At 35.8% G+C, this 72089-nt stretch overlaps 1 long non-coding RNA gene across 3 annotated transcripts; it reads right to left on the reverse strand.

Moving 5' to 3' along the window:
* Positions 1–2418: 2418 nt before the first annotated feature.
* LOC131512710 (uncharacterized) lies at positions 2419–50951 on the reverse strand. 3 transcript variants are annotated; one of them, XR_009262260.1, is made up of 7 exons: positions 50728–50951; positions 22248–22313; positions 21549–21728; positions 19594–19686; positions 18671–18731; positions 5451–5545; positions 2419–2625 (listed from the first exon to the last, which is right to left on the reverse strand). It is a non-coding gene; the product is annotated as an uncharacterized LOC131512710 (long non-coding RNA). The 3 variants fall into 3 exon arrangements; XR_009262258.1 differs by lacking the exon at positions 2419–2625 and adding an exon at positions 3013–3667; XR_009262259.1 differs by lacking the exons at positions 2419–2625; positions 22248–22313 and adding an exon at positions 3013–3667.
* Positions 50952–72089: the final 21138 nt, after the last annotated feature.

Consider the following 72089-nt stretch of genomic DNA (forward strand, 5'->3'; position numbering starts at 1 on the left):
GCACTTAGGTAAATCTCTGTGCCAGGAAGGTGAGCTCTATTTTTACTCCAACTTGGTAAATTCCCAAACACATCACTACATACCTCTTAGAGTATGTGTATGCATTACCCCCTGCTACCTTAACTCTCCTGTGTTAAGACAAAGAAAAAGGAAATGGGTCATTTCACTTCATTGCAAAATGGTACTTACTGGGTTGTTTTACTTAAAATAGAACCTATAGTTTAATGAGTCTCTAATCCTGATAACCTTGTATGCTTTTTAAGTTTGCTCAGGCTTATGTTACACCAATTACATTTAAACTGCTACATACACTTTTAAAAGTATATTTGGTTCGTATATCATCTACTGCCTATTTTTAGTTGTGTGTTCTCACTCTGTCTTGATTTCAGAGAACTCTGATATATTTGTATGATTTACCAAATCTCCAATAATCTGCACTTTGAGTGAAGCCATCCATCACAGCAGATGTCCTTTCAAAATTGTATTGACTTGCAACTATCCGTACCCAGCTTTGTTTGTAAATCATCACTAACATTTTTAATAAGTTTTAATTTTTCATGAACTGTTTTTAGTGGCCATCTAGGATTTCAAATAATGTAGAGGGAACAAACGAGTTATGACGTGATTCTCAGGGCTAAGAAAGAAAACAGATGCTTTTCAAGTTTCTATCTATGGTGTGATCTCAAGCCCAGTCATAAGAGCCTGAATCTTTACAAAATGTTTCTAAAATTAAGTACTCACATAATGTACTGTACTTTTTGTATTGTGGCTCTCATCACGCTTTACTCTACTGGCTTGGTAACTGTTGGTCTGTGTAGGAGACTACAATCTGTGACTTCAGACAGGTCCACCTTTTTACTGGTCTGTCATTTGTATCTCTGTCGAACACCTTGCAGGTACAAAACAAATTTTGTTGAATTAGTGAGGATTACTTTGACTAGTAGGAGTATTTCACCTGTTTCCTTTGCATGTTGGCTGCGACATAATGTTATTTAAGTGGTAACTTATTTAGTAATTGAAAATAGTACTTTGTGTGCATTCATTCAGACTTATTTCTTGAATTATCTAAAAAGGGTCTGAAAATATCTAGAGTGTCCAAAGGACAGAGCTAGCTCTACTGTCAGGTGGATTGCTCCATGGAAAGCCTGCATAAATAAGTTTCTAAGACCCTTTATGACACCTGGTGGTACATGCAATTCAGATTATATGTAAAATCTATTCTATATATTATATTTAAATTTATTTGTCTAAAAATGATACTATTTAATATTAAGATTAATAGTACATGCATGTAACTCACAAAAAATATGATAATTGAGGGAACATTCCATTTTTTGAGACAAATACAAGTATGTGATTTTTCAAAAATTTAAATATTATTATACAAGACCACCATCATTACGTATATAGAACACCAAGGTAATGTAAAATACAAAATGGTGATGCATGAACATGTTTCTCTTCATTGACATAAATGCAGATGGTGTAAACCATGCCCTTTAACTCTGCACATGTTTTAAGCTAACTTTTAAAGATCACATTTGTAGGAAAATTCTAGAAACCATAATAAATGACAGATTCAGACAGGAACAGAACAGAGGAACCCACAGTACAGGTGGTGTGGAGAACCAATGAAAAAGTGAGATTTCCCAACAAAACTCTGGAAAATTCCCTTTAGCTGGCAGTGACAAGAGCTTAGATATTGCTAAATGGAGCCAGAGAGGCCAGCTGGAGTTTGGAGGTGAGTGGTTTCAACAGCAACAAAGGGAGCTAGAAGACTGGAGAACATTATCTTCAAGTAGTCAGGGAAAATCATTGTTTACCTGGAATTGTATACTTCTGAACCTTTAAAGAAGAAGAACAAACCAGAGATTTCTGCAAATAAAAATGGAGAGCCTTTCACATTAGCAGATCTGCATTAAATACGAAGTGATTTCGAAGGAAGGTCTAACATGCAAGGAGGAATCGCGATTAAATAAAATAGAAAATACCTGTGTGATGATAAGCAAACATTTACCATACTGAAATAATTACATTTTATAATTGATGGGGTTAAAGTAAGAGAAATTCGTGTGGAATAACAAGAGACTCCAAGTTGAGAAATGACTAAATAGCATTAAAGCATTCTGAGTTCCTTTTCTGAGGAGCAGTATGAAAAGATTAATTAGCTTTAGTGTTTAAGTGAACATACATGTTAAATTGTATAAGGAAAGAGCTAATAGAATAGAAACAATGTTTAAACACCACAGTGTGGAGGGATTTTAAATACAGTGATTTAGCTATTTAGTTAAACATGCAAAATTTTAATACTGACAGTAGAGGGCAGGGTATCCTTGATACTGTGTTGATAGTTTCTTGATATTGCAAAGCATATCTAATGTTATCCCTGAAATTGTATGTTTCTTGTGTTGAGCCAGATATTAGAGATATTATGTTTAAACATGATTAACTTTTTATTAAAAACAGAAATCTTGACAGGACTTGTGTCATATTAGGACATAGCTTTTAGGCAAGGAAATGTTGTATATATTATTAGTCTTTGGATTTAGGAAATCTATGGAGTTTTGCTAATGCATTTTGAAAGTCACTTCTTTTTTCCTTGAAAATAATTTTGAAGTTTCTTGGCTAAAAAAGAGAAAAAGAAAAAAGGATGGTGAGTGCCCCATTTTCCCAGGTTAAAGATAATCCCTAAATAATGGCCAACATTATTTCTGGATGTGATCCTCTGGTTACATGCTTTTGTATCCTCTAAATAACTCAAAAATTCTTTAGGATTCTGAATCCCTTGCAACACTTTTGTTGTTCAGTGCAGACAAAATTTAGTCTTATATCCTGTCTTAATTGTATTAACCTATAGGAAACATTGAAATGCTTCTTTCTGAATAAATGCGGTATTTTTTGCTACCGCCATCTTTGTATCATTATAATTAAAAGGTCCAGGCACAGAATATAACAGGATTTTTACATCCTCTAATTAGTCATTTAGGACAATAGCCTAGGTTATCCTGTGGTAACAGGTGACCCAAAACATCAGTGACTAACATGAACAAAAGTTTACTTCTCACTTATTCTACATAGTCTCCTGGGTTGGTCCCAGTGCTGCTCCATGTTGTATTCACTCTGGACCCCTGGTTGATGGAGCCCTTATCTGGAATATTCTGGTCTAGCACAGAAGTAAAAAGAAACTGGCAAACTGCAGTGGCCCTTAAATTTCTGCTTGCAAGTGGCACATGCCACTTCTGCTCACTCTTCACAAGTCATATGACCAAGATTGACATCAGTGAAGTGGGGGAGTATGATCTTCCCCAAGAGATGGGCTGCAAATATTTACAGAAAATAACACAATCTGCTACAGTGTCTTTACGATATTTCTTAGAAATCTAGCTAAAATTTTAGTCAATTGGTTTGTGAAAACTACTTAAGTGACTTCTGTTCTATAAATGTTACTGTTATTTACTCTCTAGTCTTAGAAAAAGTTTAGGAATCTAGTAAATGGAGCATTGAGAAATGTTGGTGATTATTGATAGCAAGGAAAAATTTTATAGGTCTCGAAAAATGAAATGGTAATAGGATTATGGGTTGACTTTGCTTTTTCACAGTGATGGGCTGGCAAAGATCTGGAACTCTGGGTGTCCTCTTTTCTACGTTTCTGGTGAAAATTATAGGTCTGTGAAAGATACAGGGAAAAAAAAGATATTTTTCTTTGTAAAAATAAATTGTAAGTCTTAGAAGCCTACCTTAATGAATATAGTGTTTTAAATCTACAAGGTAACTTCATGAATTTTTTCATATAAGTTTCACAATAGCCCTGGTACATTAGCAGGTGATATTAATGCCATTTTCCTGTGGAAGCTTCAGATTTAGAGAGAATTGGCTCAAGGTCATTTGACTGGGCCACAATAACATTAAGACTGAGTTTAAATTTCTGAGTCTTCTTTTTCCTGCCCATAGATCATGTAACTTCTCAATTATTTTAGCAGTCTTATGTAACCTTGGTTCATTCTGTATTCATGGATGCGGCTGTCAAATAAATTCTGCTAAAGACCTACTATTAAAAAATCAAAAAGCTGGCACAACTTGTTGATTATTTTTCAATGCTACTTCATGAACTCAAGGAAAACTAAATATTGTTGAAATATTTTTTTTCTCACAACTTTGAATTTTAGGCAATTTAAAATGAGTACAGCCATATTGCCCAATGTTTTTATACTTATGAGGCAAATTCACCAAGTGACAATAATTTGGAAATTAAGGAAAAATATTGAGATCATAGGACTTGTTAAACTAAATATTTCTAAATTAAAAATGGGCCCAATGTCATCTCCTTTCTCTCTCCATTTTGGAAGGCTGAGTATTGCCTTCTAAATTTCAGGTCTGCACATCTATCCTGACAAGAAGGGGCTAAATCCCATTCTGTTAGAAAAGTTACCTACCTTATTTATGCCCCCTAGGAATCCATAACTGTTTGCCCAGCAAATCACTGTAAGTGACAATTCACATTAACTGGTAAGTTTCTTTAGAACTAGACTGTATAGAGACCCAAAAGAATATTTGAGAATGAGTGAGCCCAGACTATGGAAGGAGAACCACAATTATTGTATTTCCCCTATTGTATGACAGTTTAATTATTAAAGGCGTAGACTTAAGTTTGAATCTTGCTTTACTACTTTGTAGGTAGGTCAAGGGTTGGCAAACCATGGCCAGTGAACCTGCCACCTGTTTGGGTAACACTGCCACGTTCACTGGTTTGAGTATTGTCTCTGCATGCTTTTGCACTATGCAGCACAGTGGAATGGTTGTGACCGAGACCTTATGGCAGCACATCTGATATTTACTCGCTAGCCCTTTAAGAAGTGTGTCGACCTCTGTTCTAGATGCATGATCTTGGCTAAGCTACCTAAATTTCTGTGCCTCCCTTTTCTAATTATAAAATGTGAATAATAGTCTTTACCAAGTTGGGTTTATATGAGGATTCAATGAGTCACTCTGTATAAAAACTTAGCATAGTGTTAGGATGGAGAAGAAGAGCATCATAAAGACTGATAAAGCCATAATCATATCCAGAAAATATAAAATAACATACATTTCCTGTTCACTCAGGAAAAAATTGGTAGAAAAAAAAATCATGTAAGAGAATAAATCTCTGGTTGTTTAGTGAAGGATCTGGATCCTTTTTGTGTTGTTTCATTTCTGGTCAGTCTCTTTTCTGTGTCCCATGTAATTCTAGTCTCCTGCAGATCTGTTCCGGACTGTCACTTCTTGTAGCCAGCCCTTCTTTATTATTTGTGGAAAAATCTGCATGTCTACATCTGGAATTGCTCAAAGGTCACTGTAAGTATTGAGTCTTTATTAATGATTTGTTCCCTTCCAAAAAGCTTTCCAAAATGCCTGCAGCCAGGGTAAGAGCTAGCTCTTAGGAGCTAGTTTCTTCTCTGTTTTCAGGGGCTCACCGTTTTGCTCTTAACTTGTCTTCTCAGCAGAGGAGAGCAAGGTTTTCTTCTGCTTGCTATTAGGCATGAAGACATTTCACGAATTAAAACAAGTCCTTTGTTGAGAAAAAGCAATTTAGTTTAGCACGTTTAAATATTCCTGATTGTGGCACATTAGGGGTGTTTTGTTTTATAATTGTATGTCTAATAGCAGGTAAACTACAAAATATGTGAAAACACATTTCTTCAGCTTTGTGATTTCCAGTATTTCTTTAACATACTGGTTTTCAGATTACAACTAAAATATGCACAAATTCTAGGAAATTTAACAAATGTAGAAGAACATAAGATATCAGTTAAAAATTTGCTCCAGTCCTTTCCCTATGTTGTGACTCTCCTTGGAGCGCGCGCGCGCGCACACGCACACACACACACACACACACACACACACACACACACACTATATATAATATGTATATTCCTCTCCATATATATATATATATATATATATATATATATAGCAATTTATATAGTGATATATCAATGGTGTACTTTATTATATCTTGTATCTTGTTTTACCTGATATAATCCTATGTATGGCTTGCCATGTCATTAATTTTTGAAACATAGTATTTTAGTCTGTGAAAATACCATAATTTATTTAAACACACTCATATTGGAAACTTAGGGAGAGAGAAATTGTTACAACTCTTCTAGAAGGTAATTTATTAATATAATGCAAAACATTAAATTTAGATACTCTTCAACATAGAAAATTGCATTTCTATGAATTTACCCTAAGGGATATAATAGGGTAAGCTCACTCAAATAAGTGTACTGAAATGTTCATGTTACAGTGTAAAATAGGGAAAATAATTTTGCAGCCAAGATGTCCATCAGTAGAAGATGACATAAATAATTTATGGTGCATACTTCCAGTGCAATGCAATGTGGTTAAAAGAGAAGGAACCCATTTTTCCTTGTGTACATTAAAATTGTTCATATTTTTAAACGAAACAGAGAAAATCAAAGAATAGTTTGTTTAGCAGATCTTAGGTTGGTAAATACACACATATGTATGAATATAAAAATGTGGGAGAACATACTTCACACTACCGACAGTGGTTGTCTCCAAGTACTGGCATCACGGGTAACTGTTTCTTTTAAATTCTTTCTTTGTGACATTTGATAGTGATGCATGGTTACTTTTGTGATCAGGGAACAAAGAAAGATAATTTCAAAAGGAAAAAAGATTTATTTGCTATGATACTCTTTACAAACCTTTATCAGTTTTTTGTAATAGTTGAGAATGTATCAGAAATGAATTTTACTCCTTAATGAAATATTCATTTTTTTTTTTTAGTACCCACAGAACTTTCTAATTACTCTGCTTACAGTTCACAGGTACTAGGGAAATATTTTTATACAAGAATTGTTGGACTCAGGATAGTTGAGGATAGTAGGACTCCTAATATGGGATGGACATTCCTAAGGCTAAAAGTACATGCTTTTTGCTATTGCTTAATTTGATTCCTCTAGAAACTTCTCAGTCCATGGGATGAAGGAAGGCAATAAAGAGGAGACTGAGTAGGAGACCTCATGTTCCCAGTGTTAAGAACTCCTAGTACCTACAGAGAGATTGCATGACTTTTCCCACTTCTTCCCTATTTTTGTTCTCCAAAAATAATGGGGTAGGGAAGTATATATATATATATATATATATATATATATATATATATATAACCAAATAAATCATTACTATGACCACCAAGAAGTATTGTCTCCTTCCTGATTCATCTCTGAATAGCTTTTGTACTAATTAAAATTCTAAAATTCAAACTAAATACTATGCACCCTTAGCAAGATTTCCAAATTCTAATTCTACGTTTTTGTATACGTGTGTCTATATATGTGTGTGTGTGTGTGTGTGTGTGTGTGTGTGTGTGTGTGTGTGTGTAAGATATATGTGTGTGTCTATACGTATACACATATATATGCATTTGATCTTTAGAAATTTTGCAAACCTTATGTCAATATGCTCTACCCCCCTTTAGTCATGTATCATGGTATTTCGTAATGCTTTAGGGGAGAGGAGAATTTCATTGTTTTCTTTTGCATGTCTTGAGCTGTCAGTATGGTTGATCATTGTTTTGTTCTCACCAGTTTACTTTAAAATTTTGTTAGAATTATTTGCCATTTTCTCTCTGAGAGCAAGAGTTGGCAAACTATGGGCTGTAGGCTGATTGAGATAGGTTGCTATCTATTTTTGCAAATAAAGTTTCATAGAGACATAACCAGGGCCATCATTTATGTATCCTATCATTTGTGTTTTTTTCTTGCTCTAACAGCAGGGGTGAGTAGCTATGACAGAGATTGTATGGACATCAAAGCCTAGAATATTTACTCTCTGATTTTCTGCAGAAAATTTTTCTCTTCTCAGATTTTAGCAGTCCAGTTTTTAAGAAATGCCTTTATCAATTTTAACGAGCTATTTCTTTGGCAAAGATTTTAACTCTTGTTTGAAATAATTCTTGGAAATATTTTATTTCAAGTGGTTTTCTTGCTGGATTTCCTCCTCTAAGGGATTCCTGTTCCCTTCTTCTCTCAAACCCCCTGAACCAGGTGTGCCAGAATGATACATAGGCTGTTCATTAACTTAGAAGGGCTGCTATCGCCCTTTTTACCATGATTATGGGTGGGCCAGTTTTTATCTGACTCGTCACTCTCTCACCAATATGTTCACAACCCTCATTCTTGACCTAGGTGTTAAGGAATATCCATTTCTGAGAATCATTTAGGAACCTTCTATTTGTACTGAACCTTGATATCCTAGCTATGATAAAATTTTGAAGCTGTAAAGCAATGTTTTATATAGACTCCTAACTTTATTCAAAATAATTCCTTATATCTGACAACATTTAAAATCTTTCCTGAACTTTTATGTGGCTTTATTCCTTCTTTTCTTCTTTTTATTCATTTATTTTTATCCATTTTTTTGCTGCTCCACTTCCTACTATTTCCTGCTAGTGACTGTTTTTGTTCAATCTGTTTTCCATGTCATATAACTAGTTCTGAGGGAGTTTTTTTTTTTTTTTTAATTTAAGGGCCAATTTGATTGCTATGTAGCTTTCTTTTATACCTATTAGTCACTAGGTATTTTTATATGTGAGGAAATGGATCAAACTTTTGCTTCCCAATTATACTTATGAAATGATCTAATATTTGTTTGACAAATGTTTCTCCATCACGGTGATCAAATAATTTTACTGTGGCTTACCTATGTTTCCATTTATCTGAACATTAAAAATACAAAGAGAAACAATTAGAGACCACAAAATTTAATTTTCCTCTTCTTCCGTTCCTTCTTCATGTAAAGATTTCTGTTTCCTTTGCCATTAGGGCAGGACAGGTGTTTGTGGACTATAGTTGTGAGAGGAAGTGACATGTGTCACTTCAAGTCTGAGGTATTTAAATGTGCTTATAAGTTCCTCTTGACCTGGCAACATTGGGAGCCAAAGGTTGAGATGGCAGAGCTAAAGACAGTGTGGCCTCCAATAGCCCGGGTCCCTGATTGACTTATGGAGGACAGTTTCCTCATAACTTGCACATTTATATGAACAAGAAATTGACCTGTGTTATGATAAGCCACTCAGGTTCTGTGGCTAATTTGTCATATCTCTGTAACCTCAACCATTCTCATGAATAGAAAAAGTCATATTAGAAATGGGGCTCTAGTATAACACAATACTTGATGTGTACTATATAGGCAATGACAGAAAGTGCGAAAAATGACCCAGGTGGAAACAGAAGAAAATGTGTGTCATATAGTGTTAAGACAGTTGCTGAAACTATTGTACATCAGAACTTGGAAAGCAGAGCATATGCTCAAGTAAAGTTAGCTCCTAGGTAAGAGGCGAAAAAAGAACTATAGCAATGTCTGCTAACTGCCATTGGCTGTGCTCGGCAAGGGACTACAAAAATAAAGATGAATCCAGGGAAGAATTGGCTGACTCACAAGCAGAAATTAGAACAAATACAGGGGATCTAGAAATATGGACACATACAGCACTGGAAAAGCCAACTGCTTCTGGACCCAAATGGAACACAAAGGAAGTTTCCATTCAACAAAATATTTCAGTTGAGTACTGTACTTAAGGCAGAGATTTTTGTTTTTAATTTTTAAGTTTATTTATTTATTTTTGAGAGAGAGACAAAAGAATGAGCCGGGGAGGGACAGAGAGAGGAAGAGAGAGAATCTCAAGCAGGTTCCGCATTGTCAGCATGGAGACCAGTGAGGGGGCTTGAACTCACAAACCGTGAGATCATGACCTGAGCCAAAACCAAGAGTCGGATGCTTAGCCAACTGAGCCACCCAGGTGACCCAAGGTAGAGAGTTTTAAAAGTGGGGTCTTTCCACCTGTTATTATAGATAAGCTTCAGGTAGCCACCAACTTGGTAGAAAAAAGACAGGGGTCGAGAAAACAAAGAGCTGCTAGAGATGTGAGAACTAGGTATTTTAAAGTGTGGGTGTGGTTACTGATACATGGAACTGACTAGAAACAAATAGAGAGGAAGCCTCTTAAGTATTTGAGAGAAATGTACTTCCAAAGAAACCACAAGCCTGGACTAACGATGCGTTTGTATGAAGCTGACAATGGCCTTTGGGGACACAACCTCATGTGAGCAAGGGGGCCAAGGAAGCTGTGCAGCCCTGAGGAGACCAATTTTCAAATACAGTCAAAGAAGGGAATGGAAATAAAAAAGAACTTGTCACAAGGAGACTAGAGTTACACACTGGTAGGGAGCCTTTACTGTGTCCTCAGCAGGACCTCGGGATTTATATGAACTGCTGATTATGTCCCATTTGTCTTCTTTCTAAAAGTGAGTGTATTATTGTAATTATCCTGACCCTGTCACACCTTTGTGGATTGAGTGTGTGTGTCTGTGTGTGTGTGTGTGTGTGTGTGTGTGTGTGTGTGTAGGAGTAGGTAATTTGGCTTTTAAATTCATTGGTCTCAAAACTCGGAGAAGTCACATAGGAGCTTGAACTTCATCTAGATGTGCTGGACTTTGAAATTCAGGCACTGACTGGATGGGCTTTAGGCCATTCCGTGTTGAGGTACTGAGTATGTGTTATGTGTGCGAAGAAGAGGGAACTGAATATTTAGCGCATAGAAGGTGATGATGATTACCAGTCTTTACCATAATTGATTATTTTCCCTTTGCTTGATAACATCCTAACATCCCTCGAAGTTAATGTCAATGAGCTATGCACAGAAATGAGGCGCTTCTCTTAAGAGTAGCTGAGTTCTCTAAGCTCTTTGTCCCCTTACGATGGCAAATGCTGAAGCGTGTGTAAGATGGCGGCATCACAAACTAACACGGTCTCCATCAGCCCATGTCCCTAAAACCCCACCCAGAGGAGAAACCTCCGTTAACCCATGTCAGACTTACATGTGTGCAAGAAGAGAAGTTTGGTTGCGCTAAGCCACTGAGATCTGGAGTTGATCTTTTTTTCTTTTTTTCCAATCAATTTTATAAGGGTTTTATAGTGGGAAAACTCACCTGGAGTTATTTTCAGTAAACATTAGTGTAGATCACTTAAAAAAGAAAGTAAATCTGCCCAATACAAAGACTATTTAATATAGGTTCAAGCTAGGAGAAAGCTAAAAGCTGCTGTTCAGCAAATTCTGATCCCCTAAACCTGTATTCCATGCCCCCGACAATTGTTCCTAAGTCATGGGAGGTAAGTTACCTGATTCTGAATACATTCCATTTTTTCACATTTTAGCCACCCTTAGAAGACTAATTAATACTGTATGTATTTTCTTTTTAGCACAAGGTGTTGGTTTTCATTTATAATTATGGACAGATAGAAAGTCACCTAGCACATGATTTAATTAGGCTGATAGCATTTTCTAAGTTAATTTATTTTTACCTAAAGACACCAGAGTAATTCGTCAAATAATTTATAAGAATCGGAATGAACAACAGTGTTTACGTTAGGGAGATAAAGCATTCACTTATTAAAAAAAGTTCAAAGGACATAAATCTGTGGTTAACACCAACATAAATTATATGCAGGTTTAATGTGCAATGAAGAGTGAAGAACCTCTAACCAGCATGTGACTCCACCAGAACATTATTTTTTTCTGCTTAGTTGTTGGTGTGAACTTTTAATAAAGAATGGAGCTCCAGACCAAAGGAAGTGAGAGGTTAAGAGTGGATGGTGTGCACTGAAGGAGAACTTAGGAAACTGAAGCAGTTTTACAAGAACAATGAGAAACAAATTCAACAGATAAAATAAACTTGAATGTGCTTCCTAGGAAATACACGACCTATCACTTTCATTTACATAAATCATCATTTCTCACTACAGTATATGGAACAATGTAGAGATTGTCAAAATTCCCTATTTGCAAGTTAAAAGTTGCACATAAAATTGCCTGAATAAGAATTTCCCCAAGGTTTCAAGTTTAATCCGCTATTGTTGAACCTTATTTTCTTGCTTAAACTCAGCTCTTGCTTTAAAGTCTATCTTTCATCTCTCTCTCCAGCAGACTCAGATCTATTCAACCTGCCCACAAATATAAGACAGATGGAAATAAATAACCCACTAGAAAATCCACTTGACGTAAGTACTGCAGTTTACGTCTTAGAGAACTGGAAATGGGTCTGACTTTGAAGTCAATGAAGGAATGTATGACACTTAGAGAAAATAAATCTTTTTCTCCCTATTGAGTCAGAGCTTGGTGGCCTTCAAGCTCCAAGTAATAGTGAATTCACTGATACTATATTTGCAAGGTTGATGTTTCTTTCTAAGAAAAGAATGTTTACTACAATTGGGTAATGTGGTTCTCTTCTGGTCAGAGAGGCTCTCTAAAGTGTACTTCACATGAGAAAAAGGAAAGGGAATATTATTCATTTAGGAGTAGGTTCGTATTGCTGTTTTGCGATCTGAATCTATAAAAGGTTTTAAAAACCCAATATTCATGCTAATAATGATTATGGTAACAGATCAAAAACATTATCTTTTATTCCATGAATTACATTAATTGCAAGTCATTTGTATCATATTTTCTAGTGAGGTAGGAAGGGATTCCACAAATTCCCAATGTAATAATATTACATTAAAGAGAATACTCTGTTGAGATGATTTAAATGTATGTCTTTGCTGTTGTGATAAATAAGGATAAGTGATCCACAGTCTTTAAATTATTGAAAACAAAAGCAAAATTATATTTACTCTGGGAAAAATATTCCACCAAAACTTTTTACCCCAAATCTTAAAATTAAATAATGTTTCAAAAATGATAAGGACAATTAAAGAGCCTACTAAAGAAACACCCCACTGAGTTAACTTTAGGTAAGTGACAAAGAGTTAAGGGTTAAAGTAGGCAGATGCCGAAAGTAGTAAATTTTCAAGATATTGGCATGAACCTTTCTTAGATTCATTGCTGCTGCTAAGTTGAGCATTTTTAGTCAGATTGCTTCCCTGTATTTGTACATATTTCATGAGGAACATCTCTATATTTTTAAAAAGCTCGAGGTAGTTTCACTTTGAGAGCTATTTTATCCATGCTCTAAAACAAAATAGAGCCTGTTAGCTGATAAATTTGAATATTATAGGCATTCATACAACTTAAAACTTCTCTCTCAACCAAATCTTTCTGTTTAACAAAAAAATAAGCAAAAGTAACGTGTTTATTTTTATTTAGAAACACTGTCAAAATTAAAACAAGAGAACCAAATGCCAGCAATGCCTTGCAGTGCAGGCAATTTCTAGAACAATTCATGAAAAAAAGGATCTGTTTTAATAGATTACTCGAGTGGTTCAGAATATGTCAGTTATGAATTTTTATGTACTTACATAAATGAGAAATGTTAAAATTGAAATAGCTAATAGATGTTTGGTTTTTTTTTTTTTTTACCTTAAAACTCTACATCTGTAACTTACTTAACTCTCCTGAAGTCTGTCCTTCTTGCCTTTGGATAATGACATGAGCTAATTGTCATACAATATTTTAAAATATATGTTTTAAATTGCTCTAGGAACTCGATTTATAGTAACTTCTTCAGATGCTCAAAACCAAGTGCAGGGCTGTGGTACATCTTTAAGACACAGTGGAATTTTCATAGAAATAACTTAAGAATCAGTAAATAATGAATGGGAAGAAAACAAATATTTCCATTATATAAGAAAGAGAAGTTCATATCACTGCATGTCACTGAAGGCCATTGGGAGTATTTAGGTTGAACATTGAAAAAATATTTCTGATTATGAAATAGATCATGAGCAGAGTAGTCTTTGTTCCCTGTTTGTGACAGGGATGTTAGTAAAGTCAGTGGAGGCGTTACGGAACTAGCATTTATTGAGTACTTACTGTATATTAAGCACTAAGCTAACTGCTTTGTAAGAATTCACATTTAATTCAGTCCTTGCTATAAATCTGGAAGTTTGTGTTATCCTCAAGTTACCCATGAAGGAACTGAGGTTTAGAGAAGTTAACTTGTCCAGGATCACAATGCTGGAGAGTTGCAGAACTGAGACTAGAGCAGCCACGCCAGTGAAAGTTATTTAAATTCTCTGGGTTTTAGATTTTTCCTATGTAGAATGAAGATAATAAAGGCCCATGTCTTATGATGTTTGTGGTAGAAAATGAGGTAACACATTTTAGAGCATGTTCAGTGAATGTTTAGGGAATATTCATCTTCCTCAATCAACTGTGTACACATTGCTAAAACTTTGTCATTTATAACACTGTATTGAAATTACGTGTGTATCCTATTACTAAACCATGAGCTCTGGGAGGAGTTGGCTGGAAACGTATTTAGTCCTTCCATGTCTCCTTATCTTGTACGGAGTACACACCCCAGGACATAGGAAGCATGCAATGAATGGCTTGTTTTCTCAATGAAAAATGAGTAGGAGACAGGACAAGCGGGCAAAACCATCTTTTGTTGGTTGGAAGACAGTTGGACAACATGGTTCAGATTTTTTAAATGTGCTTATTCTTTGACTCAGCAATTTCACTTCTAAAAATGTATGCTGGGGCGCCTGTGTGGCTCAGTTGGTTAAGCATCTATTGGTTTCGGCTCAAGTCATCATCTCCTGGTTTGTGAGTTTGAACCCCGCTTCGGGCTTCATGCTGACAGTGCAAAGACTGCTTGGGATTCTCTCTCTCTTTCTCTGTCTTCCCCTCCCCCACTCACTTGCTTTGTCTCTCTCTCTCTCTACAATAAATAAATAAACTTAAAAGTAAAAAAAGATTATTTTTTAAAATGTATGCTAAAGAAGTAATGAGATTTGTGTACCAAGCTGTATTTTTGACTACCATCAGCACAACTTCGTCTTCAACAGGGAAAAATTGAAACATCCTAATTGCCAATTTAAAAATTATACAATAGGTATATCATGGAATAGTGTGTAGTTTTTAAAAGTGATATATACAGGGGCGCCTGGGTGGCTCAGTCGGTTAAGCCTCCAACTTCAGCTCAGGTCATGATCTCATAGTTCGTGGGTTCGAGCCCCATGTCAGGCTCTGTGCTGACAGCTTGGAACATGCAGTCTGCTTCAGATTCTGTGTCTCCCTCTCTCTCTGCCCCTCCCCCACTCATACTCTGTTTCTCTCTGTTTCTCAGAAATAAACATTTTAAAAAATTAAAAAAATAATAAAAGTGACATACACATACATTTAGTAGAGGCAAGAGAGTCCCATAATACATTCGTTGGTGAGTACAAAATGCTGTTTATGCAACTGTATGATCCTGTTTTTGTAACACACACATGCACACACTCATGCACAAATACATATTATAAAACTGTATAAATGAAAACATTAACAATGGCTCTATCTGGGTAAAGGATCACAGGCTATCTTTCATTCATGCTTTATTCCTATGAATTACTCTGTAGAATGCATATTTTTTTATATTTGAGAAATAATAGGTTATTTTAAGAAATGAATGACATCATCAATACCTGGAGTTTTGACATAGGACCTCAACAGCAGACAGTGTTTCAGAGTTTTTAAATCTTGAGCAAACCACATCTTAAAAGAGTTGTTGGTATTATGAAATTATTACAAACAAATGCCTTTTAAGCTAGTGTCCTCTTTTTTTACTTTTGTAAATAACTAAACATGGGAGGCTTTCAGGAGTTTCTCAGCTTGCTTCTCTTCTACTCTTCATGCTTACGTGAGGTCAGAGATACAAACTTTGAATCACAGAGATAGGGGATTTATTTGGGTGGTTTAATAACCAGGAAAGCCACAGGATATGTTTGAAATTTTCTCTGTCAGATAAAATGATGGAACTCCAAGGTGCTACACTCTGATTTTTTATTTTTTTAGGATATGAGTACACATTAATATTAAGGGGACAAATTTATTTCTGACTATTTTGGAGAAATATCAACAATGGAACACTTGGTTCTAATCAGGTTGGCTGTCAGCCCACTGTAGGAGGAGTTGCTTTATAAAAAGTAACAAAACAAAACAAAACAAAACACACCACTTCCATGTACCATCTGTGGAGATAATGGAGCCTTGACAACTGTTGTTTGTCATAGTGGACAGAGTGAGATACAGAAATACCCAAGAAGAGAAGCAGTGGATATGGAAAAGAGTGCATATGATCTATATGAATAAATGTGATTCCAGAGATCAAAAATGAGATGAGAATATGGGATTTCAGGAAAACTAGCCTCTTGGGGTAGCAACATTAAAATTTTTAAACATTCTTTTTTTTTTTAATTTTTTTTTAATGTTTATTTATTTTTGGGACAGAGAGAGACAGAGCATGAATGGGGGAGGGGCAGAGAGAGAGGGAGACACAGAATCGGAAGCAGGCTCCAGGCTCTGAGCCATCAGCCAGAGCCTGACGCAGAGCTCGAACTCACGGACCGCGAGATCGTGACCTGAGCTGAAGTCGGACGCTTAACCGACTGAGCCACCCAGGCGCCCCTAAACATTCATTTTTAATTTGTAGAAGTTTTAAGTGATCACAAATGTGTCTCCAGTAGCCAAGATTTGGGTAACATTGAACACGATTACTCCGTCCCTTGTCCTTAAAGGGAATCTTTTTCCTGGCTTATTATTATTGCCCGTTATGATTTTTGCAGTTGAACATTCCAAAATGAAGTCGAGCAACTGGAACACAGAGTTACTGTGCCAATGGCCTGCAAGAATTTTGCAACAGTGGTGGTCATCGTCTGCATAATGCCACTTTTGTTGTCAATGGCTGCAATTGCAGTTTTTATAAAACTTATTTTTCTCATGGAGCAACTCTCTACGTGAAGAATAAAAACCTTAGTTTTGGTTATTAGACCCGTGGGCTTCAGTACTGAAGACCACCAGCTCTCTTTTAACATGTGAAATAAGTGGGATTTAGCCTACAGTAGGGTCTGTGATTATTCAGCTCCTCCAAAAGTAGCTCCTGACTTTGATTTTGCAAAACACATTAATATTAATTTTGTTTCTTGAACATTTGCTTTTCATATAACAGAATCCACATGCTTGGTTAAGGCCAACATATGCTGTTTATTATGCAGGTTTATCTGTTCCTGATGATATAGCACATAAATCAAATCTAAATTAAACCAACACCACTTCTCCCCTGTGCCATGATATTTGGGGATGAGATTGTTTGCTAAGGAATCATGTGGAAGAATAAAATACTTTTGCTTATTGAATGTGACACAATATATTTAGAATCCTTTGTGAGATATTCTGATTGCCCTCAATAGTAACCCTATTAGTGATCAGGAACTTTAAAGATTTCCATTCTAAGTCCTCTTGTTTACAGGGTTATTTTGCTTAGCTTTCGAAATCTTTTTAGTAATTGCATATAAGCTTACAAGCAACATGGAATTTAACAAACATTAGGTTGGCTTGGTGGGACTAAGGGTGTTTTTACTTGTTTGGTTTATTTTAAAATCTGAGGTGGAAGATACAACATTCATAAAATACATGTATAAAAAGGTTTGGGGACTTGGGGCTTCTGGGTGACTCGGTTTAAGCGTCTGATGCTTGATTTTGGCTCAGGTCATGATCTCATGGTTTATGAGATGGAGCCCCTTGTCAGGCTCTGCACTGACAGCGTGGAGCCTGCTTGGGACTCTTTCTCTCCCTCTCTCTCTGCCCCTCCCTGCTCTCTCTCTCTTTCTCTCTCTCAAAAAATAAATAAACATTTTTAAAAAAGGTTTGGGGACCATTTTTATTCTTTTTTGTCTTCAGTAGAATAAACTGTTGGTTACAACATTCAGATAGATATTGGGGCATTTCTCATGTGAAAATGGTCTATTAATTCCAGGACTGAAGGAATAGGGAGAGACATCTTTGTTCGTGGTTTCTCAAATTGTCTTTATAACCAAACCACCTATTTTTATATTTAGCTGTACTAAAGTGAACTTTTTTGTGACAATTTCTCATGTTTCCCTATTCTTTATGCAATGTGGAAATATTTATCGAGTTCATAAATGCAATATACTCTTCATTGGAGATCATGGGCCTGATCTCAAGACTCTCAAACTGTCCCATCTGAAAGACATACTGGAAAAGCAACTTGCCAGACAGACCAACATATTTAAGGCTTAGTTCAAATATTACCTTCTCCAAACAGCTTTGCTCTATTCTTTTTGTTCCTTTGTGCATTTATTTATCTTTCCAGAGCTGAAAATTCTCTTCCCTGCCTGTCAACTTTCATGATAGTTTTTGTCTATCTAGATTAGTTGCAGGGAAAAGATTCATTCAAGCTACCTAAAAGTACAAGGGAGATTCTTATGAGTCCTTACAGCCTGCAAATGGAATCTTCTCAGGAATGGAACAGGCATGCTGGCTCCTTCAGCCAGCCTGGGCTGTTAAATCTGGGCTCCGTGATTTATCTGCTTGGCATTTCTGTTCCTCTCTCCTTTGACTAGCATGGCCTTGGTGACCTTCTCTACATCCTCTTTTACTGCCCCCTACTGCTGGGTTTCTTGGTTCTAATTCCAAATATTAGACTGATCACTTTCGTTTCCTTCAAGAGCTATGTAGGCCCATGGAGTGTTTCACCATTGTTGTCCTCTAGCTTTCACTCATCACTGGCACTTGGGTCAGCATCTCTTATTAGGAAAACAAGACCATAATGCATATGTCTGTGAATATTAGTCTGTGAATACCTAGTGAGTGGAAGGTGGATATCTTGTTTATATACGAACAGATATATTTATTTGTATTTGTTTATATTTTGTGTATACATACTAAAAAGGATGTCCAGGATCTCTGTTTCTACTAAAGATTTTCAGAAAGCTGGAATACAGAGCTGGAACAAAGAGCATAATGGTTCATCAAAATTGACTTCACATTGGGCTAAAATGTTGTCTACTATTCTTTGAAACAGGAATAAAAATATTTGTGCCTGAAGAGTTGGCAAGATACTTAATATCTCAGAAGACTTCTTTAAAACACGAAGAATGAAATTAATGAATTCTGTTAAGTCCTTATCATATCTGACCTCTTTGTATTTGACAGAGTTGACCACTCTTCTTGATCATTCCTTCTTCCTTAGTGAACTATTTCTTCTTTGATTCCTCCATTGGATTCTCTTTTTGTGCCCACTCCTCAAGTATTTGTATCATCCAGGCTGTTGTTTCTGGACATGTTCTTAATTATACAAACATCCTAACCAACATCATTCTTTCTCATGGGATCAACAATCAGCTGTAATCATGAAATCTATGTTTTCATCCTCAACCTGTTTACTAAGTGCCAACTTATAGGATGTTTCCTGCTGGCTACTTACAGGCATATGCAATCTTGCCTTCCCAGATCAAACTCTTTGTCTCCACCCCTTGCCCCTGACACTACTTCTGACTTCTGATTTTAGTATTATGTCAGTGAGCATTTCCAACTAGCCACCCAAGGAGAAAGAGTGGGTAATTCTCTACTTCTCTGTTTTAGCTCCCGGCCTGAATCAGTAATCATTTGTCAAGTCTCTTTACTATTATCATAGTAGAGAACTTCCTCATATCTCGCATAACTCTTTTCCCTGATTTGAGGATCATTTTCTCTCTTCTATCATGTTATTGCTTCCAGAATGTGTTTACTAGAATATAAATATGTCATGATATACCTCTACTTAAAATCTTTCGGTGGCTTCACAATGCCTTCAGGATTAAACTCACATTCATTTTGTATGGCATCAAAGATTTTCAGTGGTCAGACCCCTCTTCTCACTTTTGTTCTTATCCTCCTTTTTCACATATTCTTTCCAGCATCTGTGCATGATATAAACACATAAAAGAAGATCTGGTTTGTGTAGAGGATTAAATGAGATACAACTTTTCACCATTCTAATGAAGACTGCCAATTAAAATTTCCACTTTAACAGTATTATATTAATTCCCTATGAACTATGTTCAACTGTTAAAACACATGGGAGTTTTTTAAATGAAAGATTGCCATCATATCTGGCTTACCAATAGACGGGGCAAAATATACTTTTCGTTTTGAATTGATTAAATGACAAAGAAAATTTACTTGTGCTGTGATCTATGAAATAGATAGGAAGTATAAACTGGGTAACTTGAATCATATGATATTTTGATAATTTACTGTGGTCATATTATCTAAGAATTGATATTTTTAAGGTTTTTTTTTATTAAAAGAAAGAAGGCACCGTATGTTTAAAAGACTAAATGTAATCTAGCATTTCAGTTTTGCCTCTACTGACTTCAGAGCCTATTTGAGAATCTAATTTACTGACTTAAGATATGGTCTGCAAGCAGAATCTAGAAAAAAATGTGTTGGATTAGAAAAATCGTTGCAGTCTTAAGTGTGTAGGGATTTGAATTATGTATTTTGTGGGAAAGGTCAGAAATAGAATTTAAACTATTTGCAAATGCCTTTGTTCTATTTCTTTTCTATCATCAAAATATGATTTTTCTTTTCTGTCACATAAGTCCTCTATAGCTAGCTGGATGAAGTGATTATGAAAAGTTATGAAATTAATTTTCAGATGCTTTTTCTCATTCCTTATCTTGTTCTTTACATAATTGATAAACTTGAGATGATTAGTGTTCTTCTAAAGTAAACATTTCATAGCAAACAAAAAAATTCCTCCTTGGAACATAAAACAATTGCTAAAATCACTACAGTGAGAAAAGGTCAATATTTCAATCTTGTTTATTTCAGCTGGCATAAAAATGAATTGGCCAGATTTTCATTTAGACATAGTATAATTTATCAATTTAACTATGTAAAAACCTTAAAAAAAAGTTCAACAGCTGAAGATGCTCCATATATCTCATAAAATATGTCTGTCTCTAAAGGTCTATCTGATAAAACATGAATCATTGTAAGACTGGATATAATCAGAACATCAAGTAGAAATGGAAACAGTGTTCTTTCTCTTGTTTGCTTGTTTTATTTTTTTCATTTTATATATCTCCTTTGTCCATCACAATGTATATTTTAAGTCTGGTTGCTCTTAGCTATTTTTATTTCCTCTGAAGATTTTTAGTTTGTTGTGTGTATCTCTGAATTCTAAAGACTTTTATTATTTTCCTGTCACTCCTCCTTAAGTGGTTTTTCCCATAAATAAAATACATTCAGGGCAATAAAATACAAACAACTTTTCTAATACAGTGCCACAGGGGAATCTATTACTCTATGCTATTTAAAAATTTGGTCAAGTCCATTTTAAAGAGAAAAGTGTAGGTAGAAATAGAGAACCACATTATGGTTTTGTATTATGTGTGTTAGTTTCTATCACTGTCATAACAAATTGCCACAAACATCAGTCTGATGCTAACGTTCTTGCGTTAAGTCACACTGTTGGACAGGCCATGGGTTAGCACAAATTAGTTTGTCACAACAACTATAGTTGTCTGGCATTGCAGGGCATCAAGATCAATGCTATGTATAAAAAATACATGTCCAGGTGAGAAATAGGAGCTGTTGGTTTCTGGACCAGGGACTAACGGGGAAACCAAGATGGAGGACTGGCCACAAAGATAACATGATTATTTCACCATAGTCTACAGCCTAATGTTTGTAGTCAACTGTTTCTAGAACAACCTAAAAGCACAAGACAACTCTCTTCAGAATGAGGCATAGTTCTGTAGGAACAGGTGCTTACCTTTCCATATCCTAAACTTAACTTAAACAAGTCAAGGAATGACTGAGCTGTCCCAATAGGACCCAGTGCTTAATAAACCAATATTCAACCCTCAGTCTTCAAATCATAGAAGTGTAACAGTAGAAGGGATCTCAGAAGATCATTTTCTCCATCATCCTAAACATGCTCAGAACGGGTAGACTAGGGAAGAAAAACAAAACAGTTGCTCAGGGTCCAACTATGCATTGTAATGGGCACAGAACAGCAAAGCTGCAACTCTACTATTCCCCACTTTTTACGTCTTCAAAAGTTCCTACTTTGTTGACTATGACTGTGATTATGGGCTCTATATGCTATTTATATATAATTGTATTTGAGAAGCTATTAAGCATATGTAATTTTTATATCACTCTCACTACATACCTTTATAACTCCTAACTGGAATAGCTAAAGCCTTACTTTTCTGTCCTTCTGATCTTTTCTCTACTACTGATTTGTGTAATTTGATCTGGGCTGAATAAGTGCTTTGGCTTCAAGACGCCCGTTACTGATGACAGAATTTTCGTAATCTTTGCTAACGTACTTCCTCGAAGTAGAGCTTGATGTAGCCAGTCTCGCCCAGCTAACATCTATGAGGTTTTGCTTGTGTGTGAAATGGAAATTGTGGACTTCTCTACTGAAGTACTCTGCCTTTCTCCCCATAGTGCACTATGTCTATACCTGTGTTCTCTCTGGTTGCTCTAGTATCATGATAGGTTTGGTGTTCCAGGTGGTCTTGGTCACTTCCTACTTGGAAAGAAAGAAAAGACATCTCTCCCGACTCTGAAGTGTGATGTTACCTTCCATGTATCATCTTTAAAATGTCTTCTAAGAGAATAAGATGAGGAGATTTTATCATTTAATCACTTTATGTCTGACATCCTGGAGGCTAAACATATTCACTAGAGAGAAATATAACTTCGGAAAATAAGCCAGTTGAAAAAACCCATAGTCTTCTTCCTCAAACACTTTCACTATGTACATTTTGATATATTTCCTTTCAAGGTGTTTGATTTAACTGTAATCTCATTACACTGATGCATTTCTATTTTGTTTTTCAACTATATAACACAAGTATTTCTTTTTCATATTTTTAACATTATCTGCAGGTAAACTTTTCATAACTTCTGTGATCATTTTTGCAAAATTGGAAATATCATTTCCCCCAGTTTTACTGTATAATTATCTTTGTGCATTGGGCACTGCCAGCCTTCATATTTAGGATAATTCCACAGAAAATATTGTCAAAATATAGATAGTAATTTGCAGAATTGGACATGGGTCTCCACACCTCGTGCACCCGTGCCCCTTTGTGATGTCATTTTTTCAGCTTCACTCATCAAGAGAGAACATCTGTTCCCCTACTTACTTGTTTCAGAACTCGTGGCTTGTTTTGACCAATAAAATATAGCAGAAGTGACAATCGTGCCACTTCCGAGCCTAAGCCTCCAGAAGCCTTATAGCTTCTGTTCATTCTTCGAATCCTAGATGCTATCACACCCGCTGCTGACCAGTGAGAGGCACAGAGCCCATTTACCCCCGTTGCTCCAACCGAATGTCAGTCAGCTGCCAAAGCAGGGCTCCCTCCCTGCATGGTAGCTGAAGCAGATGTATGAATGAGTCCAGAATGACCACCACTACCCAACGACAAGAATAATAAATGGCTGTCCCTTTACATAAGTAAATTTTGAGGTGCTATTTTACAGCAAAACTCACATCTACAATCTATTTGGCCAGGAAGAATGAACGTTTTTAAGCCTTGTGATTCACATTGATAAGTTGTTTTCCAAACCATTGTTAACAATTTGCTACCCTCTCCAGCTGAGGTTATCACTACTATAAATATTCTCTGACTTGATAAAAGATAACTGGTGTTTTGTTTTAATTTTTAGGTGCAGCATTTTAAAAGCTTTTCCCCCCTCACTCTGATGATATCATTACTTTTTTACATGTCATTTTATTGAAACAAATCATGTGTCAGAGTGAACTTTTTCTCAGATTCTTTTTCTAGAATTTAGATAATATTTGTCAGGTTTATTTGCTCTCAAAAGGTGTAAAGATGCAGCACAGATGTTGATTTCATTTGCCAGAAAATAGCTTTTGAAAGTCTTTTAAGGTATAATTGTCTCTTTCCAATATTTTTAGCTCTGTAATTATCAAATTTATGAAAGGTAAGTTGGTTGTATTGAAGTTTCTACTGGCCTCATATGACTTCATTGGATGTTGATCTCAGTGATTATGCGTGTTCTAGGTTGTTAGAAGTCATGCGATCATCTTGACTCACAATAGGAAGCAAGAAGGCAGGATACTGATATTCAAATTAGAAAATTTGCTTCCAGACCAAGTAGATGTGTGGAAAATGTAGGCAAAGTATTGGCCATTTTACTGGTGAGACTGAAGTGTTGCCATCACTCAATGCTTTCTCGTTGTTCCCATAATGAAAGCACAGATAGCATCACTCACGTTGTTTTTGGCTGTAGATTACAGAAAACCCATTCAAGCAGCACTACATTCTAAGACTCATTAGTTGGGCTGATGTTTAGCCAATTCATTCTAGAATAGCTATACTAGTTTTTTAAGACTCAAAATGCTTTCTCCGTGATTGCTAAAGACCATAATAGTAATGGCTATAAGTAGTAAAATTAATTAATAAAAAGAAATTTGTAGATAAAACTTATACCTGCTTTCTATGGCCATCTGCTATCTTAGTAGCATACAACAATAAAAAATTTTAACTTATGATTTTTGCAGGATTCAGATGATTTCATCTGAGCTCAGATGATCTCTGCTGGATTTGTTCAGATAGCTGCTGTCAGCTCCATGTCAGCTAGGAGTCTTTCTGATCTTGCCTGGCCTTCCTCCTATCTCTCATGATGGCCCTCGCCTGGATAGAGTGACTCAGCTCTGTTCCACACAGGTGTCATCTTCCAGAAGGTCAGCTCAGGTATGTTCTCTTGGTAAAGACAGAGGAGCAAGATAGCCACACACATGCTTTCAAGTCTCTATTTGCATCACACTTACTAATACCACATTGGCCCAAGCAAATCACTTGGAGCCCAGAGGCAGGGTAGGGTGGCATTACAAAGTTACGTGGAAAAAAATACACAGATACAGAAAGTGGTAAATTAGTGAGTCCATTGATAAAATCAAACTATAATAAATTCATTAACTTAGTTGCTATAGGATATGTCATAGTATCTATTGATGTCACAGTATCTATTGATAAACTAGTCCTCTCCAAAACATTTCCAGTTGTACCTACTGTGGGTATCTGTGTCATAGTATATGCATTATCTAAAACGTGTTCTGCATTTTAGAAGAATCAGCATTTTGTCATTGCTCTTTAATTAAGCATTATTGCAGTGAAATACATGTATCTCTTACTATAGGAATCTATTGGGATAGTGAGAGTTTGTATAGCAGCAGAGGCCTGTGTTACCAATATGAATCTTTAGAATCTGTGGGAGCACAAAGATTTTATGAAATAAAATAATAAACTGCTTCCTGGACTATCTTCTGATGCTGGACAAAAATTGGAAATGTCTGGAACGCATTTTGATAGCATGCAAGAATTAATACAAAATAAATCATTTGTATTTCTTGAATGAAAAACAACTTGATTATATTAACAAAATTTATAAGTAGCTTTTCATTGCTTTAGTATTGAAAAAATGCTAAATTTTCTGTCAATAAAGTTGAAAGGGCTACGCGCATGTATTTCATCAGAATGTTAATCACGTTCCATTAAAGCTCATGGTTCAAATAAAGAAAATTTGCAAGCATCATCGAGGGAAAATGATCAATCAGTCATCAGTACAGTTTACATAATATCACATCAATCACTATTATATAATAAGTGATTTGAACTAATATGAACTTCCAAAAATATTTTTTTTTTTAATTTTTTTTTTCAACTTTTTTTTTATTTTTATTTTTGGGACAGAGAGAGACAGACAGAGCATGAACGGGGGAGGGGCAGAGAGAGAGGGAGACACAGAATCGGAAACAGGCTCCAGGCTCCGAGCCATCAGCCCAGAGCCTGACGCGGGGCTCGAACTCACGGACCGCGAGATCGTGACCTGGCTGAAGTCGGACGCTTAACTGACTGCGCCACCCAGGCGCCCCCCAAAAATATTTTTTGAAAGAATATCAATGAAGCAAAAAAAATTTAGAAACAATCATCAGAACTTTAATTTATATTAGAAATATTCAAGCATTTCTAGATATAAAATACTAATTAGCATTATTTCATAAAATAATACTAATATATATAATATATATATACATATATATTATATATATTCTCATAACCTAGATTTATGGCTCTGCATTTAGGGAAAGATATAATCATTTCTAGAAACATTTTTGGAACTTTGTCACTTTTTTGGAAAAATCTACATAAGGTAGTAGAATTTTTATTTTCCTGGATAATTTTTCAATTGTTTTACAAAAAAAGGATTGATAATTAACTTAAACATAAAATTCAAGGCTGAGGACAATTTTATAATTTTCATTAATCATGAAACTAGAAGGAATATTCTCTAAAATAATCCATCAGCTTTTTTGTTGGTCATCAAAAAAATTAAATGAGGAATATCTTCATGAAAATCTTATGACACATTTTTCCGTAGTTGTATAATATAATACGAAAGAGAGAGTGTGGAATTTAAGACAGATTTTGATAAAAGTTTCTGGATGTTTCAACTTGGCACTACATTATCACATTTAATTATTTCTGGATAAGGCGCTAGAAGATGTAAATAACACAAATCATTAAGTTTCTTTCTTGCTGAGGTTTATACTTATCATATGTTAGATGAACATTAGAATTGAGTGACTTACTAGGAATTCACATAATGAAAATTGAAAGTATTTGCATTTCTATGGGCAGCTGGTATCACTAGAACAAATGTGGCTTGGAAAATTTAAGTGTTGTTTATTTACTACCAGAAAAACTTGAAATAGGAATAATTAAAAACTTGGAAAATGGACTTAATTTTTTAGAGATTCAGTTTTGAATTACAATAGTCTTATAGCTTTCACTATTTTGTTTAGCTTTATATTAAAATTTGGTTTATTAAAGCTGGCAGAGTAATTGAATGCATGATAAAAATGATTAAATCTATCAGGGCACCTGGGTGGCTCAGTCGGTTGAACCTCAAACTCTTGATTTCTGCCCAGGTCATAATCCCAAGGTGGTGGGATAGAGCCCCACATCGGGCTCTGCACTGAGATTCTTTCTCTCCCTCTTCCCCTCTCCCCACTTGTGCGTTCTATCTCTAAAATAATATTTAAAAATTATTAAATCTATAAAACTAAATAAAATTGGGAAAAAGAACAAGATATAGAGATAAAGGCACATATTATAGCATTTGAAGCAAAGTAATTCCAATGAAAAAGTTATTATATTCACTGATAAATCATATAAAATTGATATCACATGCAAAATATTAAATACACTTCTTGGGGCACTGTGTGGCTCAGTCAGTTGAGCGTCTGACTTTGGTTCAGGTCATGATCTCATGGTTCATGATTTTGGGCCCTGCATTGGGCTCTGTATTGACAGTTTGGAGCCTGGAGTCTGCTTCAGATTCTGTGTCTTCCTCTCTCTCTGCCCCTCCCCCACCACACTCTGTCTCTCTGTCTGTCTCTCTCTCAAAAATAAATAAACATTAAAAAAATTTAAAAAAAATATTACATACACTTCTGAGTACTTTCAATTTATTGAGTCTTAGCTCTTTTTCAAATAATACTAAGTTTGTTTATGGATTAATGATTAATAAACATCAGTAACATTAGATTCAGTAAATGTTATATTTAAATAATTTTCATGAATTAGTAATAGACAAAGTTAATATATAAAAATCACAAAGTATTATAAGCTAGAAATATTTTGCATATAACTTTTGTTAATTTAGCAGAGACAGAGAGGATTCAATATAATGAATAACATTTCTCTACTTGGACTATGTCACATAGTAATGAAAAATTTATGGGGAAGTCTGATAAAGTTTCTTAAGTCAAATTATGACTCAAATAGAGCCATCATTTAGCTAAAGGCAGCCATATTAGGGATCCAATTTCTAAAAATCAAGCAATTTGGAAGTTACTAGAACGATTTTATGAGTTATTAGAATGATATTGTGAGTTATATTTATAACATATTTCACTTAATCAGCAGCTTCAATATATATAAGTACATATATGTAAATAATTTATTTTATGTTGGCTTATATGTACATATATATCACAACACACAAGTTGTTTTGTATTTTAAGTACAACTGTGCTCATTGGCTCCTGTACATGGAAGCCCAGAAACAGGAAGAGATTTGGGGCAACTTTCAGCCAGTGTCTCCACCTATTTCTCTCTAACCCCTTTGGTTTTGCTCTTCTCTATATGGATTCTGTCCTTTGGCAATAGTGTTCCCAACTGGTGGCAAACTGGTTGAAGCGATCCTGTTTGGACATCCTCAGGACCTGACAGCAAAAGAGAGAGTATCTTCCAGTACTTTTCTTTTGAGAGTGAGAAAACTTCATTCCCTCTTTAGGAAACCCTCATAGCTGGCATCTTGATCCAGACTGAGTCATATGCATATTCTAAACCTGGTCTCTGTGGTTCAGGGAATGTCATATACTAACTGGCACAGGCTGACTTCCTGATCCGTTCTGGCTCAGTTGCTGGTATGCCTCCAGACCTACCAGGCCCGGCCCTGCACTCTGGGTGTACAAATGAAGAGGGAGTTGGGAGTGGCCACCTGTCACACAATGCAAGTGATGTAGGTTCCTATGTAGTGCCTTTACTTTTCTGTGGCCAGCTACCAACCTGACTCTCTGCTTTATTACTTCAGGCACATGAAACCCCAAATCACTCTAAACCAAGTATAGTTCCTTGAATCAACAAGACAGAATAAAGCCTCTAAGTCCTTTTCCTCCAGTCAACGCATTCTGGAGTCATGTTTTCTATTTCCAACCCATCAAAACCCAAATGCCATCCCTTGTCATGAAGTTGATTCTCTTTGTGTTCTAAGACTATGTGACTTAAAATGACAAAAAGATGGACTTTTAATTACACAAAGTTAAGTAATCTCTTACTCCTTGCCCTTAGAGAAATGGAAGATCATTTAAATCTGCAAGCAGGGTATGAAATGCTTGTTTAAGTAATGTAAATTGAGTTAAATTTTAATATCAGTCATTTCTTTGCGAAAGTAGAAAAAAATGGTTATCCTGAGAGAGAAATTGAGATTGTACTAAATATGCCTAATGCAGGTTACTAAAGGACAAACACCTAGGACTTTGTGAGTATACTATGAACTATTGAAGTGTCTTTGGGTTTCATTTGGCTGTGCTATGGAGGTGAGGGCTAGATGTCAAGAAAAAGGACTGTATCCACTCTTGGAATTAACTCGTCAGAAGGTTGGGAGACTGTTTCTGGGCGTAGGGCAGTCAATGCTATGGTTTGGTACTCAGGTTTTTCACAGTAAATTTTTGAAGGAACACATTGTAAATATATGTAGAATTTTTATGCTTTTCCTCCTGTATACACAACATTGAACATGGTTTTCCACTCCCTCTTTTTCCACACTGTTGGGCAAGACTATGTTGCCTTTGATTTTTTTAAATCTTGGATGAAGTTCAGCCTTCCAATCCAAGTCCAGTTTTGAAGGCATTGAGAGGCAAGTTTCAAGGGACTAAGTTGGAGGTGGAGGGGTCGGCCAAATCCTTGGAGGCTTCCCTTCTATTAACCATCTTCTCGGCCACCCAGTTCTCCAGCAGTTAACTGGGTAGCAAGTTAAGACATAATTTCCCCTGGGAATAGAAAAGTGGGACTCTGGGATCCTAAAATTTGTATTAACAAATTAATTCTTTAATTATTAAAGAATCCAACATATGAAATAGCTCTAGAGAATGTTTGTCCAGGGGAAGTGTATATTTTTGGCAAGCTAAAAAATGTTGAGTATAAATGAAAATCACTTCTTTTCTGAGCACATACGGTTCTACTATGTTATTTCCTTCTAGATTTTTCCCAAATTTACTCTTAAAATGTATTTAACAGAATACTAAAATTATGTATCTCAAGTATTCCCTACATAGGTCTTAAAATTTCCTCTTGGCTCCTGTAATCTTCATAATTATTATTAAATGTAACTAGTTTTCTAAGGAACCCTCTCTAGTTTCTTACCATCTAAATGACCTTGCAATAAAGATATTAATTTATTATGATTTTTCCTCCTTTTGAATGTATTTCCTTAGATACAATTTCCAGACACAGAATTACTAAATAAAAGGTTCTGTTTATGGTTCATTATATGAAATGCCAAACATTTTTCAAAAAAATGTTTTAAACAGTTCGTATCTCACAATACATTATATATTAGTATTGTTGTTCTCCAACAAAATGTATTACATTAAAGCTTATTTATTTCTTTTTTACTGTACCCCTTTCAGACTCAGCAGATCATAAGCTTCTGGAAAAAAATTGGGGCTGTGTATTTATTTCTCAACTTCTAATTTTCTAGAAAAATGCCTAACATGTACCAAATTAATGGTAAATATTTGCTGCATTGATCTGAATTAATGGAATTTTTTTCATAGTTACAGTAAATATCAAATTACTTTGTGTTTTGGTGAATTATTTCATTGTGATTTTAGCATTTTTTTGAATGAACTGAGACTTGTGTTCTCTATTCTTAGTGTCTATTTTAAAAATGAAATGCTTCGTGGATTTCTGTATTATCCTTGCAAGGGGACATGTTTACCTTTTCCAGGTTGGGCTAATTTTAAGATATTTTCTGTCAAAATATGCATCATTTAATTTAATTTTACTAATATAGTACACAATTATATCACTGAATCTACAGTTTGCATTTGAGATGCAATCAAAGTTAAACATTTTGATGCTTATTTACTAAAATTGTATTTATTTTGTAAATTGTTTGTTCATGACTTTGCCCTTTGCATGCTCAGTTTATATTTTATTTTTCATCTTTTTTTAAATGTCTATTTATATATATGAGAGAGAGGGAGGGAGTGCGTGAGCAGGCAAGGGGCAGAGAGAGACAGAGACAGAATCTGAAGCAGGCTCCAGGCTCTGAGCTGTCAGCCCAGAGCCCGATGTGGAGCTTGAACTCTTGGGCGAGCTGTGAGATCATGACTTGAGTGAAAGTCAGAAACTTAACCTACTGAGCCACTCAGGAGCCCCTTGCTCAGTTTAATTTTAAAACAATAATTATACCTAATTTTAATTTTTTCCTATTACATTTGCTCTAGACTTTCATTTTAGCCTTTCTGGATTTTTATTTAAGGGTTATAATTCAGAAATTTCAAATTTTTATTTAGTTTTATTTCTTTTGAGAAGAACTACCTTTTATCTTAAATAGTTCAAAAGTTATTGACCACCCTTCACATTGTTCCACCATAGGCTAAGTGGCCAGTTTTAGTCTATTTGGGGCATCCTGGATATTCTTAATGCTTTGTATAATGGTATATAGTGTTTTAGAGTGTATTTAGGGAAGGATTATTATTTTTTGTAATGGGTTATTATTTTTCTGAATAGAACTTTTTCTCAAACTTGCAAAATTATCTAAGCATATTTTAATTAAAAACAATTTCTTCTGTTTTGATATATGGATTAGTATTTAGTTTTCCCAACCTTTCTATATAAAGTGTTAATTTTTATACCAGACTACTTCAGTTATTGATTATTTAGCATATATTTTAATATTGTAAATCTAGTCTCCCATCATTTTTCTTTTGAGGCTATTCTGAAATATTCTTTACTAATTAATCTTCAAGGTAAAATTTGTCATTGGAATGCCATGTCCAAGAAGGAGTTTATGATTTTGATTAAGTTTTTATTAAACATTTATATTATTTTACTTATTGTTAAACATTTATGTTATTTTAGAAATGACTGATACTAAGGGCGCCTGGGTGGCTCAGTCAGTTAAGCGTCCGACTTTGCCTCAGGTCATGATCTTGCATTGATGGGTTCAAGCCCCACATCAGGCTCTGTGTGACAGCTCAGAGCCTGGAGTCTGGAGCCTGGAGCCCGCTTTGGATTCTGTGTCTCCCTTTCTCTTTTCTCCTCCCCTGCTCATGCTCTGTCTCTCAAAAATAAATAAACGGTACAAATTAAAACAATAAAAAAAGAAATGACCAATGTTATATATAACTGTCTCTTTCCATCCAGAAACATGTTATATCTTTACATTTAGTCAAGTATAATTTTGTTCCAATAGAAACTTTTTAGTGTTTGCAGTATGTCATGTGTATTTCTCCTTTAGAATTTTAAATTACGATTATAATTTTAGTTAATATTGTGATGAGATACATTTTTATTTTTTTTACTATCCTACTTGGTTATTTAGGAATGCTGTTGAGTACTATCCTGTCTCATTCTTATATTTGACTACATGTTATAGTTTAATTTCTTGATAATGATATGTCTCTTCCTTTCTCATAGGTATGTACATTTCCTTTCAGTCTATAGTGGTAGTTGCTTTAGTACAGACATTCTTTATCATGACAAGTAACCAGAATTTTATTTCCATTTTCACTGGTTTTTATTTGTAAATAAATGTTGAACTTGAGCAATGTATTCTTAAGGGCATTCATGGAAATTATTATATTTTTGCACATATTTATTAAATTGTGATTGTGATATCCTTCTACTGAAAAATTATGGACATTCTGAGCTAAATTTTGTAGAATTTGATAAATTATTCTACCATTCTACTAAATCCCATGCCGGTTTGTTTTTAAATCTGAAAAGAAGCTGAAGGAAAAATAGCTTCAATAATAGAGTCTTTACTCAAATATTTATGGCTTAGGCAATCTAGTTATATCTAAGAGTTTACCAAAATGCTTATGGGAACTTCAGTCTCCTCTGGCAAGGCTTACAGACCTCTTGTATCTACTGCAGGGTGATTAGAAAGGGATGCCCAACAGTCCCTATGGACTGGTCAGTTTTCCTAGCAGTCTTCTGTTTGAGGTAGTTGTCAGGGTATTGATAGGGTTTGGAGGGGTATTCTCGTAATTCAGGATGCAGACTTTCACTCATCCCACCTTTGACAGTATAACATCTTGTCCTTGTTATCAGCTGTTTCTTTTCTCTATGGGGCAGCTTCTCTAGAAATCAGCACATCAGTGATGGTGAGAGATCATGTCGTTGCCCAGACTCAAAAGGGGCATCTCTGGTTCTAATACTTTTGTTTCAGGCTCTCTACCTATCTTCCTGTTTTATGGGTTATCCCCACCTCCCTAGTCCCCTTTCTCTGGAGATAATGGGTGTCTTCATTCCTGAGACTTTCTAGAATTTTAGGATGTGATTTGGCTTATTTGTCCTGGCATCTCTCCAAGAAGTTACTTAGCTTTCTGTTACTATTACTCCATCCGTATGCCTCCCATTTTTTTATTGACTTCACTAGAGTGCTTTTATTTCCTTGACAATTTTCTTGGTCTTGTGTGTTAATGCCTTTATTTTTTTTTTAACTATGTAGGTTCCATTTTAGTTAGGTTTGGGGAGAGAACAGAGAGAAATGTGTCTGCCATGTTTTTCAGGAAGTCTCTGTCATGATACATGTATATACTGTCTGTAGTAGACAGAGCCAATTAACTCCCTGCCATCAGGGACTTTACCCATCGTTAACAAGACTTCAGATTTACCATCTGTGTGGTTTTGAAAGAGTAGATTCTTAATGACTCAAGCTACTCATCATCATTGATGGGGTGGGGGGTGAAGAATCTTCTGGTTTTTGGCTTCATTTTTCTATTTGGAGAGATTTCAGATGGACTAACACTCCGTATTCCTCACTCAACCTTCCTATGGACAAAGATTGATAGCTGATTATGGATAGAAGGAAGAAATCTCATGTTCTCAACTCAACTCTTTTCTCTCTTGTTAGATTTTCTCCCCCTCAGCAAGACAGCATGGATAAGCTTAGTAGTATAGGATTTGCCTGTATAAACATTGCCAGAGACCTATGAAATGTGAGCAAACCAATTGGGCCCTCATCTAAGCCATATTTTCTATTCAGTCTATAAGAAAAAGGGCTGACATGTTGGTCTCCATGTGTCTATCCTTATGGTTTATTTTCTGTTTCTGAACTTGAGAAGGAAAGAAAGAGCTGCTGTGTATTATATCTATTCTCCCCACCCTTGAGACAAACAAACAAATAAAACTAAACCCAACCAGTGTAACCTTATCTCCCATCCTGCATTGTTTGCTTTAGCAGTGAACATGGGGTGTGAACTTAAGCCATTAGTACACAGCACTCCTTTAACTATGGTGATGGTTAAGGGTGGGCAGCACATAAGCATCTATAGAATGAAGCTATGAATTTCACTTGATATTTTTAGTTGAGATGTTGACTCTTTCTGGTTGGTTTCATAAGAAGGTGCCATACTGTTACCATTACTCAAACTTGTCTGTGCACCTAATGCACAGTAAGCCAATGTCTGAGACACCAGTTTTGAAGCAAAGAAAGCTGCCTTATTAGAAGGGCAGCCCAACAAGAAGGTGGGGGATCATTCCCAAAGCTTCATTGGCTCTGTTGAGCCTAGGGTAAGCTTATATACGTGAGAAGAGGGTAAGAGGTTTCTTGAAATCTTTAAGGGTTGGGGGGTGCTTGAAAAATATGGAAGTAAACATTCTTCCAGACAATGAGGCACTATTTGGGACCTGGTACAATCAGATACATCAAGACAAATGTTCCTTTCCTGTCCTTATTAAGTTTCTACTGTCAGTGGGTAAACAGGGAGTAGGAGTAAAAAAACAAAGTTAATGATCGATTGTGCATGAGGTTAAAAGGTGCATGAAACATAAGTAAGTAGGGAACAAAGCAGCATGTGAAGCTGATTTAATAATGCAACTAATACAACTATAGTTCTGCTTATACTTTCAAAACAGGTCTAGGAACCAAGGGTCTCCCCTCAGCATTGGGAACAATGGCACCTATTTCATACCCATGACAAAGCCAGAAAGCACATGAAGAAGGAATTAAGATTAGAGAATGGAGAACCAGATGGAATTCCCAGATGGTTTTCCACCTGAAGTTTATAATACTTCCAGACTTTTGATTTATGTGGGCTAATAAATTTCTTTTCATGTTTAAGCCCCTTTATGATGGTTTCTCGTCATTAAAAGTATTATCACACAGTTGAATTTGCTTTTCTAGGATTTCTGTAAAATTTTCACATTTATGACAATGTGGGCTCTCCGTGATTCACAGAAAATTAATGTAATGTGCACTCCCCTTGAACAGAAGCTTTGCTCTCGAGTTCTGATTGATTCTCAAATTCACAAGTCAAAATATGTTTCAACCAGGGCTAAGTTTACTTAGCCTCAAGATGGGGTATGTCGCAGGTCCATGCTGCATGAATGCAACAACAAATCAGAGGTCTTGAATTTCCTAAGTATGTCTTCTGATATGCTTACTTTATTAATTAGATGAATGTGGTCCCAAGAAACAAGATAAGTCAAGTTTAAAACACTTCAATTCAGAGAAGCTGTAAACTCCGTGGATCCTTTCAGCTTTTATATCTTTTTTTTTTTTATTTTTTTTCAACGTTTTTTATTTATTTTTGGGACAGAGAGAGACAGAGCATGAACGGGGGAGGGGCAGAGAGAGAGGGAGACACAGAATCGGAAACAGGCTCCAGGCTCCGAGCCATCAGCCCAGAGCCTGACGCGGGGCTCAAACTCACGGACCGTGAGATCGTGACCTGGCTGAAGTCGGACGCTTAACCGACTGCACCACCCAGGCGCCCCTCAGCTTTTACATCTTGAAGAGGTATATGGTTGGCTCCCATTCTCCCAGTGTAGCAGAATCTCAATAATGTTAGTTGTTACTCAATAAACAAACTCAACAATGAAGTGCAAGTGTATGGTCTGGAAAATAGTAACCTTAGAGGTGTTCTGATTAATCTTGGGTCCAATATGCTCCTATGATTCCTTGAGTTAATGTGTAAGGAGAATTTTAAGAAAGGTTAAATCCTTAGCTGTGCCTGAGACTAGAAGATAAATCATAGACCTGTTCTCAACTCTGTCAAATTAGTATCTTACGAATGTTAACAACAATAACAAAAATAATTTTTGCTGGGTACCAAGTAAAGGGCTTTACACATCATGGTATAATAAAGAATTTGACTAGCTTTTGTCCTCAGTTCCTGAGAGGTAGCTTCTAAAGCCATGGAATTTCCTGAGTGACAGGAGTTTCTGTGTTATTCATGGTGGGTTCTAATAGTTTAGGCTAATGAGATGACTTGTGGAGAGCCCCTAGGTAGTTTGTGCTCAAAAAATGCCTCAAGACAGTGGTAGACACTCCAGAAAAAATGGACCATGTGATTAGAGTGTTGGGGCTTTGCCCACATCATACCAGCCTGACCTCCACGGAGGGTAGGGAGAGCTGGAGATTGAGTTTAATTACATAGCAAACTATCAATCATCATGCCTATATAATGTAACCCCAGTAAAAACTGGGCACTGAAGCTCATATGAGCATCTCCGGTTAATGATATTCTATGCATATTGTCACTCATCAATGTGTAGGGAGGGTGATGCATCCTGATTCCATGGGGAGAGATGCATCCTGATTCCATGGGGAAGAGAACTTCAGTTATTGTGTGTGCAGGTAGAATATTTCCAGGCTTCCCCTATGTGTCTCTTCTTTTTGCTGGTCCTTGTTTGGATGCCTTTTGCTATAGTAAAACTATAAAAATAAGCATAGTGCTATCCTAAAACCCTCAGTGTTTAGCCTGTTGGTCAGAAGTGCTAGTGGCCTGGGAACCCTCAAGCTTACACTTGGTGTATGAAGTGAGAGCGGTCATGTGGAAGATTGTGTCCTTGACTTGTAAAGTTGGCCTAACTCTAGGTAGTTATCATCAAGTCATTGTACATACATTTGTTCAATCTCTTTGTGTATGTATGTGTCATCATAATAAAATATATAATAAACTGAAAAAAACTTTATAACTTATAAACAGATAATAAGATAGACTACTCAACCAAAAACATTTGAACAGAAGATATATAAACATCAAGTAAGTACATAAAAATATGTTCCATATTGTTAATCATTATTGAATTGCAAATTAAAATCTCAATGACATAGCACTATACAACCATTAGAATAACTAATATTTAAAAAGTATTTATGTATGTTAGAGTTTATAAATTCCATTTGTAGATATTAAAGAGAAATAAAACATATGTCCAATAAAGACTTGTATGTTCTGTTAATAATAAATGTATTCATAGTAGCCCAAAACTTAACTCAAATAAACATTCATAGATGAATGGATAAACAAATGAGGTATATTCAATAGCTTTATGTTTGCACAGTGTAAAGATTTTATCATTCTCTTCTTACATAGGTTAATAAGGATTCTGGGGTAAATAACATGTTGATGGTTGTCAAATATCATATTCCATCTTTTCTCCTTTTCATAGTTTATGCAATGAATTCCTTTTCATAGTCTCTAAGGATGTTTGCAGCAAAATGCTTATCTGAATTTTTCTTCTTGTGTGTCTTTTAGAAATATAAGCTATATTGCATAATAAAATTTCACTTCCCTGTTAACTTGAAGTCTATTTCTTCTATGTCTAAAAGTGTTTGGAAGATTGCAAGGGAGTACAGTGGAATAAATTTAAAGGCTGTCAGACCTAACTCCAAAACCTAATGACTGTGCTAAGCCAATTTAAAAATCTTTGAAGTTCCAATTCCTCATTTCTGAAAATAGAGGTAATTATACATATATCAGAATAGTGTAATGAGGAGGTCTGAGATAACATATGTAATACATATAGAAAAAATATTAGGTTCCTTTTTCCCTTCAGATTTAAATAACTTTGGGGCAAGGTAAGCAATCTACCTATTTTTATTGGTATAATCCTTTTAGGGATGGTAAAGTTATAGAGAGAAATCCACCTTCTTTCAATTTGTCCTCAGGGGCTGGGCTAATTTTTCAGTGGTCAATAAAGTGTAAGAACGATATACATGAGTCAGTGTGAGTGTGAGTGTGTGTGTGTGTGTGTGTGTGTGTGAGAGAGAGAGAGAGAGAGAGAGAGAGAGAGACTTTTATTTTAAAATAGTTTCCTAATGGAAAAAGCTTTTGCAAATACCATCCTAAAGTTTTATTAATGCAACTTGTTTATTTTCAAAAGCCTTAAGTGCTTGGTATTCATGGATTCACAGGTTTTTAATGATGGGAAATGTAATTGACTAAGGGCCCTAGTCTTGCAAAATCCATTGTATGTTTGCTAGAGCTGCTCCCAACCAGTGACTGAGTAGAAGAACGGGAATACTGAGTCTACTTTCTGGGAGACAGGAGAATCCTCTAATGGTCATTTGACTCAAGAACTCCATTATTTTATTCTCCTGGTGGTTTGTTCTTTTTTAGCTTACTGTGAAAATTTCAAAAAAGAACATTTTTGAAAGTTGATGCGCACTTCAGCAGAGCTTAGGGAAAACTTTCTTTGAAATTAATTGGCCTGGACTTCAGTGTTTGTGTTTTCTAATATTTATTTATTTGGGGGAGAGTGCAAGGGGGGGGGAAGGGAATAGAGAGGGAGGCAGAGGATCCCAAGTGGGCTCCACTGACAGTCCGGCAGTAGTGATCCCGATGTGGGATTCGAACTCACAAACTGGGAGATCATGACCTGAGCCGAAGTCAGCCGCTTAACCGACTGAGGCACCCAGGTGCCCCTGGACTTCAGTGTTTTGTTGTTGTAATTTGTTGGTTTGTTTCTGCTTATAAGTTGTATATTTATGTTTTGGTGGGGGAAAGGAGACAGAAAATAGTTCCTGTCATTCCCTGACCTGGGTTGTTGACACAAGCAAGTATTTTCCATTCTGTTTATATAGATCTATTGACTTGTGAGCAATAATAGTTCTTACTTTGGTTAAAGTGACTCTATTTTCTCACCAACGATGTCAGATTCGTGAATATTTATGAGACTTCAATATTGCTCCCTCAGTGTCTTATAGGTGTTTCCCCACAAGATGGGATTGGGAAGATTGAAATAATCTGCTAGTCTTCTAGGTAGCCCAGCCACAACTGGAACACAAACTTTTGTGGCAGATCTGTGTTTATCCGTGTCATTTATTAATGGAAAGTACACAGCCTTTTGATTGCTGTTCTTCTCAGAACCAATAGTGTTAATTTCCTCTGTGGAACTTTAGATAGCTAACACACTTGCGTTTCCTCTTATCTGCTCCCCCTCCCCTCAACATCTCAAACTTTGATATGCTCTGAGATTTGGGCTCCCGTGTGTTTATTGTCATTTTCACATTTAATGTTATTGAACATTGAATGTTATAGTACATTGTATATCATCTTAATGTTGCCATTTACTGTATAACCAGCTTTACATGTTTATTACTTTAAAAATTAATTTAATGCTTGGTTGCCCCTATAAATATTTATTTTAAGCCTCATACAGTGAGGTAGAAGTAAGACATATGATAGAGGATATAAGCCATATCTTTTGTGAAGTATATTTCAAGAGTAGATGATAAAAGGAGTGAGGCTATGGGGCAGGCACGGGGCCACGGGGAAATGATCACTTCCACTCTCCTATAAATCATAGAGTTCTATGACCAGGTCATCTCAAAAATCCTCTGAGCCTGGAGAATCCATTAACAAGAGGTTATCCTCAAATCAAAATCCTATAGACATCCCAGGAAACTATATCTCCTGCTGCAAAGCATCTGTAGGACGACCATCAGTGTCTTTAGATTTTGAAGATCAAATTCCCTGGAATTGATCAACTGAAGCTGCACCCTGTAAATACAATTACAACAAACTTATGTTTTCTCTCACCGCCCCCCCCCCACCTGACCTTACCTCTACCATTTGATACTACTGAACTGTTAAGTTTTTCTCAAATTACATATCAGATAACATATAGAACTTCCTTGACTTACAATGGATGTATATCCCAATAAACCCATCATAAGTTGAAAATACTGTTAGGTCAAAAATGCATTTAATACACCTAACCTGCCAATCAATCATAGCTTAGCCTAGCCTACCTTAAACGTGTTCAGAACACTTACATTAGTCTATAGTTGGGTAAAATCTTCTAACACAAAGCTTATTTTATAACAAAATGTTGAATACCTCATGTGATTTGTTGAATACTGGACTGTAAGTGAAAAACAGAATGTTTGTATGAGTACAGAATGGTTGTAAGTGGATCGGTTGTTTACCCTTGTGATCACGCGGCTGCCTAGAAGCTGTGGCTCATTGCCATCACCCAGCATCATGCTAACATAACACATATTGCTAGCCCAGGAAAAGATCCAAAATCAAAATCTGAGGTCTGGTTTCTCCTGAATGTGTATAGCTTTCATACCATTGTAAAGTTGAGAAATCATAAGTCAAACTGTTCTAAGTTGGTGACCATGTACAATTTAAACTAAAGATCTGCTTTAATTCACCTAGACTCTGGTCTTAAAATTCAAAGTAACAATTCTATATAGCAAATTAGTATAGGTAGTTTTTCTGTCAACTTCTAAAATTGTTCTATATTGGGATTTATTTTTAGATTTCTTCAGCTAGTTGTTTTTTTCTCATGGAAAGGAAACGATGAAGATTGTTTCTAATATATAGTTTCTAATTTCCTGCACTTTCAATCTTTTTGTTGCTTTGCTAAACAAATGTCAACTGGAATGACAATAGAGTTCTCAAATCCACTTGCTCTGTCAATTATCTCCAGCCATTCTTCTGTCTTAGCTACATCTTAGCATCTAATAGTGTACATGAGGAAGTCTGGCACTTGTTTGACTTTTGTGCTCAGTGAGTGTCTTTTTTTTTTCTGCCAATTTTCCAGAAAAACATACGGGTGAAGGTAGACTTCTGATGAGTCATGCTAATGAACAGAAGTTTGAAGAATCTTTCACTTATCCTTGTAACTTAAGACTTTAAAGACTCTCTAGGCCCTTTGTATTTTGTCATTTTTGCCTATCATCCAGTGAATTCTCTTAATCTGAAGATTCACATTTTTACCTTAGTCAGGGTTTTATCTATTATGTATTTGACTATTTTTTCAGTTCCTTTGTTATTAAAAAATTAACAGTTGTAGATTACATCATGTTTATATGCCTTCCATATACTTATTTTCTCATAGACTGTATTTGTTTTTCTTCATTTTTGTTTCCACTTGTATTGCGGAGGGTTTGAGTCAATGGATTTGATTTTCTGTAATATTGATTCTGCACTTTTCTACTTCTATCGTCATTTTTAGTTCACATCCAGTGTTTTAATTCCTTAAATCATTTTCTTAATATTCTAATTTAGTATAATTATATTAGATTACACATGTTGTATGTAAGCTAGATGAATTTTTGTAAATATATAAAACTGTAGAACCACCACCCAATGACTCCCACTTAATCTCTATCACCATAGGTTAGTTTTGTCTGTTTTGAACTTCATGGAAAGGCATCACATAGTATGTCTTCTTCTGTGTCCAGCTACTTTTGCTTAATATTTTATTTGTGAGATTTTTGAATGCAGCAAGAGTGTGTTTATTTCCAATGATATCTAGTATTTTTGTATGAATTTATTTATCCATTCTGTTGTTGATGGACATTTGGGTTGTTTCAAGTTTGACACCAGTAAGAATAAAGCTATGCACACGTTTGAGATGTCTTGTTTCACATATGAGTACTTTTCTAGAGCTAAAATCACTGGGTCATGGTTGTATGAACATACAGCTTTGACAGGTAATGTCAAACAGCTTTCCAAAGTGTTTGTGCCACTTTATAACAGCATCAACAGTTAATAAGAGTTCCACTTGTCTACATTCTCACTAATGATCTCTTTCAAAACAGCCATTCTTTTGGTGTTTAGAATGGCTTGTTACAGTTTTATTTTTTCCCCAATGCATATTTCAATATAGGAAATATATTCAGTATATTCTTTTGTACAGTGCCCATTCAAGCCTTTTGCCCTCTTTTAATTGGGATGTTTTGTCTTTTTCTTATTGATTTGAATGGATTCTTTATCCATTAAATTCTTCTTCCTAGCTTTCCCTTTTTCTCAGATACTTTATGACCTTTTCCCCCACATCTTACGTATTTAGGACCCTTAAAATATTTAACTGTATTGAAATATCAAAGCACTATGTAAAATTTCCTTTCCATTTTGGGATACATCTCGCATGTAAGGTCTTCATCTTTATAGCTGTAAACAGTATGCCTCCCACTATAACCATGCTATGGACTGAATGTGTGTGTCCTCTCCATCATATCCATGTGTTGAACCTAAGACCCCAGTGTGATGGTGTTTAGAAGTGAAGTCTTTGGGGAGTGATTGGGTCACCAGGGCAGAACCATCATCAATGGGATTAGTGCCCTGCAAAAGAGGCCCAAGAGAGATCCTTTCTCCTTCTGCCATATGAAGTTACAGCTAGAAAGTGTCATCAATCAACTAGAAAGCAGGCCCTCCTCACCAGATGCTGAATCTACTGACACCTTGATCTTGGACTCCCCAGACTCCAGAACTGGGAGAAATAAATTTCTGTTGTTTATAAGCCACCTGGCTGTGTTATTCTGTTATAGCTGCTGACAAAGACTACAACCAGCCATGTAACCAAAAGTGTAGCTAATTTGTCTTAATTCTACCTCAGAGTTCAAAAACATGTGTACCACCCACCACTTCTGTTTCTCCTTTCCAGTTAATAGTAGCATGATCAGACTAACACCCTATCTGTTGTGTCCTTTGGAGTATAATTATCCAAGTTGTGCATATCTGATAAAAAGTCCCTTGAAGTTTGTGGCATGTGATTTTAATACTTCTGGAGAGATTTCTCTTTCTCCTCTAACTTCTGTTTGGTCTTTTCAGTTAATTTTTGGTATAGGGTTATCTGTAAGCCAATTCTTAAATTTCTATTTTTATCAGAATTCCCTTTCATGAGTGGCCTAGATAACTTTCTAAAACTCTGTAATTTGATACATCTAGATTATAGTTTATCTCTAATATTTCATTGGTGGTGGTGGTACTTGTGTGTATGTGTGTGTCCATTTTGACTTACTTTGTTTTGCTTTAATTCAGTCTCATACTCTATGGGCAAGATGGCATTTTGGGGTTATCTCTTCCCCATCACAAGATTTTTCCTAATACCTCCTCTGTTGATCTGACATTATTTCTTGCACACATAGCCCCTCTTATGGTCACATTATTGCCGCAAACTACTCAAGAATATATGTTTTGTATGCTGAAGTATTAAAGAAATGTTAACCAAACTGTCCCTGGCAAAGAAATTGAAGCACATTTGACTCTGAATAATTTTTAACTTTTTTATCCTTTCTTGCTTACAAAATCTATTTTGTTGAAATCTGTATATGGTATAAACATAACTAATGACTTTTTCTGTATTAAAAATATTGTCCTTTCTGAATACAATATCATATAATCTTTAGATTTAAGAAAGATGAAGTATAGCACCATGGCATTTGTATCTTTATATAATTATTTTCTAATCTTTATGAACCCTAAGGAATTGAGGTTGGGAAATTTCATTAAAATGAGTTAAACCTTACTCCTACCTTCATGCTGTTTTTCTTGTTACCTCTGTATTGTTTTGGTAATCTATCAAAAAGTATCAACAAATCTCCTTTTAACAAAATGAGAGACTTTCTGTCTTTCTTAAATTATGTTTTTTATCGTTTGATTTTTTGTTTTCAAAACACAAGCTTATGTTAACATAGTGTAGTATAATATTACCAGAGAGCTCGCTTTTTTAGCAGTTTCAGAGAGCTTTAAGTTAGGGTCGTATTAATTTCCATAACACACATATCGAGCAAGTAGTGGAAACAACCCTTCACCAGGAAGTAGTTACCAGTACAAGGCTCCTTTCTGAGAGACTACACCTGAGCCACAGTGTAAAAGGGCTTAGCTCCAATAGTCTCACCTCCTTGTTCCACAGCAGATTATTTGAAGGAGAGAACTTGATGCCAATATGACTCATGAAATTCCCTCTCCAGACATTTTGAAATGAGATCCTAGGGGCTAAGTCCATTAATTATAGGAAACTGGGCTGCAATTATGCAGGTTTCCTTTCACTTCGGGGTAGCCATGATATGGTTCATATGAAAGCATATGAGTGAGGAGAGAAGCTGGTTTGTAGAAAGAAATGGAAGTGAGTACAGAAAAGGTGTGGAGATGAGAAGTTATGTGGCCATAGCATTCCCGTCTGATAATTGTTTATTTTTCTATATTTTTCATATTTTCTGCAATTGGGTTCCTGAAGTTTCTGCAATTATTCCTGTTTTCTGCAGTTCTCTGTTAAAATACAGTGTTCTCTGTATCTTTATGGTGTATCTTTTTGAAAATCTAATTTGAATAGGATTTTTTTTCCCAAATCAATGGTTTCTGACACAGATAACTTTAGAAATAAGACATCATGTGTTCTATCAGCTCTTTCATAAATCTGCTACAGTCTTACCTATGAAGAATTAGGTTGTTCTCTCTCCTCCCGTAGTATTATTCATAATCCTGCTACACAAGTTACTATCTATATTGTCATCATTTATTTGAATATCTGTCTCTCTCATGAAAGGGCAAGCTTTTGTGCTTGGTATTCTCAGCACCTAGTATCGTGGTTGGCACATAATATGTACACAACAACTTTTTGTTAATCAACAAACTAACCACCAACCGTGTGGAGTTCCATTCTTAGTTGCAGTTTGCTCAGAAGGAACCAGAATGAGAATTCCTGAAGCTCTCACAACTTGTAAAGTTTCGCTGTTCATCTCTAGGTTCCTTTTGTTGACCCATACATCTGTTTAGTTTTCCTTTCCTGTCTTCAGTATTTTCTTGAGAAGTGCTTTCTCATTTATTGAGAAACAAAGTAATCTCAGCATTTTGAATATTCTTTTCTTTGTTTCTCTCTCAAACATATGTTTACATATGCTGTCACTACAGGTAGTTTAAATAAATGCTACAGAGGTCTTTCCTTAAAAGAACACCCATTTTGTGGATGGCAAATATGTAAGATTGAGGGATCTGAAAACCCTCATGTACTCATCCCCCAGCTTCCACAACTATCAACACATAGCTAGTTGGACCTTCTCTACTCAATCTTCTCTTTAGGAATATATCACATTGACGGGCTGTTCATCCCCTTCTCTGGGTACTATATTTCCCCATTCTTTATGGAAATTCTCATCGATTATTTAAAATAAGCAAATCCTAAGTAGCATGTCAATTTGTCTGTAAATACTTTACTATTATTTTCAGCAACTCTAAGATTTAAGAGTTCAGCATTTCCTCTTAAAGTCCAGTTGGCAACGCCTGGGTGGCTTAGACAGTTAAGTGTCCAACTCTTGATTTCAGCTCAGGTCATGCTCTCACAGTCATGAGATGGAGCCCCACATCGGGCTCCACACTGAATGTGGAGCCTGCTGGGGATTCTCTCTCTCCCTCTCTCTCTGCCCCTCATAGGTTTGCGTGTGCTCTCTCTCTCTCTGTCTCTCTCTCTCTCTCTCTCTCTCTGTCTCTCTCTCTCTCTCAAAACAAATAAACATTAAAAAGAATAAAAAGTCCAGTTGGTTGGTAATAATATATATTAGGAAATGAATTTCTAATAAATCTTTAACTTAACGTAGTGTGCTTTTAGTGATTTCTAAACATAAAAATTAAAATCTGATTGATTTTAGATAAATGGCAACGATTTGTAGCAAAAAGCAATTATACTAAAAGTGTATCAAATATTTCTTTATTATCCTTTTAGTCACTTCTCCTAAGTTTCTAGTCTCTCTCTCTTTTTTTTTATTTTGCAGTTGACTAAGATCAGTGGAGACCTGCAACTGCTTTCCATTGTTGTACATTCCATTCTAGTGATATGTGACAATTCTCTAAAAGTTATGTCGAACGTCATACTGTATAGAAAACCTTATCCCAACATAATGATATGGATTCATGTTTCACTTGGCATAGTCCTTATGCATTATCCTGGAAAGTCTTGCTCCAGCTGTTTCAAATTATTTTCATTTTATATGTCATGTTTAATAGCAGGGAGGAGACTATTGCTAATGGTTTTTTCTTAGAAATTAATCTGTCAACCTGGTGAAAATATGAAGTTAAAGCAGATGAACAGGGATTCCCCAATTTAACATCCTAAGCATATTAATTTACTTACCAAAAGCGTAACAAGATTAAGTTAATCAATGAGAATTTCCATTAAGAATGGGGAAATGTCACACACAGAGAAGGGAATGAACAGGCCGTCAATGTGATATATTCATATAATTTTTTTTTTAATGTAGTGATGGTTGAGTTCTAATCATGTGTCTTGGGGCTGGATATAGACATAAGCAGGCCTTAATGTAACATTTCATGATGCATTATTCTATACTGAGCTTGCATTTGTGACACTGAATGGGAGACCTTTTCCTTTGAGCCAGATATAAAATATGCTTTCCATTTCTCTGATGGTTGTCACTGAAAGGATTTTCAAAAGTTGCTTTAGAACCTCAGAATTAGATCAATGTGTTTAGGAACCAGAATGCTTTTTATTAATAAGAGTTTGAAGAAACTCCTGTGAAAACAATAGGATTTTTAATCACTGGCATAAAATTGTAGATTCCAGGGCAAAGATCATATGGTGTAATGATATTCAATGTGTAACAGACAGGTTTTGATGTTTCAGTGCCTTCAGTTGTTAATATATTGCTTCTTCTGGTGTTGAATCTGCCAAATACTTCCTGTCACTTTTACGCTAGTCTGCCTTCCCTGAGCTTTTGTATTCTTGGGTTTCTGTTCAGTTAACCCAATCAAGCAAGTCCAGAAGCAGATGAGCCTCCTTCTGACGCATGATCAGAAGGTCAAGAATAGTGTATACTGTGTCACCATATCTACGTCATTCACCTCACTCCATCCCATCATGTAGGTATTATATCATTACGTATCATTACAAGAGGGTGAATATAGTATCACATAATATTTTGAGAGACCAAATTCACCTAATGTTCATTATAGTATATTGTCATAATTGTTCTATTTTATCATTGTTGTTCATCTCATCCTGCACCTCATTACAAATTAAACTTTACCATAGATATGAAGGTATATATCTGGTTTAGTACCGTCTATGGCTTCAATCATCTGCTGGGGATCATGGGAAATATCCCCCATAGATAAAGGAGGACGACTGTATTTCTCAGCTAATGATTTATTTCCTATGCTCTTTTATTCACTCCTCTTTTTTACTCTTAACACAACTCTCACACTGAAGCATCAACTTAAAAGCTACCATAAATTACTTTCAATTTTTCTGTTTTTATTTTCCATAATTTTAATATGGAATATTAATAGCTTATGAGCACCAAGTCAAATTGAGATGTACAGCATTAGTGTTGAGTACAGGTTAGCTTAATTTATCTCTTGTGATATATGGATGGCTCTCTAATGTGGAGAGTGGTCATATTCCTATCTTTCAATCTCCATCTGTAGCAACAGATACAGCTTTTCTTTTTCACTGTACACCTCAAAACACATATTTTTGGATTTTTAGACCTCCCCCTGTAAAGAAGTATGAAATAGATTATTTTTGTTGAAATGGGAATGAGACATATCTTAAATATCAGAAAGGAACATGTTATTGTTTTTTTCATCCTTTGATACCAAAACTGGGTGTAAAAGGTGGAGTATTTATTAATGCATAATATGAACTGGGTAAATAAAAATATTATTTTCTCCTACCAAAACAGTAATTTCACTTCTGAATCAAGGGAAAAACAGATGAAGGAGAAAAACTGAAGCACAAAATAATTCACTTCGGCATTTTTGTGATAGCACAAAATGAGAACCACTCAAATGGTACATTAAAAGGGAAAGGTTAAGTAATGGTTAAGTACATTTTGGGACAAGCGTTCAATAGGCTATTGGTGTTCAATATGCTTTCAATATGCTGTCATTTAAAATATGACAGCACGGGGCATCTGGGTGGCTCAATCGGTTAAGCATCCTACTTTGGCTCAGATCTTGCGGTCTTTGAGTTCAAGCCCCGTGTTGGGATCTGTGCTGATAGCTCAGAGCCTGGACCCTGTTTCCGATTCTGTGTCTCCCTCTCTGCCCCTCCCCCACTTGTGCTCTGTCTCTCAAAGATAAATAAAACATAAAAAAAATTCTTAAGAAAATATGACAGCGAAAGTTAGGTAAATCTTATGAAAATTACCAAGTATAATCACTATTATATAAAAAAAAGGAGTTTTATGTAAAACAAAATAAAAATGTCATTTTAAGTATTTACAGTGGTTACGTTTGGTCATATGATTGTGGCTAGTCCATCTCTTTTGCTTTCTTTTTTGAAATTTTTTTAACATTTACTCATTTTTGAGAGACAGAGACAGAGTGTGAGTGGGGGAGGGGCGGAGAGAGAGACAAAGAATCTGAAGCCCGAGGAGGGGCTTGAACACACAACTGTGAGATCATGACCTGAGCCTAAGTTGGATGCTCAACCAACTGAGCCACCCAGGCGCCCGATCTTTTTTACTTTCTTACACTTCCCAGTTTTCTATTACACAAATGCACAGGCACCACTGGAACTCTCTCTTGGAGAAGGTTAAACAGCTTAATGTAAATTACTGCCATGCTGTAAGCTTAATTCAATTTATGTGACCTAGAACAGCAGCCTACCATCAGAATGAAAATGTAATTATTTAATTATTTTGAGTTATCTGATGTAGGGAATATAGTAAACATGAAGAAGATAATCTAGGTGAGGGACGATATGCTTATGCATTGTAAAATTCTTTCAACTTTGTTGAAAACTTAAATTTTTTTATGCTACAATGTTGGAAGGAAAACAATCAATTGATTGCAGTCAATCCACTTCTAGATAAGCTTACAGAGGATCATTTCTTTCCAAGTTGGAAGCTATTAGTATATACTCCATTATTATTCATTTTATATTTCTGCTTTCTCTGGTATAATTTATGTAGATGCAAAAAAGTCAAGTATTAGGAGTGAGGCAAGTCCGTCTGTGACATGCAATGATTTTTTTCTTGTGCTGTTAGTCATCTTGATTCTAAATTTGCTTCTCTTGGTTAATTGTGATATTTTATTACACTTTCTCCTAAACACTATATTCTGTACTATTTGCCTTTAACATTTTATTCATATGTAGATGTAATATTTGAAGAATTTGTTTACAGAGAAGCAAAAGCAGGTCTTTCACAAATACTATTACTATAAATACATGTATTCACATGTATGAAATATGTCTGTTACATGCAGTTATACAAAACAAACATTAAGAAGACGGTAGCCAGCTGTTCTCTCTTCAGTAATACTAGAATGAGTAGAAATGGGATAAATACGTAGCAGATAGGATTCCATTATGTGCTTGTATTTAATTTGGAGACAATGCACATTTCAGTGTAGTGGTGTGTATGTAAACTAAATACAGAAATAATTGGTCTGAGAAATTCTATCTGGGTATTCATGTTTACTAAGTTGACATGTTCAAATGTAGAATTTTTCTTTTTCTAAGCTCATAAATTGACTGAAAAATGCTATAGAGAGTATATACTCAATAACCTTCTAGGTAAAGGGAAGATAAAAATATATCATTCCTGGTATACTTGTTCTTTTCAAATTTTTAAGCCATAGCTTCATTTTTAAGCCCACAAATTTAAAAAATGAATTAGGCCAGTCCTTATCAAGGACACAGATGACCTATGCAAAGATCCATAAGTGTGTCTTCCTAAATTGGCATTATGTTTTGGTCAATAGTTGGTGCTAGACTTTAGACCAATCCTTTGAAGTTATAAATTTGTTAGGATTTTTCTTTACTCAGTGTAGTAAAAAGGAAATTAACCAATGATATAAATTTATATTTAATCTTCCTAAATCCAATTTTATCTACAGACTTCCTTTTGGTTCCTTGCATATAAACACATTAGCTGTCATTATAACAAAATCCCTCTCTTACAAAAAATATTTTATACACATAGAGCCAGTGTATAAATTTTCTAAAAGATGAAAGTTTAATACTAACCTGTATAATGCAAAAATGTATTTGTATTACTTAGCATTAAATATGGCTATATATAACAGAAAACTCCAAATAATCAGAGAAATATATTTCTCTCTCACATTCAAGATATCTCACATTTAAGAAGCCAGTTCAGGCTTGTTTTGATATTCCAAAAGAGACCCAAATTCCTTCCATCTTGTTGTTCCACTATATATGTTGTTCATATATATATATATATTCCATTGTCAAGGCATAACTCTTTGATCCAAGATGGCTACTGATGTTTCAACCATTATATTTGCATCCCAACCAACAGGGTGGAAGGAGGCAACAGAGCATACCACTTTCTGTTATGCACACTTCCTGCAAATTTCATACAACACTTTAGCTTATATCTCATTAGTTTAGTCACGGTGACACCTAATTACAAAGGAGACTGTGATATGTGATTTTTATCCCATCTAGACATGTATGAGGCTGAAAATCAAGACTCTTTTACTGTGGTAGATAGAGTAATGTCTCCTAACCTCAAAGATATTCATGTCTTAATTTTCTCAACCTACAAATATGATAGAAGGTAGGATTCCGTAGGCAGAGAGGGAAAGGTTAGTACCTGAGGTCTCTGGGTGGAGAAAAACACATATTGTGGAACAATGCTGGGAGTATCTGACTACAGCAAACCCCTTTGGGCATAAGGTCCCTCTTAAGAATGTAGTAAACACCAGCTACTCCCCCTCAGGTTTCCTTCAGGAATTTGACAATCACAATGCATAGCTAAAAAAGGAAACCATAAAACTTGTTATATGAGGGACAGTATGACCAATCTGACTCCTCACACAATGGAGTCGAGCCAATCAGGAATGGACAATGCAGCACCTAGAGTTATCCAGCCAGTAAGGGTAGAGTCTGAGAAGGAACAAGAGGGAAGGGATGAGGGTGCTAACCAAACACTTATAAAACAAGGACCCTTGCCTATAGTTCGTGGGCATTTCCTTTCAAATGTCCCCTCTCTGTAAAGAGAGCTTATCTACTATTCTTACTTTCTAATCTTATACCCTAAGAAACTTTTGCCTGCTGCTCATTTTGTGTCCACCTCTTCATTCTTTGAAGCAGTGAGACAACGACACCTGGGTATTGAGGTAAAAAACCCAGCAACACAAATTTGCTACTTTACCTGACAGAAGAGATTTTTGCTGGTGTGATTAAGAATCTCCAGAGGAGATTCTAGGTGGGCTCAGCATAATCACAGGGTCCTCATAAAGAGTGATGCTAGTTCAAAGGAGATGGCTGGTATAAGTGAAGTGTCGGAAGATGGAAGAAGGGGTGAACACCCACAGAATGCAGGTAGACTTCAGATGCTAGAACTTAGAAGGCCATGGAATCTCCCATGGAGCTTCCAAAAGGAACCAGCCCTGCCCAAACTTTGTTGTTTTAAGCCACAAGTTTGTGACAGATTTTCAGAGCAGAAAAGGAATATGCTGTACTTACTGAAGAAAAAAAAAAGGAATAAATATCAAGCCTATCAACAGTCTGCCATGGATTTTCAGTGACATGTTCATATTTTTGGTCTTTGGGTCTATCTGAATTCTTTCAGATATTTGGATTCAGCAATCTGTACTATTGGTAAATGAGCAAATACTCTAATCTGGTAGCCTGAGTTCTTAGGTCCAGGTTAAACCCTTGGTAATTAATGGGCGTACAGGAGTCATGGAGCCACTAATGCTGGGGGAGAATGCCTCTCTCAGGTGCTTGTTTAGTATTTGTGTGCAATTCCTCCAGCCCAGCATAAGCCAGTCAGTCAGTGTGACCTAGAGTCAAGGCCAGTGAGAGAGCTGTGGCCACAGGAAGACTTTTGGGTCTGGGGGAGGAGGAAAATCAGGGTAGTGGCTGGAGGTTGACATCCTGGCCCTTTCTGTTATGGTTGATGGTCTGCTTCCCAGGCCTCTCCTGTTGTCTGTCTAAATATACCCATTCCCACGTCCACCACCAGACAATTTCTTTGTGGTAATTTCACCTCAAATGCTACTCCTTTCTTTGGCAGGAAGTTTGGTTGTTATTCTTGACCCTAGACTAATTTCCCAACTCAGATTTTATAGATCTTGTGAATATTAATCTTCCGTTGTTAATTTAAGACTTCGTCCTCTGGTAGACAGAGTATTGGGTCCCCAGAGATGCTGATGTCCCGGTTCCCTAGGAATTGGAAATATGTTACATTATGTGACAAAGATGAATTATGATTGCAGATGGAATTGAGGAAGCTAATGAGTAGATGCTGACATTAGCCTGGATTAACAGGTTGGAGATACAAGGTTTCAGGGTCTGAGGGAGATATGGTTTGGGGAAAAATGACCAGAGATTCAACCTTTCTAGCTTTGAATATGGAAGAGGAGGCCATGAGGCAGGGAATTTGGGTGGCCAAAGGAAGGAAAGGAAAGAGATTCTCCTCTAGACCATTTAGGAGAAAGCAGCCCTGACAACATCTTGATTTTAGCTCACTGGGACCATTATGAACTTCTGACCTCTGAAAGTGTAGGATGACACATTTAGGTTGTTTTAATCCACAAAATTTGTGGTAATTTGTTATAGTAGCAATAGGAAGTAATACATCCCCCACCTATTTAAAAGACTTGAGAGATTAGAGGTTAAAGCATTGCACAAGGGGAGACATTTGAAAGTACAAAGATCCTTGGGCACCTGGATGACTCAGTTGGTTAAGGAGCCTGTTATGGTTCAAGTCATGATCTGATCTCACGGCTTGTAAGTTCAAGCCCCACATCAGGCTCTCTGCTGCTGGCACAGAGCCCACTTTGGGTCCTCTGTCCCTCTTTCTCTCTGCCCCTCCCCACTTGCGCACACTCGTTCTCTCTAAAAATAAATAAACATTAAAAAACAAGTCCAAAGATCCCACTGATTGAAGACAGCATGTATAGACGATAACACTTGCACAGCAGATTTTGTTTCACTATTTCTGACCTCAAAGGCAAAAAGAGAAACCTTTATTTACATAGTTTTTTGGGTTCTGATGACATCAGGCAAATAACACCTGAAAATGGACATTTTTCTTTGGACTGTACCAGAGCTGGGATTTATTCAAGTGACCTCATTTAGAAAACACTGAGGAACATTGAAGACAATTGTTTTAACCAGGATTTAGGAAAAGATAATGGAGTTTTCTCTTTGGGTCCTGAGGGAGCAAAGTCTTTGTTGTGACACATGAAAGCAACTCAGAGAAGATTCAAGATTATATATTCAGGACTTACTTTTGAAAATCTTACTTCGTGTAGAGATACTGCCTGGCGAGAGACCTGAAAGAAAAGTTAATCCAGCTGATGAAAAGTCAATGTTCTGGGTACACAGAGAGTAAAGCACATGATTTCCTCTTCAGGAAAGAAGTCTTTAGGCAGAGAGGAGCTCAATGAAAGTGGAGCACCTTCTGCTCTTGGAACATTCCAGTGAAAGAGAAAGGTAAGAGTCCTCCTTCCCCAACAAAGAGGAAAGTTCAAGGGTACCATTCCTCACCACTTCAGGTAAGGTAGCCTGAATAGCTGTTGCTGGAAGTGAAGATGTTGCCCACAACCATGTGTCCTTTTCTACATGCAAAGGGACGAAACCAAACTTTTGCAGCAAGTGCCAGCCGGTGAAACAACGCTATAATTATATCTGCTTTGTAGATAATGCTACAACCTTCATCTAGTCTAGGCCAAAAGTGTGAAGACCTGAAAAAGGAAGGTTTAATACATAGTGGTGGCTGTTGACTTAGATACTTGGATGGGTGTTAAATCACCAACCTCCTACCAAGATAAGCAATTAAACAACAAAAATAAAATTGAAAGAAAATAAAAACAATAAAAAATTGTTTAAAATAACAAAATAAAATTGGAGAGTTAACACTGCCGTCTAAATTCATATGTTGAAAGATAATCTTTGGCTAAATTTTTCTCAGGTAAAAATACATTTTCCCCTAACATTGGTGGAGGCATCAATGCAAGAGCAAACCATGCATCACTTTCCTGATCTGCCTCTACTTGGGGGTCATACATGCAAGAGACCAGTTGAGCTTTTTTCTTTTTTTTTTTTAATTCTCAGAAGGATTTTTTTAAATTTTCATCTTTTCTTCATATTCGTCCACCACCGTAACATATTTATCTTCAGATATTTGAGTCATATAAATAGAAGAAAATGATTTTGTTCTAAAATTTATTTAGAATAAGATACTGATTATCAGGAGACTAAGGGAAATGACATACATCAAGTACATATTTTGTGCTGGATGCCAAGGAAGATATTTTAACATGTTACTTCATTTAATCGTTACAATGACATTCCAAACCAGGTTTGATTTTCTCTGTTTTATAAACGAATATATTTTATCTCAGACCAGAAAAGCTAAGATTCCAATCTGTGGTTCCTTTCCATGCCTATACTTTTCCCATTATATTACTTTACTATTTATTTTATTTAATTTCCACCTCAGAAATACTCATTGCTATTTTAGAGAGAAATAAAGTTTATTTATTTAGTTTGAGAGAGAGAGAGAGAGAGAGAGAACCAGCAGGGTGGGAGCAAAGACAAAGGGGGACAAAGGATCCAAAGCAGGCTCTATGCTAACACCAGAGACCCCGATGTGGAGCTTGAACTCACAAACTGAGAGATCATGAATTGTGCCAAAGTCAGATACTCAAATAACTGAGCCACTCAGGTGCCCCTATTTTAGGAAGAAATAAATAAAAGTACTATGATATCTATAACTCCATGTTGAAAGGTGATGCTATAAATTTTAACATTTCTTCAATACGAATTGAGGAAGTTCTGCATGATCTTAACTCTCTGGAGGAATGTGGGGAAAAAAACCCCAAATGGGTAAACCAAATGTTTCCAAATACCTGTACATTTGGCATCATCCAACTCACTAATGCATATGCTTAGCGTCATTAATTTTTTTTAATGTTTTACTTGGTTATGTTTAGTATTAAAAATACAGTGAAGAAAGAAAATATCCCCATTTTCTTCCCCAACTCCTTTACCAAGGAGTGGATACTCAACATGGGTATCCTGGTGGGTATCCTCCCAGATTTTTTTCAAGTTTGTTTATTTATTTTGAGAGAGAGAGACAGTGTGCATGTGAGCTGGGGAGGGGCAGAGAGAGGAGGAGAGAGAATCCCAAGCAGGCTCTGCACTGTCAGCACAGAGCCCAATGCAGGGCTTGATCCCATGATCTGTGAGATCATGACCTGAACCAAAATCAAGAGTCAACTCTCAACTGGCTAACCCAACCAGGCCCCTCCAGATATTTTTTAAATTATGCATATGATTACAGCATGCACACACGTAAGTGAAATTATGCTTACAGTTCTGATGCTTTTGATTTCTAACACTTAAGTGTATTTTGTTGATATTTTTCTATTGTAGATAACTACCTCATTTCCTTTTAAAGTTTGAATGGTGTTATTTGGTTGGATTGGTCATTTAGACAGTTCAAGATTGTACAATCTTGTAAATATTTAGGAAAAAAATCACCAATGTTCTCAAAATCTTGTTCTTTTTCACAGGAAATGATAAGATGACTAAAAATAAAGAAGTATGTATAATTTTATGTTTCATGTTGATTTCACTTATGAATTGCAGTGTTACTGAAGATGATGCTACATTTAATGTTTATTTTTTCAAGTTTTTATTGGCTACTCTTAAGGCTACATAAGTAAGGATTGTGTTTTATTAAATGTACTATATTGAGGCTTCAAAAAGGTAAAAGATGGGTTTTTTTGTTGTTCTCATCCTGCAAGAACCTACTTATGACCCAGTTGCTGAACACTTTTCAGGAATATGAACTAGGGGTTTGGGTAAAAGGAATCATCTTATTCTAAGCTCAAAAGAGCCTCTGGGTTCTCAGGAGAATGTCAAAGCAGGATACTGGCTTTGGGGGTAAAATGAGGACATTCAACCTATAAGACAACAGGGACTAGAAGGGAAACCAGAACCTTCATAAACCCATGTCAAGGCAGGGCTCCACCTGACGTTGCTACTTAAGTTCAAGAAAAGAAAATAGGGCAGTGGCAGAAGGGATCTCGGAGATAGCCCTCAACTTCTTCGCCTGTTAAGTCATACTGCTTGAATCTGCTTTGTTGACTCTTTATAGGTAGGGTACAACTGTCCTGCGGGACCTTCCTTCACCTATTCTCAGAGATTTTCTCTACCTCTCTTCCTTATTGGGTTCCTTGACTCTGACATCTCATATTATCCTCTTTTTTTTTGTTTTTCTTTCATTTTAATAAAAACTATATCTTCCACTATTATAAAAAAATAAATTTGAGTACAGTGGAACACATATATAGTAGGTTGTGAAATCTTAAGTGTACATCTTGATAAGTTTTAACACATGTGCATATCTGTGTAACTACCATCCAGATTCAGGTATAAAAAATTTACTGGGTTCAGAAAGTTTTCTTTTGTACCTTTTTGTTAATATCCTTCTCCACCAAAAATAAACACCATTCTGATCTCTATCACTATTGATGAGTTGTGTTTGTTCTTGAACTTCATATGAATGGAACCACACGATATATATTTTTTTGTGACTTACTCCTTTGGCTCAACATTTTATCTACACTTTTGAACAGGGAAGTAGTTGATCTGTTTTTATTGCTGTGTAGTATAATTATTCAGTCCATTATACAATCAGTTAACATTTGGGTTATTTCCCAAATATTTTTGTACCTGTCTTCTGTACATGTCTTTTGTACATGCATTTCTTTTGCACTTGGGTATATACATTGAGGTAGTATTATTGGAGCATTGGATAGATATATGCTTAGATTTAGTAGATCTTTGGAAAATAGTATCCCAAACTGGCTGTACCAATTTATACCTCAGCCAGCAAAGTCCAATAGACTTCATTGGTCCACATTCTTGAAAATGCTTGATTTTGTCAATCTTCTCAATTTCAGACATTGTGATAGATTTGTAGTAGTATCTCATTGTGGGCTTAATTTTTTATATCCTTAATAAGAAATGATGCTGAACAATTTTAATATCTTTATTGGCCACATAGATATCCTTTTTTGTGAATCCCTATTCCATTCTATTTTCCATTTTTCATTGGGCTGCTTGTATTTTTCCTTATTTATGTATAGGGTTCTTTATATGTTTCAAATATAACCTCTGTATATATTACACATATGTTTTTGAACTTACTGGCATAATGCTGTTTCTAGTATCCTTTTTTTATGGTTTTTAATGACTTTAGTATCCGTAGCTATTTTCCCTTTATTAATGCTGATAGGGGTATTATGTTGTTGTTTTTTGTGGTCTGCCAGTCCTTTATCAATTTTAAAATATTTTCAAAGAATCACTTTTTCCTAAATTGAGTTCTGCAATTTCATGACTGTTTTTGTTTCATTGATTCATTATTTATTCTTATACTCTTATTTTTTGGAATCTTTTTCTTTTTCTTTTTTATTCTCAAGTTATCTAGCATACAGTGTAGTTTTGGCTTCAGGAGTAGAACCCGGTGATTCACCTCTTACATATGACACCTAGTGCTATTCGTGAGAGTGCTCTCCTTAATGCCCATCACCCATTTAACCCATACCCCCACCCTAACACCCCCATCAACCCTCAGTTTGTTCTCTATAGTTAAGGGTCTCTTACGGTTTGCTGCTCTCTCTGTTTTCATCTTATTTTTCTCTCCCTTCCCCTATGTTCATCTGTTTTGGTTCTTAAATTCTGCATATGAGTGAAGTCATACATTTTATCTCTTTGACTGACTTATTTCACTTAGCATAATACATTCTAGTACCATCCATGTTGTTGCAAATGCCAAGATTTCATTCTTTTTCATCACCAAGTAGTATTCCATTGTGTGTATGGATGTATATGTATGTATATACATCCATGCATTCCATTTTGATATATATATCACATCTTCTTAATCCATTTTGTCAGTTGATGGACATTTGGGCTCTTTCCATAATTTGGGCTCTTTCCATAACTTGGCTATTTGATTGATAGTGCTACTATAAACATTGGGGTGCATGTGCCTCTTTGAATCAGCATTTTTGTATCCTTTGGCTAAATACCTAGTAATGGAATTGTTGGGTCTTAGGGTAGCTCTATTGTTAATTTTTTGAGAAACTTCCATATTGTTTTCCAGGGTGGCTGCACCAGTTTGCAGTCACACCAGCAGTGCAAAAGTGTTCCCCTTTCTCTGCCTCCTTGCCAATGTCTTTTGTTTCCTGAGTTGTTCATTTTAGTCATTGACAGGTGGTTTTGATTTGTATTTCCCTGATGAGTGGTGTTGAGCAGTTTTTCTTGTGTCTTGTCTTAGTTATCTGGATATCTTCTTTGGAAAAGTGTCTATTCATGTCTTTTGCCCATTTCTTCACTGGATTATTTGATTTTTGGGTTGGGTTTGATAAGTTCTTAATAGACTTTGGATACCAACCTTTTATCTGTAATGTCATTTGCAAATATCTTCTCCCATTCCATTGGTTGACTTTTAGTTTTGTTGATTGATTCCTTTGCTGTGCAGAAGTTTTTATCTTGATGAGGTCACACTAGTTCATTTTGCTTTTGTTTCCCTTGCCTCTGGAGACACATCTAATAAGAAATTGCTGGGGCTGAGGTCAAAGAGGTTGCTGCTTACTTTTGCTATGATTTTGATGGTTTCCTGTCTTACATTTATGTCTTTTATCCATTTTGAATTTATTTTTGTGTATGGTGTAAGAAGTGGTCCAGGTTTATTCTTTTGCATGTTGCTGTCCAGTTTTCCCAGCACCATTTGCTGAAGAAACTGTCTTTTTTCCATTGGATATTCCTTTTTGATTTGTTGAAGATTAGTTAGCCATACATTTGTAGGTCCATTTCTGGGTTCTCTATTCTGTTCCCTTGATCTATGGATCTCTTTTTGTGCCAGTACCATACCATTGATACCGTTGATGATTATAGCTTTGTAATAGAGCTTGAAGTCCAGAATTGTGATGCATCCAGCTTTGATTTTCTTTTCCAGGATTGCTTCGGCTATTTGAAGTCTTTACTGGTTCCATACAAATTTTAGAATTGTTTGCTCTAGCTCTATGAAGAATGCTGGTGCTATTTTGATTGGGATTGCATTGAATGTGTAGATTGTTTTGGGTAGTATTGACATTTTAACAACATTTGTTCTTCCAATCTATGAACATGGAATGTTTTTCCATTTCTTTGTGTCTCCTTCAATTTCTTTCATAAGCTTTCTATAGTTTTCATTGTACAGATCTTTTACCTCTTTGGTTAGGTTTATTCCTAGGTATTTTATGGTTTTTCATGAAGTTGTAAAATCCCCTACTATTATGGTATTATTATCAATGAGTTCCTTTATGTTTGTGAGAAAGAGAGATAGATCACATGGGGTAGGGGCAGAAAAAGAGGGAGAGAGAGAATCCCAAGCAGGCTCTGCACTGTCAGCATAGAGCTGGACACAGGGCTCTATCTCATAAACCATGAGATAATTACCTGAGCTGAAATTAAGTCAGACACTTAGGTCAGATACTTAATTGACTGAGGCACCCAGACACCCCTGTGCTTACTTTTTGTATAGTGTCTTGAGTTTATGAGTTGGTTTTGTCCATCAGTTTAAATAATACTTGGCCAGAATGTCTTCACACAATGCTTCTGCCCCATTCTGATTTTCTTTACTTTCTGGAGCCCTATGACACTATCTTAGACATTCCCAATGTCTCCTGTATCTCTTTTCTCTTTATCCTTTCTGATGTGTCTTCCAGAAAGCTTCCAGATCAGCTTCCAGATCAGCTCACTGATCTTCTGGTATATTGTTTCTAATATTTTATTAAATATAAATTTATTTGCTATTGTAGTTTTTATGTTTTCCAGTTCTACAATTTCCATTGTAATCCCTTTTAATGGATGCCTTATCTTTAGAAATATGGAAATTCTCCATATTTCCTCTAATTTCATGACAGCATCAATTATAGTTATTTTAGAGCACTTGTCTGTTGATTTCACACCTGAATCAATTGTGGATCTGTTTGTTTTCTGTTTCTTCTTCCTATTTCTTAGTACATTTGTCCTGTATTTTTAAAAACATGTATCATAAGTTTTTATGGGATTCAAGAAATTTGGGATGAAAAATAGAAGAGTGGATCATTAAGGTCTCGTACAATATTAGCTTTAGGGTTTATTATGGTTGTTATATTTATTTTACCCTTAATACTAGAAAAAGGCCTAAGTTCTAGGTCATGGCTTGTAACCTGAGGATGAGATCACAATCCTGAATGAGTGATCATCAGTAGGCTAAATAGAAAGCTCAGAAAATTTGGTATCTCACTGAGGTTTAATCTCCCATTTCTGTCTTACCAATATCCCTTATTAAATGAAATTGATGTTTAGATTTTTAGTTTCCTAACTGCTGTTTGCCATTGGGTTTCTTGAATTTTCCCCTTGCACATGTTCATACCCAGCCCAGATGTCAGCCAATGACTGGTGAGGCAATCGCACATGGATTTTTTTTAGTTTATTTTTTAAATTTACATCCAAATTAGTTATATAGTGCAACAATGATTTCAGGAGGAGATTCCTTGATGCCCCTTACCCATTTAACCCATCCCCCCTCCCATAACCCCTCCAGTAACCCTCTGTTAGTTGTCCATATTTAAGAGTCTCTTATGTTTTCTCCCCCTCCCTGTTTTTACATTATTTTTGCTTCCCTTCCCTTGTGTTCACCTGTTATGTGTCTTAAATTCCTCATATGAGTGAAGTCATATGATATTTGTCTTTCTCTGACTGACTTATTTTGCTTAGCATAATACCCTCTAGTTCATCCATGTAGCTGCAAATGGCAAGATTTAATTCTTTTTGATTGCCGAGTAATACTCCATAGATATATACCACATCTTCTTTATCCATTCATCCATCAATGAACATTTGGGCTCTTTCCATACTTGGCTATTGTTGATAGTACTGCTATAAACATTGGGATGCATGTGCCCCTTTGAAACAGCATACCTGTATCCCTTGGATAAATACCTAATAGTGCAATTGCTGGGTTGTAGGGTAGTTTTATTTTTAATTTTTTGAGGAAACTCCATACTGTTTTCTACAGTGGCCGCACCAGTTTGCATTCCCACCAGCAGTGCAAAAGAGAAAGTGAAAGCTTGACCTCCTCCTGGTCAATTTGGATGCCTTTTATTTCTTTGTGTTGTCTGACTGCTGAGGCTAAGACTTCCAATACTATGTTGAATAACAGTGGCAAGAGTGGACATCCCTGTCTTGTTCCTGACCTTAGGGGGAAAGCACTCAGGGTTTCCCCATTGAGGATGATATTAGCAGTGGGTCTTTCATATATGGCTTTTCTGATCTCGAGGTATGATCCTTCTATCCCTACTTTCTTGAGGATTTTTATCAAGAAAGGATGCTGTATTTTGTCAAATGCTCTTTCTGTATCTACTGAGAGGATCAGTGGTTCTTGCCCTTTCTTTTATTGATGTGATGAATCACATTGATTGTTTTGTGGATATTGAGCCATCCCTGCATCCCAGGTATAAATCCCACTTGGTCGTGGTGAATAATGTTTTCAATGTATTGTTGGTTCTGGTGGCTAATATCTTATTGAGGATTTTTGCATCCATGTTCATCAAGGAAATTGCTATAATTCTCCTTTTTTAGTGGGGTCTCTGTCTGGTTTTGGAATCAAGATAATGCTGGCTTCATAGAAAGAGTTTGGACGTTTTCCTTCCATTTCTATTTTTTGGAACAGCTTCAAGAGAATAGGTTGTTAACTCTTCTTTAAATGTTTGGTAAAATTCCCCTGGAAAGCCATCTGACCCTGGACTCTTGTTTTTTGGAAGATTTTGATTACTAATTTGATATCTCTCCTGGTCATGGGTCTGTTCAAATTTTCTATTCTTCCTGTTTCAGTTTTGGTAGTGTATGTATATGTTTCTAGGAATTTGTCCATTTCTTCCAGATGCCCATTTTATTGGCATATATATTGGCTCATAATATTCTCTTATATTTGTTTTTATTTCTGCTGTGTTGGTTGTGATGTCTCCTCTTTCATTCTTGGTTTTATTATTTGGGTCCTTTCCTTTTTCTTTTTGATAAAACTTACTAGTGGTTTATCAATTTTGTTAATTCTTTCAAAGAGTCAGCTTCTGGTTTCATTGATCTGTTCTACTTTTGTTTTGTTTTGTTTTGTTCTTTGTTTTTTGTTGTTTTTCTTTTATAGCATTGATTTCTGCTCTAATCTTTATTATTTCTGTATTCTACTGGTTTTGGGTTTTATTTGCTCTTCTTTTTCCAGCTCTTTAAGGTGTAAGCTTAGGTTGTGTATCTGGGAACTTTCTTCCTTTTTTAGGAAGGCCTGGATTGCTATATACTTTTCTCTTATGACCACCTTTGCTGCCTTCCAGAGGTTTTGGGCTGTGGTGTTATCATTTTCATTGGCTTCCATGTACTTTTTAATTGCCTCTTTAACTTCTTGGTTAGCTCATTCATTCTTTAGTAGGATGTTCTTTAGTCTCCAAGTATTTGTTATTTTTCCAAATTTTTTCTTGTGGTTGAGGTTTTAGGCTGTGTGTTATCATTTTCATTGGCTTCCATGTACTTTTTAATTGCCTCTTTAACTTCTTGGTTAGACCATTCATTCTTTAGTAGGATGTTCTTTAGTCTCCAAGTATTTGTTATTTTTCCAAATTTTTTCTTGTGGTTGATTTCAAGTTTCATAGCGTTGTGGTCTGAAAATATGCATGGTATGATCTTGATCTTTGTGTATTGTTGAGTGCTGATTTGTGTCCCATTATGAGATCTATTCTGGAGAATGCTCCATGTGCACTGGAGAAGAATGTATATTCTGCTGCTTTAAGATGAAATGTCTGATTATATCTGTTAAGTCCATCTGGTCCAGTGTGTCATTCAAAGCCATTGTTTCCTTTTTGATTTTCTGTTTACATGATATATGCATTGCTGTAAGTAGGGTGTTGAAGTACCCTACTATTATGGTATGATTATCAATGAGTTCCTTTATGTTTGTGATTAATTGATTTATATATTTGGGTACTGTCACATTTGGAGCATAAATGTTTACAATTGTTAGGTATTCTTGGTGGATAGACCCCTTAATTGTGATATAATCTCCTTCTTCATCTCTTGTTATAGTCTTTATTTTAAAGTCTAGATTGTCTGATACATATATGGCTACTCTGGCTTTCTTTTGTTGACCATTAGCATGATAGATGGTTCTCCATCCCTTACTTTCAATCTGAAGGTGTCTTTAGGTCTAAAGTGGGTCTCTTGAACTTTTTTCCCTTCCTGCTTGACTTTTTTCCCTTGCTGCTTTCATGATTCTCTCCTTTCCTGAGTATTTCGTGAATTTGACTATGATATGCCTTGTTGATGGTCGTTTTTTTTTTTAATCTTGTGGGAGTCTTCTGTGCTTCCTGGATTTTGATGTCTGTGTCTTTCCCCAGGTTAGGAAAGTTTTCCACTATGATTTGTTCACATAACTCTTCTACCCCTTTTCTTTCTTTTGCTTTTCTGGGACCCCTATGATTCTCATGTTGTTCCTGTTTAATGAGTCACTGATTTCTCTAATTCTTAAATCATGCTCTTGTGCCTTCGTCTCCCTCTTTTTTTCTGCTTCCTTATTCTCCATAATTTTGTCCTCTATATCGCTGATTCTCTGTTCTGCCTTATCCATCCTTGCCTCTGTGGCATCCATTCGAGATTGCAGGTCAGTTATACCATTTTCTATTTCATCCTAACTAGATTTTACTTTTTTTTTTTTGTCTCTGCAGAGAGGGATTCTAATCTGTTTTCCATGCCAGATAGTATTCTTATTATTGTGATTCTAAATTCTGGTTCAGACATTTTGTTTGTATCGTGTTGATTAAGTCCCTGACTGTCATTTCTTCCTGCTTTTTCTATTGGGGTGAATTCCTTTGTTTCATCATTTTGTAGGAAGAAAAGGAATTAAGGTAAAAAAATTTTAATTAAAAAATTAAAAACAACACACACACACACACACACACACACACAAATCATAAATGATGCTAGATCCTAGGTGTGTTTTTGTCTGGTTATTGAAAGAAGTTTGATAGATTATAGAAAAAAGGGAAGAAAAAAAGGAACAAAAAAAGAAAAACAAGGAAAAAAAAGGAAAACATTGGAAAATTTGAGAAAATGAATACAATGAAATAGAATAAAATGAAATAATGGAAGAAAAATAGAATTTGAAAAATTTATGAAAAAGTAAAAAATATAGGAGAAAAAAAATATTTTTAATCATAACTGAAAATAAAAATAATTTTTTTCTCTTCTGTATTCAAGAAAAAGAAAAGAAAGAGAAAATTGAATAGATGGACCAGTGAACAGATTGAAATACAATTAAAATTACATCGTTTTCCCGTATAAGTCAAACTATGAAGCACTTTATAGTCCATAAACTAAGCAGGCAGAGAGATTTGTGGTGTTCGTGAAGAGCGTGTTTGGCCCAATTGGGCAGGGCTTAGTGTAACGGCTCCATTCTCCACTAGATGGTGCTGCTTAGCTTAATGGGGTGGATTGTTGTGGAACTTTGTAGGTGTGTATGTGCATGTGTAGGAGAAGTGAAAATGGCGTTACCCAGCTACCTAGTCTCTAGTATTAGAACACTGTGCTCTCCCTGAACAGCCGTCACACCCGTCCTTTGTCTCCGGCTTCCATCCACTCCCAGATTTTACTCTGTGACCAAGCCGTCAGGTTGCCAGGTGGCACCTCCCTCCTGAGTTTTATCTCAGATGTGACTTTGTTTCCTGAATATTCGCAGGACTATGCTGCTGCCAATGCCCAGAGATTGTGGCTGGGTGCCAGCCTGCCCTAGAAAAAGTTCATGCAACTGCGAAGCAGCAGTGTTTCAGGGATTATGGAAAATCACAATACACATTGCCCCAGGCTTCAACCTTAAGGACCTCCTTGTTCCAGCACCAGTGAATGTGGTTGTTCTCTGGGGTCTGCTGGGACAGGGTGGCCACAAACCTCTACGAAATGTCCTTCCAGCCATGGAACTGCTGTTCCCTGTGTGGCCCGAGGACTCATGGACCCCACTCTGCTCCTGGGGATTCGTCCTTCCCACCAGAGCACCACCAGATATTGAGCTGCAGAGTTTCAGACTCTGCGCTCCCCTTGTTTATAGAGTCTTAATGGAATTTAAACCCTCTCCTTTCTCCTTTCTCCCTTTTTAGTTCATTCCCTGTGGCTGTTTCCACTTTTCCACTTTCTTTCCAGCTGCTTTTCTTGGGGTGGGGGGAAGTTCCTGTACTCTACCCCTGTCTCCGTCTTCTCTCCGCAAGCAAAAACAGCTTCCTGCCCTCCACAGCTTCTCTCTCCCCCAGTTCACCTCTCCACACCGTGTACCTGCTGAGTTCTGTGGTTCAGGTTGTGTAGATTGTTGTGTTAATCCTCAAATCAGTTTTCTAGGCGTGCAGGATGGTTTAGTGTTGATCCGGCTGTACTTCATGGACACAAGATGCAAAAAAACTTCCATGCTCCACACATGGATTTTGAAACCCTTTTATCTATTGTTTTTCCTCTCTGTGCTCGTGCCTGTCAAGTTTCAGTACTCTATCAGCTCTAACCTTGAATTATATCTCCTTATCTAGTAAGACTGCTATTTTCTGCTTGGGCTCAAGTTTCCTGCACCACACATTAAGAGATACACATAAAGAAAAAGCTGAGGTGGATATGGAGGCCTCTTACTAAACGCTTCCCTTTTCTCAAGGATTATAGCACCTTAATTCCTATATATATTGGTTGTACTCCAATGCTGTTTGTTAATTTGCATATTCTTTCAAATTTATAATTGTTTTTCGGAGGAGCATTTTTTAATATCATCTACTCTATCTGTTGCCAGAACTAGAAGAAGTTCCTGTCCCAAGTGATTGGAAATTGTGTACTAATATGCCATGGTGTGAATTCATATTAATTTATTTTGCTGGGCAGTTAGGGAAGTCTTTCTGGAAACTCGTGTTCTCTAGTTCTAGAATATTTCCTTGATTATATCATTGATGATTTTCCTTCTTAATTTTCATTCTTTTTCCATAAACTTCTCTATTGTTTAAATTTTGCACTTCCTGAAACTGTCTTCTAACTTTTCATAGTTCCTCTTCTGTTGTAGATTTATCTTTTTCCGTACTTTGTGAAAGATTCTTCTTAAGCTTAACTTCCAATTTCTTTTTAGTTTTTTTTTTTTTTTTTTAGTTTTTCATTTTTATTATCATGAATTTAAGTTAAGTGTTGGTAGCTTTTACTTTTCGGTTATCTAGACTCTTCTTGTAATATCTTTTACTCTCTCATGGATGTAATAGTTTTTCATATTTCTTGGTCGGCATTAATAATAGTCTTTTAAAAAGCTTTAACTGGCATAGTCTTGCTGCCTCCATTTTACCTTTTTTCTTTTTACATGTTTTTTTCCCCATGTTTTTGTTTTGTTTAATTTCCATGTTATATTGTCTGTGGTCTATAGCTATGCTACATCTAGTTTTCAGTTTAAGATTAAGAGGTAAGGACTACCAAGTTGACAGAAGCTCTGAGTGCATAAATGAGGCTTATAATGAGTTTCATTATATGTAATATGGCTGATGTAATTGTTGTATATATGACTTATGTTATGCTGTTTTCTAAATTCAGTAGACCCAAAGTGTTAAATGACTGAAATACACATAAAAATTATTTCTTGCTCATTTGATAGTACTGAGCAGATAATTATGTTGGAGAGCATCACATCTATACACAGTCGTTTAGTGCTCTAGACCAACAGAGGCTTTACCATCTTTAATATATGATGATCAAGGTCACCCTGGAGGTCATCTACATTTCATGCAGCTCAAAAGGGAAAATAACATGAAGAAAAGCTCTACAACAAGGTTTTATGGGCCTGCCAGGCCTAGAAGATGTGCACATTGATTCTTATCATGTCCCATCACCAACGTTTTTCATATGCATTTATAGGGTGATGAGAAATGCAGATTTTTGTTTGACTTCCACCTTATAGGGACAAATCTATACTATAGAAGCAGATACTAATTTTTTGTTTTATAGCTAACCATGACTTCTACATTCTATGTTTATTTTATTTGTTTATTTATATTTAGCCAAATCAATTTGCTCAGAAAAGAAGATGCACAAGCTAGCATTTTGGGAGCCAACCTAGAGAGGGAAGAAAATAGTGTGGGAAGAGTCTCAATATCTAGAATGCATACATTGACTTAAAGCTGCGCTTAGGAGTATGAGAACTCTATCCTTAACTGTGTCAACTCTGTTTTATCTAGTTTAGATAATAAACTTTCAATCTTCTGCTGTGGTGGGATTTGGGGTAGATTACCAATAAAATGGAGTAGAGAATGAGATGTAGGGATTTAACTTCCTTGTCAACATATTCCAACTATTTTCTTAATCCAACCCTTCTCTATTGCCATGTCCTGAAATATCTGGTGCTTCTGATTCTTAAAACTTTCTTGGTATGGGTTCTGGCTTTATCTACTGCTGGCTTAGGATCTAGTTTTCTTAGGTCTGGGAAGTCAGTCAGTCACCAATTATCCATCTTTCCAAATTTGGTTCCACTTTTCCAAATTTTTTTCTGTTTCCACCTTTCAAATTTTTGTTTGTTTTCCCCCTTTGTTCTCTATGCTACCTCCATAAAAGAAAAACAGAATACTTTTTTCTGTAGTGTTAGTAAGATGTTGAGATCAAATTTGCTCTTTTATCCAGTAGTCTATGGGCATAATATTTTGAAATAATAAAAAAGTACATTTTTATCCTTGTAAATTATTTGCCATATTCCCCTATAGTGATTCTACCATTTGGACTCAGTGAAAGAAGGGTGAATGGTGTCCCCTCATGAAGGAAGAGTATATTATGTAAAAAGAAATCTATCATATGAGAACAAATACTTATCTTTCTGAACTGGTTGAGTGTAGGAAGAAGAAAACAAATGGAAGGACCAAGTGTATGTGTGTGCTCTTGCTCTCCTTTCTCTGGGCTGAAGTTCCAAGAGAAGTTTTTTATTCAATATACCACGAGATAAATTTGGTGATGCTGTGGTGGAGGCGTGGGGAGACTATTCATGGTTGCAGGGATTGACTGGAAATGAACTGAGAAAGTTGTAATTCCATCTGAATGCTCAGTCATGTTAAGATTCGTGTTAGAACAACATGGAGGAGGTTCTTTATGGACAGTTTACAGAGGATCCAGACATTTTTACATGCCGTGGTTGATAAATTCAATGAGGTTGAGAGGATTGATTTTCCAACAGAAGTCTCAAGGTAGAACTAAGGGGCTACACAGTATGAGGATATTGTGACTAGAGAAAAGTGCTGAGATGCATAGACTTCAGCTTTGAGAGCCAACACCATGTTCCAACAGGCCCACAGGATCAGCTATGGACATCAGTGAACCTTACACAGAGTCCAGAGATCAGACAAGGCACACATTCAAAGAAGAGACACAGGTCTCCATTTCACAAAATCACAAGATATCTAAATGAATCTCTTCCCCATCATTTTGGAGAAGCTAGGCATTTAACTTAAAACCTTCATTTACTCAAAAGATAGCATTTATTGGTTTTCTATTGCTACTGTAACAAACCAACACAAATTTAGTGGTTTAACACCACTATATTGTCTTACAATTCTTGAGATTGGGAGCCCAAAATGGGTGTCACCAAGCTAAAATCAAGATATAGGCAGAGTTGTGTTCCTTTCCTTTCCTTTTCCAGCCTCTAGAGGCTACCTTTCTTCTTTGTTCCACCTTTAAAGTCTACAGTGTTGCATCTCATCTCTTTGACCTTTCTTCTGTAGTCACATCTCTAACTTTTTTCTTATGCTTCCCTCTTCTACTTGCAGGGACCCTTGTGAGTACTTTGGGTTTATGCAGATAATCTAGAACAACGTCCCTATTTTAAGATCAGCTGATTAGCAACCTTAATTCCACCAGCAACTTTTTTTGTTTAACATTTATTTATCTTTGAGAGACAGCAAGACAGAGCAAGCGGGGGAGGGGCAGAGAGAGAGGGAGACACAGAATCTAAAGCAGGCTCCAGGCTCTGAACTGTCAGCACAGAGCCCCATGTGAGGCTTGAACCCACAAGCCGTGAGATCATGACCTAAGCCGAAGTCTGGTGCTTAACCAACTGAGCCACCCAGGCGCCCCTAATTCCACCAGCAACTTTAATTTCCCTTTGCCATGCAAGGAAATATATTCACAGGTTCTGGAGATTAGGATGTGGACATTTCTGGAGGGTCATTACTCTCTCTACCACAGTTGAAATAACTCAAAAGAGACCATTGAAACCATGAAAGAATGAGATAAGTTGGCGAATTTAATTTCCCCTTCCCACGCCCAGTTACTTGATGGGATGGGCAGATGAGAAAAATTAGATCACTTTTAAAGTGGAGAAGCCATGTTTCCTTTCCACATCAGTCCTATAGAATGAATTTTTTATTTTATTGCATGCAAATTATGAGGTAAATCGGATAACTTTCTTATTAATCATAGATTTAGCAACCATTGCTTAATCTAATTCTGGATTTATGTCATGACTTGAGTAGGACTTTTCTCTCTTATTCATCCTGGATGTTAAAAGCAATTTTTATTTAGATGAAAATCATTACCTAAAGACTGAGATAATTCTAGATGCCTGGTGACAACTTCTTAGATGAAAATTTCTCACTTTTCTTTTCAAGTTTTCTGCTATTCCTTCTCTATAGATTAACAAATAGTAATTATAGAGCATGATGTTAACAGTTGGTAAAAACCTGTGGCTGTTTTTCTAATAGAATATTTCTCTTTAGGTGATTAATCTGCTTCAAGAAGTTCTGTTCCATTGTGTATTTAGATGTCATGATTTATTATGTTCTTTTTTCCCATGAAGTACCTTTAATAAACAATCCTAAATGAAACAACTGGGAACTTTGCAAAAGAAACAAGTTTTAAAAACTGAGGTATTAAGTTTTTATTCCACAGGGATGCATGGCTAACCTTTTTTTGAGGTCAATATAAATGAGATCAATCACAAAAGTAATAAGTATCCTTTGGAAACAGATTCATGCACTGGGGTAATCCAAAAGTGGCACCTTTAAAAATCCTGCGTTTCTCATATCTCATAAAGATGATCATTATTAAAGAGTTCAAGAATTCCTTTTTTGGAATCCAGATTACAGACACTGAAATTTTAAGCAGTGAGTTTGTGGGCACAAAAGCAGCCAGATATTTAGTTATCATGATGATTAACTGCATCTTGTTTTGTCATCTGGATCCCTGTCATTGTGTAGACAGAGACATAAACAGTGGTTTCTTGACGTTGATTATACTATGAATAATTTCCACACTTATTAAAATGGCTTAAGGTTTTTTTTTAAAGAATGAGTCACATCAAGAGACTGACAAGTTGCTTTTTAATTTATTATTTTTGCATCTCTCTCCAAGTTGGCTCCACATATAGAATGCATTGTATTATTTTTAAAATTAATGTGATTGGATGCTATTTTACATTCTTACAGCCAATTTGTGTTGACTTGGCTCTTTTGATGAGATCATCGTGATTATAAATCTAAGGTTGTGCTTTTGATCTTTATAAAGAAGTTTGCTTACTTCCATCCTGGGAACACAGATGGCACTCATATTCTCCGTACGCTTATTTTATAAATCCGTGTCTTTGATCTTATGGGAAGACACTGTTAATTCCTTATCTTTAGTAAAGCTCCACCAATTAAGAATATCTTAACGTCAGATAAGAACTATATTTTTAATAAAATATAGTAGCCTGATGAGTGGAAATATGCTAACTAGTTACTAATTTTCATTGGGTGTCATGTCTAAAATTAATGGTTTAAATTTCTAAGATATATTGTAGGTCTAAGTTCTCTAGTAAAATGATTTCAAATAAAATTTTATTGCAAAACTATTTTGGTCGAGTAGCACATTAAAATCTCACAATTGCATTTTGTATTTGGGTGTGAGAAGAACAGTAAATCCTAATACTAAAATACTATGAAAAATGCAATGTTGTTTTCCAAAATATCTAATAATTCAAACTATGACATAATGATATAGTAGGAAGTGGGAAGCCTAACTTGCCAGGCTTAATATATATGGTACTTACCGAAGGCCTCTTTTATTTTTAGTGTTCATTGTTTATAAATCCCTATTTGTTTAAGGAGATCAGGTATAGACCATCCACTAATCTTATTATAAAATTATTTTATTCATCAAAATACTCTGTATAATGGTGAATTCCTAAGTACATTCTATGTGTTAGTGGAATCTACACATATGTGAGTTTATTAATATTATTAGAGTTTATCCTGTTTTGATTTTTACTTTGCAAAATGGATCACTTGCAGTTAAGTATTATCTTTTGGATTTTCTTAGGCTTTTTTGTACAATGCCAGATCAAAGAATTGAGATGACTGGGTAGAAAAGTTGTGTGTTCTTACAGAAAAAGAGAATGGCCATGTTGTGTGTGTGTGTGTGTGTGTGTGTGTGTGTGTGTGTGTGTGTGTTTGAGAGAGAGATGAGGTCTACATATCTTAATTTGATTACCAGTAAATTTTTTGTGATTTACTTGAATATTTTGAAAAATTGGACTTTGATAGCAAAACCATCAGCAAGGTGAGGCAAGTAGCTTCTTAGGTTTCTCTTCAATCACCCGGAAAAGAAGCATCTTACATGGTATATCAAGTAACTAATCGACGTCTTTGATTTCTGATATTTTGATTTCAATGTGTGTAGCAGTTCAGGAATAAAAATGTAATCTTTTCTTATACTATTTTTTTTTTCATAATGATTCTCTTGATCTCTTACTGGTCTAGTTTGGATTTTGCCTCACCTATCCTTCTTACCAAAACTTGATTTTTGGGAAGTCTAGATACAAGAACTGTGCTTTTTAAAAATTCTCATAAAATGCAAAATCAATTTGAATATATTTTATAATACAAATCTTACAAACATTAATAAAAAGATGATAAAATATAAATTGATAAAAATAACAGTGGGATTCTTTCTAGTATGGATGAACTATGTGTTATGTGCATGTATCTATATATGGATATACTATTTCTCCTAATGTGCTTACTATAATGATGAATTCCATTCATGATAAGAGAATCATGAGCTAAAAATAAAAATATACCTGAAAACATCGGTAAACATTGGTGAAATTCCACCTTAGGAAATAACCAATGCTTAAAGCTTACTTAGCATTCTGATTTGGAACAAGAAATATATAAAGTATAGAATAATGAGAAAATTCAGAACTGCTAAGCACATCCCATTTTGATGATATTCTAAGTAGCCATAAAAGAAAATGCAATTTTATTTACCTGCAAAGACCGGAGCCAGAAATCTCCATTTCAAAATGCTTATTTCTTTACAGTGTGGCTGAATGGCCGTGAACAATGCAAATCGGTTTTACTTTCTAAGTTTATACTTACACATATTTTGGTAAGTTGTCTACCCAGATCCTTTATTATACAATGAGGTAACCCCCCCAGTGAAACCCCAAGTATCTTCTTT

This window comes from Neofelis nebulosa, chromosome 5, assembly GCF_028018385.1.
Source record: "Neofelis nebulosa isolate mNeoNeb1 chromosome 5, mNeoNeb1.pri, whole genome shotgun sequence".
Classification (NCBI taxonomy): domain Eukaryota; kingdom Metazoa; phylum Chordata; class Mammalia; order Carnivora; family Felidae; genus Neofelis; species Neofelis nebulosa.